This window comes from Excalfactoria chinensis, chromosome 7 (genome assembly GCF_039878825.1).
Source record: "Excalfactoria chinensis isolate bCotChi1 chromosome 7, bCotChi1.hap2, whole genome shotgun sequence".
In the NCBI taxonomy this organism is placed as follows: Eukaryota; Metazoa; Chordata; class Aves; order Galliformes; family Phasianidae; genus Excalfactoria; species Excalfactoria chinensis.
In genome coordinates this window covers 2,722,363-2,794,451 of record NC_092831.1, presented here as the reverse complement: position 1 = coordinate 2,794,451, position 72,089 = coordinate 2,722,363, and the positions used below count along the sequence as shown (strand labels likewise).

Below are 72,089 nucleotides of genomic sequence, written 5' to 3'. Positions count from 1 at the left end.
TTGCTTATCTTTCTAATTTAACATAGTCCCACGTTCTTTTTTGTAGTAATTTTGGACTATCTGATAACATATAATGGAAAACATGTTTATGTCTTCCACTAGTTCTTGTTGCATATTTCAAATGCTTAGGACAACAATTTTCAGAAGCTTTCATTAAGGTTAATTTAAAAACTACATTAAATACAAACAGATTTTCTCACAAACAAAATGCAATGTGTACTTAACAGACTTCTGTATGTTATATTTGATAAAGTACCTCATATAAATGCAAATTCTGACTTTCTGCCAGAACCAGGTGGTATGGAAAATATTTCTATTAAACAAATAATGCTGGGAGAGCAAACTTCATGTTACAGTATGTTACACTGAGAAAGACGATCTTTTCACTGAGGTCAGATGTAGATTTATGTTATTCTATTTTGCTGCTTCTTCACTAAAGAAGATGTAGTACAAGGCAATACAAAAGGCAGGTATATGTGCACATAGGATAACTATCCATTCTTTCCAAACCTGGCTTTTATTTTTTTAATGTTATATATGGTTATTTGGTTATTGCTGACTCCTTTTGCTTTCATGTATGACTGCATAGGAAGATATCATGCTCTGAGCTGAACTCTGAATCTGAGCCATAAGGGTCAAAAGGAAGAGGAGCAACCCTTAAACCCTGTGTCACTTAGTATGTTATGAAAATGGAGCTTCACATGCCTTTTGCTGGGTGCCAACTCCTCTTGCTGCAGTTGGATAATGTTCATTTGGAAAAGGAGTATGAAAATTAAAGCCGCCAGAGGCGACTCTAAAGAGCATATGATGGAAACAAATTGAGTCACCACCAATGTGGCTAACATTGTTGGTGGAAACTGGGACACCCGCATGAGCCATTGTTCGCTGTACCTCATCTGGTTTATGTAGCTCACTGAGTTGAAAGCTGGATCTGCATTAACCTTGTGATTTGAGGAGGATTCATGCAATGTGGTTTCAATTGTCTATGGATGCTTTCCGTTTGTACTGCGCGTTGCCAGTAACACTTGGTCCTACTGGTCTCCCACATTTATGGTGTTGTCTCAGCTCACCCTGATGAAGCTGCGGTGAGGACTGTTTCCTGATGTGGTCACATTTAGCAGGCTGCTGCTCTGCAAGTCTTCTAGGAGAGGCTTTTTTTTCACTCTTCCCTCTGCCCCAATAGCAGTTGCTGCATACAAGTTTTCCCTGAACAATTTTTACTTTGAAGGAGGACTTTTTTGTTGTTGTTTTTCAGACTGGCTTCTGTCCTAACTTGGTCTGAATCTGCCTTTAGTGCTGTTGTGGAAGTAGGAGGCCATGGTTTATCTGCTCTGTTCTTTTGAGGGTTGCTCAGGGTGAGGCTCATTCTGCTTTTACCACCTATTTCAGTCATACATGGGTACACGTCTCCTGCCTGTGAGCATTTTTCTGTGAGGATGATGGGACCTACTAAGATAACGAGTGATCACTTCAGCCGCCACCAAATTACAGCCATGCCCGAGGCAAATTACAACAGCTTTCTGACAGCGTCACCATGCTATCTTTGTGACAGAGATGGAGATAATGAGAATTAATTAATCAGTCTTTGATTAGAAAAAAGAGGAGGGGGAGAATCCTTTTGTGGTGATTCTACTACAAAACACATGACACTGGTGTGCTTTTTATTTGATGTTGCTTTTCAAATGTAGGGTGGGTAGGCATCATCAACGGCAGCATTCAGGATTCCATGTTCTCTTTCTTGGTTACCCTTCCAAGCCCTGTGTTGACTGTTAGAACCATGAAGCCTTTGCAAGTGCTGTTGTTGTTACATCCCAAAAACACCAACTTGTTTGAAGATCTCGAGTAAAGACCCAGGTGTGCTCTCCTTGACTGGAGCCAGCTCTGTCTTTGTTGCAGTATCAGGGTCTAAATGCTGTGTTGCACTCTTTAGACTGATGGCTAAATCTTAGAAATTGGTCCCTTATGATAAAACATGAACTACATGGTGCCAGTGTCTGACTGGAATTACAATTATCTAAGTAGATTCATTTGTATCCCTTTCATAGCAGCTTTTCTCTGGGCTCAAGATTTTTCTGTGGGACATGGGAAGAACAAAATTAATCTTATAAAGAGGAAGGGGTTTACACTGAAATCAATGGTTACAGAATTAACTGGGTAAATGACTTTTTCTTAATTCTTTCTCTTCTCAGAAGATGCAGTTTTGATGGGTACACAAATCCAATGGCTGACAAAAAGCTGATACTGCATGAAATATTTCATCTTAAGTTGTGTGGGCTGGACTACACTTTCATATTACTGAAAACAGGGAGTGTAAAAATGTCAGCTTTGCAGATGAGACAATCTATTCTGATTATTAACTAGGAATAAGTCAAAGAATAATAATGCAATTTTACTTTTTTAAAAGTTATTACTTTTAAAAAGAGTAACGTGGCTCTCTCGGGCAATTTTTAAATGTGAGCCAAATATTTGATTTTATAGCTCGGATTTGGGTTATATACAAAGAAAGGGTGTTTGCATTATAGCAGAGAAACAGAGCGTAGGATTGAACATATACAAAAGGTAAGTCTGAAACACTGCTGAAATGTTTGATGTCAATAGGTGGTTGGATGGGATTGCAAATCCCAGGTCCCTGTTCACAGGACAAATTTGTTTTCCCATTGTGTGCCTTCAGTGCTCAGAGCTCTTCTTCACTTCCTTCTTACCCAACTTTAAGCTTAACTGCAGCTATTCTCCCTTGCATGTAGGCAGTGCAGGCCAAAAGATGCTGTGGCACCAAGGCACGTGTTCCCAGCCCAGTCATAACACTTATCTATAATGGAGTGGTAAAGCTTTCTAATATGCAGTTCACAGAAATGGATTGTACCAAGAGCATCTATAAAAGCCACAGCATCCATCTGAAAAGAGCATAATGTCACCATTTTTCAGTAGGTATCTTCTCTAAAGGAAAATAATCACTTTTCTAATTCATGATCTGTAAGTGATGGGACTGATTTTTCCCCCCCTTCATTTAGCTTGTAGCAAAGTTTAGGACATTTAAAATACGTATATATGGGGATGTTACAGATTGAATTGGGGATGCTACAGCTCAGATCATTTAATGTGTCTTTGCATCGCAGAAGTAAGGGGCACTATAGCATCTGACAAAAATATTTTCTTTACCTTCTGAGAACTGTTGACATTTGTACCTGGACAACTGCTGCCAGATTTACACCATCCCTATGAACAAATGGCTCCAGAAAGCTGGTTGGTCATCTATAGCTGATTGATATTTTGCAGTCTTCTCAGCTGCTTCTTTGGTGGGCACCAAGCTTGGTAGCACCAGCTCCTGATCTGTAGTAGGTCCAGTGAATGATAGACCTGTACCTACATCAGTGTCCCTGATCTAGGTCATACTGACAGTGTTAAGAATTTCATTTCCAAGCCATTCCTTTGTGCTGTTTATTTACAAGGCCCAGGTCAATGCAATTGAAAATTCTTTTTTCCTTTCACATGTTGAAGGAGTAATAAAAATCAGAGTCCTGAAAACCGAAGGTTATTTTATCAGGACTCTGGATTAATTTGTGATTGGCCTCTACCAATTAGCAGCAAACTCTATGTTATACATAGCTTATATCTACCTAATGACTGTGCTGGATGGCATTCAGTATCTTGAAGAGTGAGGACCAAGTTTTGATTGTCTGATTTGCTTTATGTTATTTGATAGCAGTTCTGAAAGCTGGAATATTTGTATGCATTGAATTATTTTAGTTTGGTTCTTTGATCATTAAAAATTGATATTTAACATAGTCTGACCTGTCCTGTAATTATATTTTCATACAAATTCATTAAATAAATTATATATAGACTTTGCTAAAGTCAGATTCTGGTTTTGACCACCTTACTCTATATAAACTAGCTTGTGTGTAGGCCCAAACTCAACTTGTTACAATGTACAATATTTATGAATGGTCCTACTTGAAAGGAATGAAAATAACTAATTATAATAATGCCACTAAATGTCATGGCTGGGTAGAAAATGGAAATCCCTTCCCATTAAATATTTTCTGTTTTTAGGAAAGAAATTAATCCAACTCTTGGATGAAAATTCAAAACCACAGCGTTCTTCATACGAGAGGATTTCCAAAAATACCGTATTTTTAGTAAATCACAATGATTTTTCAAGTTGCTGATAAAAATGAAATCAACTAAAACTTTCTTAGCTAACACTGTATTTTTACAACACAGGGAGAAAACACTTGAAATCAACTATGGCTTTCCCGACAGCCTTTTCCTGGAAAGGATATTTTCTTCTACAAAAGAGATTTCTACAGAAAATTCTGCTATGGTCAACTAACTAGAGCATCTGGTGTATGCAGCTGCTCTAAGGTAAGAAATCTGGCAGCAGATATTTGCTTAAGCTTATCATATTCAGAAGAGCCATCAGAGTCTCCAAGAAACTATTTCAGTGCAGAAGCGTCTTTGCCTTGCGCTCAACCTTGCAAGGTCCGCGTTAGAAAGGTGAACTGTGGTCTCCCTTTTGGCAAACATCTGTGGATGGGAAAACAGAATATTTCCCTGTTAATATCTAGCAAGCAGACAACATACCATATTTCATTAGGATTCAGCAAGAGGTGAGACCAGGAGCTGTTTAATCACCACAGACATGAAGACTAACCCAAGCATGCCCTCTCTTCTCTGGAGGAGGTCAAGCAGCGGCAGTGAGGCATAAATGTTAAGTCCCTTCCAGACGTCCTGCCTGTTTCTGCCTTGAGCCACAAGAAAAACAACGTAAGAGTGAGTTTTGTATAGCAGAAACATTTAATAGTGGTCAATATGTTTTGGGGGAATATTTTGATGGGAATTGTTTAAAGTCGTCGCTTTTGGTAAATCTTCCTATTTTTTTTTTCCTGAGTATTAAACATTTAGAGATGATTTCCTTTCCCATTTCCCATTTCTTGCTTCCCTTTTCCCTTCTCCCATTCCCTTTCTCCTTTGCCCTTTCCCCTTCCCTTTCATTTTTGCGGCACAGAACTAGCAGGGACACTGAGCACTGAATTTCTTGCCCAAATCCCATTTGAGAATTGACCAAGCTCCATATTAACCAGCCTCTGAGATTATTGTTTTCTTACTTCCCCTGTCCCCATGCTCTTTTGAGATGGCTGCTGGAGGGTTCTCATGGTCACATCCCTTTGTCGAGCTTCTCCTGAAGCTCATTAACAACCAGATAATATCTATTCGTATTTCTGTTAATGGCAAATCTTGCAGCTTCTTTTAACCCCCACTGGCTAACTCATAGACAGAAGTTGCTTCATCTTAGTGTACCTCACTACTTTAATCTCCAGCAATACAGGCTCTCCTCTGATCACCTACATGTTCTTTACTGACGTTCTCATCAGAATTAATCTGAACTGATACCAGACAATGAGAGTTTAACCTGACAAATGCTACCTTTCGGATACCCATATCCCTTGCAGTTCTTACTCACAATCTTAAGCACTATTTATCCACCTGATGGATTTGAGCTTGCATGAATCAATCTACCTTAAGTATACATCTGTAAATCCTCACAGGTGGTACCACATGGTGCATTTCAGTGGAATACATTTCCCTTAGCCTAAGTCCACTGCCGTCTGGCACTGATGGATTTCACAGAACCACATCTTGCATTTTTAAGCAGATATACTGATAATTTGAGAATATAATATTCAAAGCTCAATAAACATTGGTAAGTTTAGCATGTTATTTAGTCACATAAATTCTTTTTAACATACTATTTGGATTCAACAGATAAATATAATTCTGAATTAACTTGCTCTACTCAGACCCTATCTGCATGCACAGTTTCCATGGAAGTCAGCATGTTGTAGAGCAGAATTTAGTCTGTGTGTTTAATTCATCTTAATCACTATTATTAATTCATAAGTACTGTTTCCAGAAATGTATTCAGTTAGTTTTACATTAGTCAAAATCAATTGTATGTGATTTATTTTGATCATTCGAGATTACAATTTTGATGTATCTGCTCTCATCCTCTATGTCAAACCAGGCAAAGGGGAAACGCGCTGCTGAGGAAGAGACACCTTATATCCACTTGCTTTATTTTTTACGCCCCTTTATCAGGGATCCCAATGTTCTCTGGGGCTAACTGTGTCATGGTGAGGGCTTTCACAGAGCAGAACAAAGCAATGAGTGATGAGGTGCCATTGAGCTGGCACCCTAATGGTGGGCTGGGTGGACTGTCAACCCCCCAGTTTTGAACATGCAAGGGGAGGGCTCCAGTATAACTAGCCACAAAGCTTTCTTCCTCCTTGCAGAAACACTGATTGTAACCGTGTCTGACTCTTGCAGGTGGTTTTGCTGGGTGGAGATTTATGTCAGAATAACTTCCAGAACCGAGCCCTCAGTTTTCAAACGTAAGTGATGACTTCGGGTCAGCAATGACTGAGGATTTCACCTGGAGGTATGTCTGTATCTTTACACGCAGCCCTGCTCACGCTGTGTCTCCCATATGTACCTGTTTGTGCAGCTTGCCAGTTGAAAACACCACTCACAAATGACACTCAAGGCTGCAGTGCATTCAAATTCATACTGTGATTGCATTTCATCTGAAGACACTCCTTAGCTCCCTGTGTAGCTTTGTCTTCCTCCCAGTCTTTCCAATTAAGCATTACCATGAAATAAATAAATAAATAAACAGATCCCATTTCCATCTCTTTTGTGGCATCTCCAGCCAAAGACGTCTCCAAATGGTGGAGAGAGGAGAAATGAAATCAAATCCTGCTGACAAAAACCCAGACATTAAACCTGTGACCACTTGAGAGGAACCTCCCTCGCTTCTGCGCGGCTCAGGGCTGTTGTACAGGGAGCTCCATTTAAGCCAAATTCACAAAGCTTTTGTGGAATTAAAACAGCATGCTCCATACCAAGATGCCTTCACTTCCTGTGCCTTAATGTTAAATCCTATAGAGCTGTGGATCTTATAAATGATTGAGTTATTTTTAAACCACTGGATCTCTTCCAGTCACTCTATTTCACACTGGATTAATTATGTAAGAATACTGACTTGTTCGTCACTAATGTTACAACTTTTAAAAACAACATGCTGTTTAAATTCAGGCTTGGCAACTCTTGCCTGAATCTCCTGAAATTTATGGCACCACACCCATAGCATAATAAAATCTTTAGTGGTCCTTTGTCTTTTAGCTTGCCTTCTATTTTTTCTCAAGGGTGTTTTATGCTGGAAGATGCATACAAAAGTTGTCCAGATGTTATTTGTATCAGAGCAGGGATTTCAGGCCAGCTATCTGTGGTTGCAAATGTTTATTTTAATGGGTTATTGTGCAATCCTTGCTGTGTGGACCTCAGTGGCCTTATATGTACGTTCTCAGCAATGCCAGCACATTGTTTTGAGATATATTATGCTCATCCAATAGCACTGTTACTGGTCACTGGGGGAGTAAAAAATGTAACACCTGTAGGAGCACAGGCCATGCTTTTGCCAAGGGGTGCATGTGGGAGCAGGACACAAGGCCTGAGCTGAAACAAATTGCCGTGCTCCATCCCCACCATCCATGCTGGGAGTTTATTTTACCATTGAAACAAGCAGAGGAGTGCGTTTATCGTACATAGTTAATAAAGGTAATAAAGTGTCAGCCCAGTGTTTTCTTGATGCTGGAGTAGATTGTGTATCTCGTGACTAAAAACATGTTATGTGTTCACCAATTAGGGCAGCGACCTTCAGTGCACTGAAAGAAATTCCAAAGGTGAGCTTCGTGACACTTTGAAGAATTGCTGGATGGAAATATTGGAACTTTCCACCAAGGCTGTGAGCCAAGCCAGGTTCCATCTGTGGACTCTGCCTCTACTTGGTCACATCCATGTGCCGCTACTAAGGATGCGTGATGGAGTCATGTCAAGGTGAGCTCTCCCACCAGCAGAATGCTCCCACCAGATTATTTTCACACAGAGGGTGGTGACGCACTGGAACAGGTTGCCCAAGGAGGCTGTGGATGCCCCATCCGTACAGGCATCCAAGGCCAGGCTGGATGTGGCTCTGGGCAGCCTGGTCTGGTAGTTGGTGACCCTGCATGTAGCAGGGGGGTTGAAACTAAATGACCAATGCGGTCCTTTTCAGTGCAGGCCATTCTATGCTTCTATGATTTCTGTCTTTCATGGAGTAAGAATCTAAAGGTAAGCTTGAACCCTACAAGTATCCATCCGTTCAATTCCATGAAATGTGGGTGAACGAGATGATGGTGATTAACGCAACACTCATTTGCACATGCAGAGAATTGAGCCCGTTTAACCTTTGAGACAAAAGGTTATATATATTTTTATATCGTATATTTTACATTTTTTAATGTATGAAGTCACATATTTTTATTTCACTTAATTAACATAGATAAGCTTAAACTATTCCAAGGTAGTTTCAACTCACATAATTTTGTAGGAATTTGTATAATTTACCATGCTGCCTCCAGCTCCCAGTGTTCTGAAATGGTGCTTAAAATAATTAGATTTAAAAAATACAATTGGGATTGTTTGCTGTCTTTTCATTTTTCAGCCTTCAACCTCACATTTTGAACTTCTCAATAATAAAGTCAGGGGGATGGTTTTAAAAAGCAAAAGTCCACGTTCTTAAGCATCGTATGGTGTTGTGCTTTAGTTAGATGTTACTGGTGTAATGGGTATTGTCTGCAGCACAGGCCCTGCTTGTAATTCTGCCCAACCCTGCTTGTTTTCACTGTTCAATTACACAAGGCCTTTCCACGAGGAAATTAGTTCAAATAGCCGTCTTATCCTCAAATTGAAGGTATCGTGTCAGCCGTGAGTGGCATCAATCCCACCATGGAGATGGCTTAATTGGGAACCAGTGAAAGCGGTTAACAGATGGCCTTTTATAAATCTGGGGCTGGGATGGACACTAAATATTTGTGTTCATGAGATTATAGAGTTGGAGGAGTGCGTGATGGGGCCTTTCTGATGAGACCCCATGCATCCTGCACGCGTGTGTGGGCCTGGTGCATCTCTTGCCGATCGTTCCCAAAACCAGAGGGTCAGATATTTGATTTTGGAGCCCCTCCATGATGGGGAAATACTGAGCGTAGTAATGGCCAAATCCTTCCTGTAAAGCCCGTGTCCATTCATGCCAAGGAGCTCCAGGCCTTTGTGGGCTGAGAGGATGTCCCATGTCATTCCACCTGCACGTTGTGGGGGCCGCGAACGCTGCAGCAGCACCTGGGAAGAGGCAAATCCCCACCTCGGGGTTCTGGCAGCAAGCTCAGAAATCCATCACTTCTCATTTATGTTCTGCAGAACGTAAACGTATTTGTAAATTTGAAAGCAGCTGCTGAATCTCAGCAGTAAACCGGTTTTGTTTTACAAAACCTTTGCTGTTTGGTTTGAAACTAGCGAAGTTTTGTGTGTATCCAGCACTCCTCTTCACATTTCAGGGAAGATTTTGTCTAGCTGCCTCTGTGACATATGGTAGTGCTTAGTGCGTGCTGTATGGCCTGGAGCCATACCACTGCAGCCTGTATGTGCTTCAGATCTCCCAGGCTCAGGGAATCAGGATGAGGCAGCTTGTGCAAGGGACCTCCTAGAAAACATGGGAGCACACTGTGCGGTGGTGAGGATGAGGTGTTCCTCCTGCTGAGCCCTGCCCATCAGTGCAGATAAGGTGCCTGGGGGCTCACCCAGCTTTGGTCTTCACAGGCTGCAAAATCGACCGCTCAGTGCACCGTGAATGTAGTGCAGATTGTAGCCATGGGAAAGCAGCAAACAATCCCACTTCCTCAGGTAGCCCAGAGGAAGTGCTGGTGTGGAGGAGAGCAGTGACAGACTTACCCTCATCTTGTTTTGGGGGGGAAATGTTCCTGCTACTACCACCCATTATATGGGGTAGCTAACCCTGCCCAGAAACCTGGCTCACTGTCTGGGAAGTGAAAGCAGGGCTCCAAACAGCCTGAATAAGGGATGTGGTCCTCATCACGAGCCTCAGTGTCACACAGACTGCTTCCCAGGAAGATGGGGACCACAGTCCTCAGAAAGCCCCTGTGTTCATATCCATTTGTCAGGGTGGAAGAGGAGGAAAGGAGCTCATGGTGAAGGAGAGGGCTGCGGGTCTGGCTTTGCAGCCTCCTCTTGGCGATGTTATTAATTTGTTCTGGGACCTTGGGAGACTCATTTAACCTCTCTTTGTCTCAGATTCAAACCTCTACAAGCAGTTATTATAACATTTGGCTGCATTATGGCATTGTTGAAAGGCTTAATTAAATTAAGTGTTCTGAGATCTTTGAATGAAAGGTGCTATCCAAGTGAAAGCCCGTTGATGATGATGACTCTAAATTACGAGGCCAAGTCCTTCACAACTTTTACACAGCCCTTGGTCAGACAGTGTTATTTTAAAACATTATTTCTTGAAACATTAAAAGGGTTTGGGGAGTGCCATGTGTTTAGTCATGACATCTGACCCACAGCGGGAATGATTTGTTAATGGAGGATTTAAAGGGAAGAAGCCAGCCACAGGTTGATCACATACAGGCAAACGCACATGAATCGCTTAAAATGTGTATTTATTTTCTTTAAATAGTTAGGAATTTCAGTAATTTCAGAAGAAATATTCTCTTAAGTAGGAAACGAGAATGAATTTTGTGTTTGTAGGTGTCATGGCCAAAGGATGCATGACTTCTCCCATGTCACATTCGTACTCACATTCAGACATGTGAGTAAATCACTAGAAGGGATGCATGCAAAGTCTGCTGAGGCTTTCACTAGTGGATCTCTTACCAGCAACATGGAGGTCAAATTCCTAACTACAGACATGTATTCTTCTGCTATCTGTGCAAATTCCTGTGCTTCGTTACTAAAACTGTCCATTCTTCCGTAAGCTTCTCTTCACCTGTTTCTTGTCCTCGAGTTTCCTTTTCCCAGCATCCAGATGTGCTCATACTCAGCACTCTTTTTCATTTGGCAAGCCATCAGTCCTTCCTAGACTTTCCCATTGACTTCCCTTTTCAGAATTGCTCTCTATTGCACAAAACCCACCTTATCAAAGTCACCAGAACCACAAATGAAATGATATAATCGGTGTATTTTATAAGGGCTTTAGTTTTCCATGTGTATTATGGGCATGGGATCACATCTAGTTTCTGGGTGTGGGCTCGTTAAAGGTCTGCTTTACAGCCCACTATATACTAAGTAGGAGTCTTTCAATAGACAGGAAGGATGGTATTTTGGTTAAAGCCTTCAAGAGATCAGGATTCAGCTTCTAGTTCTTCATGCTTCCTGTGTGGTTTTGGGAAAGATACTTTGTGCCATAATTCCCCATCTGCAAACTAAAGATGATATTACATCCTGTTTCTCACCTTCTCCCTGCAAGCTCTGTAAAGCTGGGAAGGCTGTAAGCACTGGAGAGCAAATACTGTCATTTTATACACAGCACTTTCCACAATAGCTTTTCACTTGCAGCTGAAAACTAATGACTGTTGTAGTGCTAATAATAAATAATAATTGTGAATAATACTTCTGGCCTCACATGCACTTAAGGTTGATTCTTCCAGACTTCCTGTAAGTTTATGCTGGGATGAGACCGAGCAAAGAATAAATCAGAGCAAACTCTTCTAAATAAGGTGGATTTCTTTTCTGTTATACTTTCTTACTATTTACTGAGGGAGAACGAACAGTAGACTTAAGACCATCAGACTCATTTCACCTTTGTTATACTTAAACTAATTAGTCTCAGAGATGAAAAACACATTGCTCAGATTCCAGATAATCTTAAACAAAACACTTCATGCTGATTTTATTCTGCCTCTATCTGTGCAAAGATTAAACAAAACCCACAGTTGGTTTCATCTGCCAGACTTGAAGAAAAAAATCACGCCACAGAAAGAGAAGGGGGGTGGCAAATAAATCCAAGGCAAGGTTTGCAGTGCTATGAGTTTGCTCATCCTTAGTTTATCTTCTGCAAATGAGCCTGTGTAAAACAGTCCACCTACTGTTCTAGTTGCTACGACATAATGCAGTTCCACTGAATGATCCTGTTAACCTAACCTTCAATTTGCTGGGATTTGAACTCTGAATTACAGCTTACTAACATAGTTTAACAGCTGGTACAAGGGCTTCTTTTGAATTTTTAATCACATGAATTAAAGATTGCTGGAGATGCTTTTCAGACCTCCACTAGCACTGATCCAATGTACAGACAGACAAGTATAGGTAGCCCCTGGTGGATTAAGAGCACAAAGGTACAATGGCTGTGAAGCAGCGTCGCACTCTTTACTTGCCAAATTAGGAATACCGAGGCAAATTATTCATCCGAGGATAAATTCACATTATGGCTCCAACTGGACCCTGAGCTTCATTTTAAAATCCTTCTTTTCTTTATTTCTCCTTTCATTTTTTTTTACAAGCTCAGAATGCAGGTTTTGAAGGCTCGGTTTAACAAAATGTTCCTTTGGTTCTGTATATAAGAGAGAACACACACACGCACACATGGGAGGGAAAGAAATATATATATATAGACTGATTGCAACTGATATCTGGAATGCAATGAAAACAAACACGACTGTCTGTGAATGTTTTGGGGTGGATGTAATCGTTTGTTGCTGTCACGCAGCGTGCAGAATGCCTGCGTTTGGGTTCTGCACACTTTGTGTCTCCCATTAGTTATTCCAAGAAGAGTTTTCTTAGCAAGGATTATTTCTCAGGGAAGAGAGAGAGAGAAAAAAAAAGGCAAAAATGTAGCTGAACTGGAAGCATCTCTATTCTAACATGCCAGCTGATGAGTGCTGTGAGAACTCCTGCCTCCTGAGTTCACAGCCCTGCAAGCATGGAGATCAGCATCAAAACATCAGTTGTTTAAACAGAGTAAGTGTATGTGTGTGTGGGGGGGGGGGGGAATAAAATCAGGGCAGCAGGAGCAAGAGAGCATGTTGCTTCTTAATTATGCTGTGTTCTCTCTCCAATGGATTGGCCCTCCCCACTTGCCCTAAGTAAAGCAACTGACATGTGGCATCCTCTGCAGCTTGAGGAGCAGTGGCAAGCGTACAGCTGTTCGTGCTGACACACAGGTGTTGGGCTTTTGGATCTGTTAGCTAGACAGATTTCTAAGGGCGTACAGGGGAATCGTCTGCAGTTGTTGCACAGAAAGTGAATTTTCCAAGGGATAGAGGAGTTAATCATTATGGAAATCCTACTCTGCAGTTTGGGAGCGTGGATCAGAACCACATCTCCATGCTCTCTGCTTGCTCAGGGTCACTGTGATAGCCCTTCTTGCTAAGGGTGAGCTGGTGGCAGGACTAGGCCATGATGATTGAGAGTGGATGAGCCCCATTTCTGCCTTCTGTATTGACACCTGCCCTTGAAGAAGACAAGCCTCCATAGAGCTAGTGCTGAAACTGTGGTGTGTTTTGTGAGATCCTAGGGGGAATCTCTGAGCTTTGGCAGTATTCTGGGTCTGTACGGACAGTATTTGCACTCAGAGCTCCATGTTAAGTGTATGCAACAAAGTGGTGATGACTTGCCTGGTTTGGGATGGGCGTGTTGAAATGAGCACTGGGAATATCACCAGCTTGTATTGAATTCCCACTATTGACAGCCAAGTGATTTGCCCCTTTTCTTTCAGAAGGCTCTTAAAGCAACCCTGCCTCAGTTTCCCCTACTAATAAGTTATTTGGTTTAATCAAAGGATAGAGATAAAAATACAGATCAGAGTGCTGTATCTGTAATTACTAATATCTTATGTGCCTTATAGGTATTACAGGTACAGGCTGCCCTGGGAGGTGGTGGAATTGCTGTCTCTGGAAGTGTTCCAGAACCACGGAGATGTGACACTGAGGGACATGGTGAGTGCACATCATGGGAGTGGATTGCAGTTGGACTTGATCCTTAGGGGTATTTTCCAATCTTAGTTTTTATGTAGTTTTTAATGTTTTATTTAGAGCCCACAACTGAAGGAAAGGTGTCAGGAGAGAAGTGGAACCTCAGCATGGAAGGCTGAAATGAGCTGCAGCAGTCCTGCTAGGTCACCCAGGTCTCCTAGTGTATATCTGAGGGTTACCAATGGGCACATTCTCCTCCCACACCCATTGAACTGAGTTGCTTTGTAGACTCAGAAGGATTTCCTGGAATGTTGTCAAAGAAAAAAAAAAGAAAAGAAAAAAGAGGAAAAAAATAGAAAGGATGAAAAATGCTAAAGGTTCCTATTTGGTCATTTTGGACATAATTTCACCTTGCAAGAAGTGCATTCAGGGATGGAGAGGGTTCCAGTGCTACCTCCACTGTGAGCACCAGCCTTTCCAGGTCATATCCTTTTGGTGTTGGCTGAGCATCATGGGCAGCACCAACAGAGCTGCAGGAGCAGAGTGGCCAGTGCTAATGCTCCCCTGTAACTCAGAGCTGAGTGATGAAACCCAAGAATGTGGAGCAGCTGGGAATGGGCCTTGGAGTGCTGATAGTGGGCAAGCTGGGGAGTATCACATTTCTCCCCTGGGAATAGGCCTTTTTCCCTCCTAGAGTTAAGTCTTTTGTTTTGTGGTTGTTTTTTTTTTCTTCATTCTACTCTTAGTTTCATTCCTTTCCTCGTAGCTGACAATGGGAAATAAATCAAATCCATCACTTTCTGCTCACAGTTTCCCAGGGAGGAGGAGAGGAGGAACACCTCAGTCCCCTGACTCCCAGACTTGCTCACTGATCTCAAAAGTGATGCACTCCCGTGCTTATGGCACACACACAGCCCAGCACTACTACACACTTCCCAGGGTCTGGATATTGCCATCCATCACAGCAGCTCTGGTTCCAGTTCTTGCTAACGTCTGAATTTCCTGCTGGCTCAGTGAACGGCTTTCAGCTTGTGGTACATTATATAGCTACTGGGTGAATGGGACTGAGCATTCCCGTTTGGCTCCGAGCGCTGTGTTCACCTGAGCTTGCTGGCAGGATGAATAGTTCACTGCAGTTCTAGTGCTAACCCCCTTTGTGAACTAGCAGTGAGCCATGTACCTTATTACAAAGGCCGACAGCTCCCTGGAAACTTAAATCCACTCTTTCTCCTCTCCCTACCATAGGGAGCTATAAAATAAAAGGTCTTGGTTGGTAGGCATGTAATATAACAAAAAAACCTCTGTTGTGGCAGGATCCAGACTCCCCGGTAACAATAAGGATTATGCTCTCACATCGAAAATGCAGTTGCTAGTTTTAACTGTGGTACTTTATTATGGATTCCTACAGTGTACATTTATGTCAGAGGCTTGGATGTTTAACTTGTGTCAAGTGTGAGCAGAAAAGAGAGCTCAGCGTCTTATTTTCAATATGGAGGGAAAAGATGCAACTTGTTACGCTGCTTTGATGCAACCTTCCTCCATACCACTTCTCAGAGAGCTTTAAATAGCTCGACACTGGCACTGGGTAGGAGCTGGCAGAAGAATGGGTTTTTTTTCATCTGATGGCTCGCCAAGGTTGTTTTCAAGAAGGAGAAGTAGAAGAAGAAGGGAAAAAAAAGAAAAACTTTTACATGCCAGTCATTCATTGCCTGCCAGTTCCCATGGTTCTCCTATGGATGGTAGCCACGTAACTGTTGAAAGTACAGTAAACACTGAGGAAAGTGAATAGAAACTTGTGAAGGAGAGAACAGCGAAGGGAAAGAAGCTGGATGTGGAATACTGGTAGTAGGAGTCACACGGGGATCCTTTTAGGAAGTACCATGGATGCTGACCTCATTTCCTGCGGCATTTTTTCCTGCAGCAGCTCCTTGGCTCTACTCAATGAGGGACCCAGTGCAGGACGCAGCATCCTGGGAGAAGGTGAGCAGGGGGCCAGAAATGTTTTCCCAGTCTCAAGTATGAAGGGTACTTGCTGCATATGTCATTCGGGTGCACCTATAGTCAGTCCGTGGCTGGGATGAGTGGTCCCATGGGAGTTGTTGACATTGTGCTGCTACCTGCTTTTCTGCTCTTTCAGCCTCTAGAGAGGAATGAGTGGGTTTTGGTTTTGTTGTTTGTTTTTAAATCATTTATCATTTTCTGTTTCGTAACTCAGAGAAGAAAGTGCAAAGAGTTGAGATGCTCTGTTAAGAGTTTTCCTCCCACATACCTGGAGCAGTGGTATGAAATCTGTGTTATTACCCTCTATGTTTCCTGGAGATAGAGTTGTTCCTTCAAGGCCATTAGTTGCAAGGGAGGTGTATTGCCTTTGCTGTGTGTGATGCATTTAGCCTCAGTGGAAAGAGGGAAGTGGTGCTTGCTTGTTTCATTCAAAAAAACCCTTTTTATGGAGAGAAAACTGTTATAACTAGGTATTTCTCTGATATGGTTGAATGCAGGAAAGCTGCTCAGAGGATCAAAAATGTCTGTCCTTTGAGCAGTACAATGTGTTTTCCATATTGGTTCCCATTTAATGCTTCCTTCAACAAAGATCTATTTTCTTTGACAAGCCAAGTGATATCCCACAGACCTATTTGCTGTTTACGTTATGACTTATGCAAATAAAACCATCCCGGATTGGATCTGAATTGCAAAGCAGTGTCATGGAGGACTATAATGTAGGCAGATATAATGTAAGGGACAGCTTGCTTCAGAGAAATGGAGGGAAAATTAAAGTTTATTTTCAGGGTTTATAGGTCTTTTCAGCACACCTTCAAGGAGTGTTGGAGAGGACAGATGTGAGATGGAGCTACTACAGGCTGAACACCTCTCAATTTCCACCTCTGCTGCAGAAAGATAGGGAGCGTTGTATATCAGGGAATATCTGAGGGAAGTCAGCTGAATTCTAAAAGATTCCCTTTGAACCACAGCAATTCCAAAAAGAGAGATTAGCGGCAACACAAGTGTTGTTTGGATGGCTACCAGCACTGCAGATCAAAGCTGGTAAGGGTAGAGTGATGACCAGAAGGAGCCCTACCGACTAAATCCATCCTAAGATCTCTGGGGCTATTTCCCCCATCGCAAGGTTTCCAGTGGTGTAAAAACTCCTGCCTTCTTCCATACCCTTTTCAAGGAACGATGCAGCCTTGTCCCACTAATAATCATACACAAGAGGCAGAAGATTTGAAATAACTCTCTTTTGGGACACTTTTTTGTTGCTTTCTGCTCCGGCAAGTGAGGGAGCAGGAGGAACGTGCTCTATGTGAGCATGTCCCCTGGTGACTCCATGCCTGTGCAATGAGTTGGCCCCGTTGTGTGGAGCTGCCTTCAGTCTCCTGATCTTTCACAGGGGAATTTGCAGCAGGGAATACAGCTGAAGAAAATTTCCTATCCTACAAAAGTAAGCACAGCACATGTCTAAAGGGACAGGCTTGGGCTCTACGATGCACATTCAAAGAAAAAAAAAAAAGCAACACCGCAGAAGCAACAAAATAAAGGTTGTGTATGCTGAGAAAAGAGATGTCATGCGGGACCAAGTTCCGATTTTATTCCTGAGCTGATTCACAGGGCCAAACTGATATCCAAACAGCAGGGCGTGGGTGGAGACCTCTTGCTTTGCAGAGCACCTATTCCGGATAAGTCATTGCACTGAATGACCAGTGCTATTCCAGGGACATGCAGTGCTGGGGAGAGACAGGAAATCTGCTTAAATACAAAAAAAAATGATGAGTTAGAGAATGGTTATTTAAAGCTTAAAAGAATTTGGCAAATTGTCTGATGCTGTCATCCACTTCTCTTTCCTTCCCGTTCCCCGGTCACAGTTCTCTGCCATGTTAGCGTGTGCAGGAGAGGTGGCCCTGTCAGGCTTTCAAAAGGCAGCATACTGAAAAGGTCAGGGTCAGTATAGTATGACAGAGCATGTAAGTCATTATCATTCTAATATTGCTTTTGTAATGAGAACAAGAGCGGAGCAAATTATTGTGAAACACCTCGTAAAACTTGGGGGGGAAAAAAAAAAAGACATAGTTATATCACTGCCAAAGTAAACGATGAGTGGATTCTATGTGTGTCTTCATAAACATGCTCCTCTGTTGGAGGAGTCTGAAATAAAAAGATTTGTGGCAATTTCCATGGTAACTATTGTTTTTTTTCCCCCAACTGCATAAGGAAAACTCACATTACTGCAAGGTTGGGAGGAAGTGGAGCTAACTAAAGAGCTCAGGGATTTTGTTTGATTTTTTGTTTGTTTTGTTTATCTGTTTGTTTGTTTTAAATTAAGATCTGTCAAAACTTTGGCACTTATTCCTGTCATCTGAGTAACATGAGACTGAGAGTAATGTATTAGTGTCATATCTAAATCCATTTACCTCTCACAGGCCCTACACAGTACAATTGCATTGCTAACAGCACAAGGTTGTTTATATGGACCATTTAGTAGAGATTAACCTTTTGCAAAAACTTGGACAACTGAAAAGAACTCACATTCCCCTGTAGGTCCTGAAGCATTAGACCATCACAGATTTGTGACATTCTTCGTTTTGGAGTGAAGTGGTGGAAGAGCATGTGGAAAACACCAACCAGGCACCAGTCTGTTGGAAGGATATCCCAGATGGCTTTGGGTACCTGGTTTGTGAGCAATCTCTGTGCTGATGCAGAATCGCAGTATAGTTGGGTTGGAAGGGACCTCAAGGATCATGAAGGTCTGACCCACCTGCCACAGTCAGGGCTATCAACCTTCACATTTAATACCAGCCCAGGCTGCCCAGGGCCCATCCAACCTGGCCTTGAACACCTCCAGGGATGGATGGGGCATTCACAGCCTCTCTGGGCAGCTGTTCCAGCACAAGCCCTTCAGATCAACCATCACCTCCCTGGTGGGTGGAGCCCAACCAGACCACGAGGATTCACTGCGACTCACGGTAACTAACAGAGCCTTGAGCCTGCTTATGTCCTAGTGCTGTGTACTGTTTAATGTTGCTTCATGTTACTCCTCTATATTCTCATTAATATATGCATTTTATCTTAGTCTGACAAACTGCAGCCTTTTATACACTCGGAGATTTAAATAAAGTAGATTATGGGTTGATTTATGTAAACCATTGAAAACTCCACTTGAATAGGTTTACAAGCTGTCTTTTGTCAGTTTAGCTTTCTTTGATATCTGAGATCGCAAATTAAAATATGAAATGAAACGAAAGTTACACCAAATCTGCAACATGTCATTTATAACAAGGAAGCTGGCATTTCAGAGGAGTGAACTGTACACGCCGTGGGGCTTTGATCTTTAGGTCGAAGAAGCTGCAGGCAGAAAGCACATGGTTTTGCAAAACTAAGTTTTGCTCACAAGAAACCACCTGTTTTGTGTTCTGGCTTAGGTACCTCCGAGAGACAGAGGGCAGGAAATGGGCTCCTTGCCAGTCCACGGCCACGATCCAGGTCAGATAATAACGTTATACGGTAACATCATTATTTGTGGAGCATTATGTCAGTGGGATACGTTTTGGTCATTGTTTGGTGTTTATGCTGTATCGTATGGGTCCTGCACACATTTACTTAAGGACAACACTGACATAAATGCTTGTGGATCCTCTCCTGAATGATGTGCTTTGCCCTTGACATACCTTCTGTTTACACAAAAAGATTGGTGTCCCATAGTGCACAAGAATCCCTTTGCTCTCAAGGTCTATTTGGGTTTAGCAGAGTTGGCAAAGGAACAGAGAACGTGCAAGTGTGGGCTCCTTGGATTTGGGAAGGGAACTGAGGGTCCTAGGAATTCTATGCTCACCCTCCACCTCAAAGCATGGGCAGCTGAATCTCTTTACCGTTTAATTTCTACAAGTGTTCCAAATGGGAGAGCTGTCTAAATGGAACTGAACAATACCTTGCATAGCAAATGTAGATTCAAACGTCCCTTAAAAAAGCTGCTGTAGACCTAACCCATACGTGCGGATCTCCAGTTTGAATCCTGCTCTAAACTCATTTTCGAGTTAAAACCGTTTCACCTGTAGTTGCAGCTCACTATTGAGCTCTTCTTGTCTATTTTTCCTTCGGTCTGGCTTAAAAAAAAAAAACCTGATGGCTTTCCTTCTTTTTTTTCTTAAAGTTGTCTATAAGATCTTCATGTCTTGATGGATCTGTGCTACACGTTCACCTCCCAGAGCTGAGGAAAGGTCACTGGCAGTTCACTCCCTCCTTAAAATTGGAGAGACTGAGTTGCTCTTTCGTACTAAAGTTACATATAGAAGCTGTGAGACATAAAAACAATATTATGCCAGCTTGTCAGAAATGTGCCAAGCAGCTTTCCCTCAGGTTCCCCTCGTATGGGTACCAGCATATATACGTGATGTTTTCAAAACTATAAAAGGTCTGAAACACAAATAAAACAACTAATTGCGATTTACTCACCAAACAGAAGACGTGGCTTGTTTAAAAGAGTGTTTTATTTGCCTTTTTTCTCTCTATTTTTTCTCCCCCCCTTATTGGCAAGAATGTGGACTTTGTTTGTCAGCTTGTAGGCCTACCTATAACAGTCAAAAGGTGAAATGCCTGAATATTAAGCCATAATCCATCATTGTACACACACTAATTACTTTCTGTCCTCCCCTTCTCTTGTCACTGTGGTCCAAAGCAGGTTTTCGGAGACTGAGTACATTCATCTGAGCTGTTAGCTGCTACGCTCCACCGCATCCCTGTATGATCTGCCTAGGCTTGGTCCCCCAGAGGAAATTTCTGCATGCATACTGTATATGAACTTTAGATAAATAAATAAACACGAGAAACAGCTTCCAGATAATTGAAAGCGAGTGAAGGAGGGAGCAAAAAGAAAACAATTTCTCAGGGGAGAAGCAAGCTGAGGTGGCAGGTATGATTAAAATCCATATGATTTATGAGTAGGTGCGTTGCTAACATGACAACCCCTCAGTGTTTGTTTGGTTTGTTGCATATGACAATAAAGTTTCTTTTTTCCACCCACTTCACCTTTTTTTTTCTGCTTTCCCCCCCCCTGCCCCTTCTCCATTCTTCCTCTCCTTTTCCCCCCTCGTCTCCTTGCTGCAGGTTTTGCTCAGGAGTTGGCCACTCAGGAATTCCTAGTGCCTGACTGAGCAGTAATTTAGCAAGCTCTCTTGTGCTCTTTTCCTGTCAGCATTAACATGTCAATTCATTTTAATAGTCTGGGCATGCGCAGAGGGGATGCATTTTCTCAGTAGGTATCCCATGAGCCCACCCCGTGGTGCAGAAATGTGTTATAGCTTGTCTCAGGCCACAGAGACTTGAGCAGGTTTATTTTCATTATGGCCAAGTGTATTTGTAAAGACAAAGCATGAACAAGGAAAAAGAGTACATATAACAAGACTTTAAAATATTAAATGGGAACTACGTGTCTGATTGGTAATTTATGACCTATGCACAGAATAGGTTATAAAGTCCTTCTTCTTTCCTTTTTCTTTTTTGCTTGATATTATTACATGGCAGTGCTGCCACTTCCTCTGTTTCCTTTGGAAATTAAATGATATCATGCCACACTGGGAATTATCTATAATCATGATTTATAGTTGAATTGACTCTTATTTTGAACCAGAATTTCCTTGCCATCCTTTGTATTAAAGAACCTTTAGATAGATTTGTATCCAGTTCTTGGCCTCAAGTATCTAAAAGCAGGGACTGCCCAGTCCATGGGCCAATCCTTTGATTACAATACAACACTTCTACCTAAAAATGCTTGAATCTCTATAGGCTTTAAAAGTTGTGGGTAGAAATTGTAGATTTGTAAGAGGATAAAGTGGAAAAAAAAATGATAATAGAAAGCATGACACCTTATGGCATCTTACATGGCATTATATGACATCCTTGCAGGTGCAGCCTAAATTCAGCCAAGGCATTTTGGTTGTTCAGTACCTTCACGTAATTAATTATTGGAGCACACTGAACTGTGGTATCAACATCCATATGGTACAAACAGTTATTCAGCCGGACTCAGCTGCATTATCTGTGACCTGAAGAGGTAAGATTGCTCTTTGTTTCTAAAAGATCCTCTTTATTTAAGGAAAATGTGCTCTCATGGTAGGTTCTGCTCTCCAGGGGTCCATGAAAGCTGCAGTGTCCTCGAATTGTGTGGGAATGTGCTTGTGCTGGGACACAGTTACAGCTGAGTAGGTGGAAAATTATGTCAGGAATCTGAAGTTTGGCATGGGGATTCCCTCTCCTTTGGCTATAAAAGGAATGGTCTTATTTCCTCCAAAAAAGAAAGCTGTAAAGTACCTTGTCAAGGAACAGCAAAGGCTCCACTCTATGGTGGTCAGTCAGTGCATTTCTCAAAAGTGGCTGGCACAAAATTGTACGTCACAGGGCTGTAGGAAAGCCATGCAGGAAGTAATAGTACAGGATGCTTAAAACTGACCTCCTGTGAGCTGTTTGAATAGCAAAAAATACAGAGTTCAGATAAAGAAAATTTCAAGACTTATGGCAACTACCACAAAGAAAAATTACATCAGTAAGGAAATGTGAAAAACTCTTTGCTTGGTGAAGGCCTATGACCACATCATTGGCATTACAGAAATGCCCCGAGTAGTGATGTAAATGTGTGACCAAACATGCAGCCAAGAAACGTAAGCCCTGTGGCACTGTGAAGGGTCATTCTGTGTTTGTGGCTGTTGGGTCTCCAAAGGGTCCATCTCCAGGTGTATTAAGAAATATGGATAATAATGATACATAGATGGGGGCTGGTTGTTGCTGATGCTTAGGGGTAAAATGATGGAGAGTTTGAAGCTCATCTGTGACACCTGAGTCCCTGTCACTGAGTCCCATAAGCACAAAAAGAAGTGATGTGGTCTTTTACCTTGTTGGTAAAATATAGATAGGTAAAGAGAGAGTCAGCATAAGGTCTCTGCCAGCATATTTTCAATGAAGCATTAAAACTTATCTGAGCACTTTTTCTTGTACGTTTTCTAGGGCATGATGTGTATGAAGTGAGGTTTTCTGTGCATGTGTGCAGTTGTGCCATCCACAAATTGAGCTCTTTGGCCAAATTTTGGTCTGGTTTGACTGATGGTCAGAAGAGATGAGCAGTTTGAGTAAGTAATAAATCAGGTGGAGAAGAGAATTCTGAACTGACCTGCTTATGGAGCAGCACTGTGAGCTCTTCCTTCTCATCAGGTACCTGAGAGCCAACTTCTGGAAGCAGGAGGAAAGAGAGAGAAGGGAGTTGGTTTCTCTTGAGAATTGCCCAACAGAAATTAAATTCAAGTGTCTGTTTGGCATTTCTGAAGTCTAGTAAGTTAAGAAGCCAAACTTTGCTCTGTGTGGGAGTTTCCTACAAATCGGAGTGCAGGGAAGGATTCATAGCCAGCTCTAGATAAGAGTGATAAGCAGAGGATTAGGTTTGAGAGCTAATTCCTGTGTGCTGTCTTTTCCCCAGAGAGACTAAGGGTTCATGCAAGAGGTGCCTCCATCTGTGCCAGACTTTGCAAACACACATTTTCATCCAACAAGTTCGGCTGCCAAGTTGCTCTACCTTAAGTCTCTTGCAAGTAGGTTCTGAACTGGAACTCATGTTGGCTTCTGGCAAAAACAGGAATGAAGATGTAAGGCGTGTAGTGATTTGGCTCCTGAGAGAAAAGGTGTGTGTGTGTGTGAGGAGAACATTTTTCAGCCACACGACAATTTTACCATGTGAGAAAAATGTCTGCTTAACTTTAAAGAGCAACTTGGAAAATCTCAGAGTGTGTGAGGGAGATTGGTCATAGCAAAAAAGCTACATGGGAAGCGAACAGAGAAAGTCTGAGGCTGTAGGAGAAAATGCCTCCCTGTTTAAAGGGAAGGGTGCAGGGACAGATAGGAACCTCTGAACTTTCCCACCTGCAAAAAGAGGCTGAAAGCTGCCCATGCGAGCATCATTTCCCATGCACCGCAGAGCCAGGTGAGGAGAAAAGTAATTGCCTTGGATGGGAGGCACGATATGACATGAAATACAAGCACATCTTTCGTGGAATTTGTAAGCCATAAAAGTATTTTAATAACATCTGGTGCAGGGGCGTGTTGAAGCTTAATTAATTAATCTTTGCAAAGGACTTAGAAATTCTGGGATCAAAGGTGTTGCATTAGTGCAAAATGCCATTATTATACCTATAAACGTGTGCTTGTTAACTTAAATGCTATTTATTTATTGCCGCTATATACTTGCGTGGCAGTATATATCAAGTATATTACAAACATTTCAAAACTACACTTTTTCATTGCATAAAGCTGTCCCCATTCAGGTGCTGGTGCTAATGCCATGCAGAAACCCCTAATTGACTCTGAGAAAGCCTCAGTCTTTGGGGTATGTGTGTGTGGTGTATCCCATTCATTACTATGGGTGCTGCTACAGAAGAGGCAAAAGATGATGCCCATAGCTGTGACTGAAGGCTGAAAAGTACACATCAAGGTTCATAGGGTAGGGTCTGCTCAGTGTGTATTTGGACTGGATGCACGGACTTGAGGTCTGCCATCTGCCTGCAGTCTTATTTTTGGTGCTTGTTTGTGTATTCCTTGCTTCGTAGCCTGTTATAAATAATAGAAATCCGAAGCAGTGCTCTGTTCCCACTAATTCAGAATTTAGCATCGCAGGTTGTTTGCAAATCAAAGGAGCAATGCACATGCATCCTCAGCAGTCAGTTAGAATGCAGCATCTTTTCCTTGTAACATAACATACAGTAAAATTATCCTTGCTCTAAGGCTTATTTTAGCTTTGTTCCGTGCTTGGCATTGTGTCTTTCCATAGTTAACTTGGAATCTTTGCCTGGCTTACAGGGGGGAAAAAAGTTTAGAAAAGCACTCTGCACCATTATTGAGGCTAAATCTGTAAACTCTGTGCTCCTGACAACAGCATCTTTGTAGATCTTTTTAAATATGGATGAAATACGAGTTTTTCTTTCAAGGTACAAAATGTCATTAAGGGCTCAGGTGGTTAAAATCAACATGAAAAATACATGCTGCATTTTCCCTCCTTAAATGCAATAATGTAATCAGATTTCAAGTCATCTTACCTACCTCACTTACAGCTTTATGGAGATTAATTAGTTTTTAGCCCCCAGTCACATGATCTTTTCTGACTGCCATTTAGCTACATTTGCTATCTGACTTGAACCTGTAAGCTGTCTCCTGCCCCAGAGGACAGATTAAATTTTACTATTGGTTGCCTCCTTCCTTTGATTTAAAGGTAGATAGTTAAGAGTCTTAGTTCAATTACTCTTTGTTGTTAATTAGCTGTGCACAGTCATCATTTCTTTGGAAAAAGCAAGAGGAGAAGAAAAATGGCTCAAAAGTAGAAGGCAACTTCTGTCCAGGGGCTGAGCTAAATAAGGTTCTCCTGATCAGGTGGAGAGCCATAACAGAGCTTTTAATTCACATCTCTATCACCTCTGGCTGCTTTGTGTTTGCTGGGCTTTTATGGCCGCCGATCAATACGGGTTACCTTTCAGTTCAGCAAAGCACATGGGCCGGGCAGGAGGGGAGGGGGAATTTCTGCATCTCTAACTCACAGAGGTGTGAGCTGGTGCCTATCCACATCCCTGGCACTCCGCCTTTGTTTTCCTAATTTTCTCTTTAAATTAACTTAAGAGCTTATTCTATAGCATGATTTTCTGTAAAGGAAATGCTTTATTCCTTGTTGAGAATGATTTCTTAGGCCATTTAATATCTAAGTAAATCCCATTCTCTTCTCCTAAATGTATTAGGTGCAATAAACATACAGTGGATAAAGGAACGTGTAGACAAAATCCTGCCCTTAAGTCTGGGTATCCTGTTTCTGTCATTGCAATCCTCCTTTCTCAAGGAAGAAGAGCACATTTTGGCCCATACTGTAAAAGACAAGAAGTAGATAAGCTCCAGGGCAAAAAAAAAAGGGAGAGGTGATTTTTTTCCCCCCTTTTCTGCTTGCGATTAAAAACAAAGTAAATTATAAAGGGATTTGACTAGTATTGTTGCTCAGGATGGTGCACTACTGGGCTCCTCAGGAGCATATAACAAAAGATCAAAGGGTTCCTGGCTCCACACAACTGAATCAGCTCTAGGACTAGGAGCACTGGTGGCCCAATTTTTCCTTAGGTGAGAGCTGGGAGTGAGCTAAGCTAATGAAATTGTTATCTATTACACATTAGAAATGCATCGGAGCCAAAGCCACTGAGGCATTTATATGGACGTTACATGGGGCTGCCTGTTTGCCATTTGTTTCCTAAATTTCCTACAATTTGCTCTGCAGCACACGCTCACCTTGGTTAAATGGGGCTCGACTCAGCAATATTCAGCAGAGCTGCGGCGGCTCCTGGCTCTGGCCACCAAGGCTCCACAGGATTTTCACTGCTCAGGTGTTGCAAAGCCTAATCCTTATTCAGGAACCAAAACGCTCCCCTCTCCTTGCCTGCGGTGCTTGGATGCCTGCCTTTGGCAGTAGCCCCAGACTCCTGCAGAAGATGAAGACATCCCTCCATGCCTATAGATGGAAGAGCGCCAACATGGATGCCATCAGAAGGACGCAGCTGAGCATATGCTGAGAAAATTGTGGCATCCATACTGTACATGGGGAAGGGCTGACTGAACACACCAGTTTGTTGAAGCTTATGGCCCTGAAAAGGAAACATAGGTTTCCTGTAAATGTCATTCAGGGATATGCTAACTGTTATTTCCTGGCACTGGATCATGATGCTTTCAACACATTCTGTTCCTCTACCTCTGCTGCTACCTCTGCTGCCTGCCTGCCTGGCTGTGCGCAGTGATAGCTCTCCTGTCTTCTCACCTTTCCTCCTCCCTGTGCCAGGCAAAGGTAAGAGAGACTAAGGCAAAGTGAAAAGCTGACTTTGGGATGGAACATCGAGGAGGAAAAAAGAAATAGGAAGGGATGACTGGGTGTTGCATGCCTTCCCAGAGTTGCCACCATCTCGGGGTGTGTTTGGGCTCCATTACTTTGACTCCATTATGAGTGAACCGGTCCCCTGGTGCCATTCTGCCATAGCATTTCATTTGTACAGATTGCTTTCAGCCTTAGTGCCTACGCCGTGTCTCCTTCACTATATAGTCTTAAGAGGCTTCCCTAAGTACCTTTTGCAACATGAGTTGTCTCTTTGGTTTTCTGCACTCCTCATCTCCCTCCCTTCCTCCATCCTTCAGGTATTGTGGTTGGGAGGGCCAATGTCAGCGAGCGAGATGACAGTCGGAGAGATGAAATCTCAACCCTATGCTCAGCCTGGCTGCTGCCTGTACCTGGGCCTTGCTGCACCATCCCTCGAATGCAAAGCAATTCAAGGAAAAAAGGTAAGTTCTCAAAAACGCACTAGTTTGGGCTGCTGAGGGCATTATTCCAAACCAGGAGCAAAGACCCTCAATCTTTTGTTCCAGTGATAAAGGGGATACGTTATCTCTATTCCAGCTCCGAGCTGTATAATACGTCAATGAAAAGCAAGTTTCTCTGTGTAGTGAATAAGGATCATTGTTTCGGGGATAATGAGGCTCCACTCCCTTTTGGCTCCCTCTGAAAGCTCACAGCCCTGGCGAAGGAGCGGTGCTGCGGGTCCGCCAAGCCTCCCCTGAATGCAGCGGTGACAGGCGTGATTTTCACAGTTATCATTAAGTGGCATGTGAGTGGCTTTGTGTGCCACGTTATACTGTATCAAGGCACCATAAACAAGCAATTGGTACGGGACCGTCACCTCCTACCATCCGCCCTTTGCCGTAATGGTATTGTGTTTGATTGATTGGATTTCTTCCCCCTCTCCACAAGTGAAGGCAAGAAAGAAAATAATAAAACTGGCATATTACTTTACCCATACAAATAAAAACAGAGCGAAAAAGAAAGGTAGATTACAGTTGGGTACCAGTAGGACAATTTATATTGCACAATTGGGATGAATAGGGCTTTTATTGATGTGATAGGAAACTCAAGATGGCACAGAACTAAGCAGGATCACATCAGGGCAGTCTGGAGAACTCTGGTGGAAGCTCCAAGTGAAAGCCAGGGAAGAAGCATATTGAAAATTTGCCATCTCTCTCTTCTTTGTCTGCCTAAGGATGAATCTGAGTCCTTTCATTCAGGGCTACCTGTGTTTGAGAAGCTCAGGCCTAATAGCTGACATGTGACAGATGGTAATAAGGAGCAACCAGTTAGTGTTGGGATGTTGTGGTTACTTTCAGTTGGTATTTTCATGCACAAAATAATCCTGTTTTCCAAGAGCAAACCATTCATACTGGAAATAGAGAGCCCTGAGAGGCTGCAGCAGCAGGGACAAGCGCAATGCCTCTCATGGAGTAGTTGTATTCTAGAGCAGCCAAACAAAGAAAATGTTGAACATGCATGAAAAGGAGACAGCCTCCAAGAAAGCAGTAGTGGTATTGGTCTCTGTGCACCATGCTTATTCCCTGACCTACTGTGGAGTTTATGAGTGATCAGTTTGGGGTTACATTATCTGTTCTCCTACGTCTTCTTTAATGCTGAATGCTCAGCACTGGTTTTGCAGTTAGGTCCCTTGGAAAGTGCCCTTTCTTTCATCATCATGAATAAGAATAAATAGGAACAAACAGGCAAAAAAACAAAGAAAGCAAGATTTAAACCGAATGGGTCTACTTTACAACTGGCTCAGAGTGTGACCAGGTTTGCCTGGAGTGGAAACATCTCGAGGCAAATGGTGATGCTTAATGCAAGGAGATTCTTTACTGTACAGATGCTTATTCCATCCATTTCTGGATGCAGAAAAGAGCACAACATACTCAGTGCCACATGTGAGGAATGGTTGCTCATGTAGAATGTATTATTATTTGATACCTGTTATTTACTAACGCAGTGGAACTAAAGACCTAGGCACTACTGGACCCAGTTCACGAATATTTATTGCACCAAATCCAATCTATAATATAGTGTCAGCCTTGTACCAAAGCAGGAGACAGTAGTATTTATGATTATTAGTACAATATTGAATCATCCTGAACCAATTACTGGTCCAATTACTGTGTCATTATTATCTTCTGAATAGGGCTTGATTTGTCTGTGATAAATATGATGCAATTAAACTACCTTTTTACATAATAAAACACTGCAGGTGTTTATTCTTAAGGGTTTACGGATACCAACAACCAATAGATTTAATTAAAAAAATCCTTGAAATAAATGTGAATTTCATTAAATTGTTCTAGCACTGGTGAATATTTTAAGACTTATCAAAAGGTTCTCCCTCTATAATCTCTCTTAAAAGGCATGCTAAGTAGAGAAAAACAATGACTTCAGCTTTTAATATTTCAATAATTAATAACATTTCTTTAAAGAACGTATAATTGGTCTGTAACAGTGGAACTTAAGGAACAAAAGAAGTTATGTGGGTCAAATTGCTGTTACTGTTGTGTCAGTGTGTGGGATTCTGGTTTAACAGGGAATCTTTCTAAATTCTGGTTTCTGCTCAGTAATTTTAAGTTGAATCTCACATTTTTAGCACTACTGTCATAAATATTACGTTGACATAGCTCTGGTGTGGTAGTAGCAGTGGGTACAGAACTGCAGTGAGCTGGTTTTGTAGTATGTGAAGACAAGGTCATTAACATGAAACCCTACCTGGAATTATTTTGTTTGGAGATAAATAGTTGGTGCTTTAGCTATAAAGTAGCTCAGGTCAATACAATGTAGATGTGTATTAAACACATTGCTAGGCCAATTTATGCTGCCTTTTAGAAAGAGAAGTTCCCCTCCCAGCTTGGCAGCTGGACTGCTCTACTGCACAGGATTCAGACATGCAATACCAGCACTGCCATTCCCCATGCTCTCTCCCAGCCGTGGCTGTAATCAGTGCTGGCTCTTGGGTTGGGTTGGGTTTGTCTTTTCTTTTTTCCTGTTTGAGCTGCAGCATCTTCCAGTGCAGAAGATCTGTAAGGGGGTGCTTGGCACTGGCAGGTCTTTCTTCAAGGTTTCTTTAGCAGCAAACCCAGCTAGGTCAGGGCAGGTGGGATCTCATAACCCAACTTCGCACATATAGCTGGAGAGGAACATAGCAGAGCTGAGCATGATGGCCAGCTGTGAGCCCCCAAATCAGACTCATGGTGGTGAAGCCCCTCGAGCACACCCGCAGGCAAAGGATGTGTTGGCCAGGAGGTGCCATGGCTCTAACTCCAGTCAATGGTTGGGCTGCAGCACAGGGCAGGATGAGTGCCCACGGGATGTGTTACTGCACTGCAGCCCCACTGATCCCACCCATCCATCTTCCCCTTGGCGTGGAACAGGCTATATGACAAAATAAAGTTTCTGCACGAGGTTTATTAAGCAAGACAAGGTCAGGCTTTTAGTTGCAGGGCTGGAAACGAAAGGTTACAAGCAAAACAAATATAAACACAGTCCTAGCCGAAGCTTAAACAACTGGATTCTTTTTCAGTTGTCTTGTCCAGTTTCTCAGATCCTGAAGACAGAGTGCAGCTGTTGGGATGTGAAGCATCCTAACTCCTGCCCTGAATCCCAATCCAACAGTCAGATGCAGGGCTGACGGCTTGGCTTCTCTCCTCATTTCCTTCTCACTTCTTGGGGCACGTTTGCACTCTTTGGGTCTGCAACCAGAACAACAATCCAGTGGTGACCCCACTGCATGCAGTGTGCCTCTTCTCTGGGATATTGGTGTAATCCCACTTTTATTCTTAAATCCCAGCTCAGAGATTGCCTTTCTCACCCATCCTTGCTCCCTAATTTCCAGGTCAGGAGTAGATACCTCCTATTGCATCAGTGTTGCTGTATATGTAGGACAGCCAGAGTTACTAGCACTGTGCACTGCCATCCCTCATAGGGGTTTTGATACCAAAATTAGAAGAAGGGATGACATAAAACAACACTTCTGACTTGTTTGCAAGCTAAAATCAAGACTGATTAGGCCAGAAACTTCTGCTGCTGATTTGTTCCCTGGGATTCACGGTGTGCCATGCAGCACATGGTAGCATAGCAGGTCTAAAAGAAGGAGTATTAATGGATGGATAATTGCCCACCTTGTAAAAATTTACTGGGAAGCTGATGCTTTTATCATTTGTCACAAACAACGCCGCGGTGCAATAAAGAAGGAAGCATCACTGGTGCTATAAAGAAGTGATGGTGCAAATTACACTTCACTTTTGAGGAGCGATGTTAAGTAGCAGGGAGTTCCCATTTCCTTTAATTGCCAAAATATCACTAACTGTCGATGTGCATTTGCAGGGGATCAACTGATAGTTCGGAACGTGTGCTGTCAATGCTTCTATTTTCTCTATATTTTTAAATGGAAGAAACAAGTCCAATTTCACAGCGCTGAGATTAAAAGAAAAGAAAAATCTCATTTTGTTTTCCCGTCTGTAGCGTTAAGAAAGGAAGTTCATTTCTTGCAGCATAAAAGGGATATTAATGAATGCAAAGAGCGTTTTCCATATTGCAGGATAAAATTTACTGTTCCGACCAAAGATATTTCATATAAATTAAGAGTTTGTTTAAAAAAATCGAAAATGGGAACTCAGCTCCAGACAACGCTTAATTTAAACTAAGTGTTAAAATAAAAGCAATAACACTGTGAATAAATTAATGAACTACAATTAAATATATTTACAATAAGTGGTTTGGTTGGAAACACCTATTCCCCGCACTGATAAAATAAAACCTGCATTCTGCAAAAGCTGAAATAAGTTAAATGAAGATGCTTTTAACAAGGTTATTACTTAAGCAGTGACAGGTTTACAGATTTTAGCACCATTGGGTTTTCACAGGAGCTGCAGCAAGTGCTAAAATAACACACACCTTCAGGTTCATTAAATTCACCAGTGTGATGAAATAACTGATATTTTTCTATATTACTACAGTGCTGCAAAGAACCAACTATAAATAAGATACACTAATAACAACTGTTTGCAGTGCTAAAACAATAAAATAATTCTTCCAGGCTTATCTGCTAAGGAAGAAATAGGCGCAAGGCAGACCGTGAGCGTGGTTATATCCATATGGTGGCTTTTGCTCCATCGGTGCTGTGCCTTCAGTCATTTATTTATCACTGAAATGCCCTAGAAAATGTTTTATCCTGTGCTGTGGCAGGAGGAGACTTGTTAAAAGGGTACGTGAGGAGAGGGCTCCCATCCCAAAATATTTACCTTTTCATCTGGTGAAGCATTTCCAAAGTGAAGAACTAATTTTTGAGAAAGAGCATTTCAGATGATACTAAATCCCACGTTATACCCTGTTTTGGAAAGAAAAAATAAAGCAGATTTCTAATAAATCAATGGAGTATGGCCTTTGGAGACCTGGGAGACATATGGACGGTAATAGAGTATCTCAGGTTATTTGGTGAACGGTTCCATCTGGATGAGGGCTCGGTGCTGTTCACAGCCCCCTTCTCTCTCAAACACCTTCCACTCTCCCTGCAGCCCTATCTCAAATGTCAGACCACCTGGGATCTGCAGCTGTCGGCTGAAAGCGGAGCTGCTGGGTGAAAACCCACCGAGCTCGTGCTGCAGGGCTTGTGCTGGGCACAGTATTCAGTGCCTCCTTCCATTTTGTGTGCATATATTTTAATCGCATACGCGTGCAAATGCAAACCTGATAATTGGGATACCTGTTTGCAATGCCAGGTTTGGTCCATGCAGGGAACCCGTGTGCAGAGATGTGCAGAATCCATGTGAATGGGGAGAATCAATACCGGGATGTTGCCCAAATTTTGCTGTATCTTGTGTGCAGCTTTGCTGTCTGGGAACAGGAAACTGTTTGAGGAATACAGGCCATATCTAAATGGTTACACAGATCACAGGGTTTCTTTTCCCCACATGCTGTGAGGGACTGATGGTGTTGCAATGTGGGAAATCCGCAGGGGTTGAATGCATCTCACTGCAAAGCTGATACCTTGTGCATGGAGTTGGGAGCATGGGGCAGGAGACCACCGAGGTTTGCAAACGCATTACACCTTTCAAGCAATGGGGATTTGAGTGCATAGGGTCCAGCAGTGCATGCATAGAAAGTTACACCTCTCCCAGATGCTGCCTGAGCTCCCCACAGCTCCCAGTATCTAAAATTACAGATGAAAAAATCATGTAACTCCAGCTAGAGTATTTTCTGACAGCAGCTCCAGACTTCTATGCCTGCCCAAGCTGATCCTACCTTCATTTTATATCTCTATCAATGTTTTTTTTTGGGGGGGGGGAGAGAAAGCTTGAAGGTATTTATTAATTTGTGAGGAATTTTTTTGCAAAACGGGGGGAAAATTTGGTGAGGAAGCTTTTTGGGGACTGAACTGGTTCAGTGTGCCTGGCAGCTGTTAATAATTTATACTTCACGTGAGAAGAAAATTGATCAGGAGCATCCTGGAGAGACCAATCCATGCTGCCTCTGCCATCAGCTGAGACAGAAACAAAACACGAGGCATGAACTGAAAGATAATGCAGGGGGAAAAAAAAGGGGGAAGCTCCCCCTCCCAATCCAAGCAGAATGGCTGGTGAGGATGTTAAAAGGAAGAGCAGCGCAGCGTCCTTTGAAGCCCAGTCATGGAGACGAGGTTGTGGGAAATGGTCCTGCAGCGAAAAGTGGTCAAAAGTTCTTACAGTGAGGACGAGGGCGGCTCCGTTTCCTGAAGGCAGCACTCCACATCAAACAGCCCTTTGTGGAAAGGTTCAAAACACGCTCATCCTGGGATGACGATGAGCTCCAGCACCTGGGGCTGGGTGGGAGGTCAAAGAAAGAGCGCTGGTGGACCTGTTCTGTGAAACGTGTTTACATTTCTTACCAAAGAAACGGTCAGAAATGATTCCCAAGTGGAATCTGGGGAGCATTTGTTGAGCTTTCATTTCATCCCGTGTCCACTGATTCAACCCTTGTTTTCTCTTTGCCATTCTTTCACTTAGGAGTAACTTCTGTTCCATTAGAAATCACACATTTCTGACCCAGAAAGAGAGGAATTTCACGGTCTCTCAGGACGTTTGCTGAAGGGAGCATTTCTGGAGCCTGAACCAGAGGAGCCCAGGAGATGCTGTTGTGAAGGCTCACTGCAAGCACCTGCTGCTTCTGGAGGAGTTCCTGTGGCAATGCACATGCTCAGGATGAATAGGTAAAGCTGTCCAGTTCTAGTAGGTTTTTTTCCCTCTGGTTTCTACATATTTGAAAAGCTACACATGAATAAACACATAAATTAATGCTGGATGTACTTCTTATCCATGCAAGTGTGAGCTGTATGTGCATAGATCCACATACAAATATGGGCATAGTTATCAGCCTTGGTATCCTACTTGTTAAGGTAATTGTGTCATTTAAATTCTGTCATACTTGGTTCAAGACAGATTCATTAACTGGTCCTATTTATTACTCTGGCATCTGAGCACCTGTTTCTGAGAGGTAAAACCAGAATAAATCCCCTAATTTTCTGTGTTCTTTTGCTATTTTTGCTTGGAAATAAGAAGATGCTTATATTCAAAGAAAAAAATGAGGTATCTGATGCTGAAAAATACAATCAAGTTAATTATTTAGGTGTACAGAGGTGAAATTATTGAATTTGTTTGGCTGTGTAGATTGTTTTCCTTGTGCTGGCATAAGAACTGATGCTGGCCATATTGTGTGACCACAGTTACGATCACATTTAGTATCTTAAACATGTACATACATGATTGCTTTATATGTGTTTGTGCTTCCAACATATCAGACTGTCTAAGAGGGAGCATCTCTAGCAGCAGTATCAGATTGCTCATTGCTCTCTCCAGTCAGCTAGAGCACAAGGAAGAGAGGAAGGAAATACAGAAGCTCTGACTAACAATTTCTTTCTCTCACTATTTATTTAGGAATCCAAGTTAACAGAAGGAAGAAGCAACTCTTTTGTTGTAATGCTCTGTAGGTGTTATCAGAGCTAATCTTATGGTGGCATGTTTTAGTCCAAAAACGTTACTGCTCAGGTCCATGCTACACCATTTGTCAGTTGTTTACACCCTACATATGGATTAGCACTGTATGCTAGCCATGAAAACCTGTTCTGCTCTTAGCCCACCTGCATGAAGCACTGATGCAGCTCACTGCATCTGATATTTATCTTTACTTCCCTAAGATGTAGGACCACAAGAAGCAGGCACAGGTACGTGTGACTCGGTAGTGTAATGAACTCTCCCCATGGCTTATCCACCATTGGCTGAAACCATCAGACAGGCTGTCAAGTTTAGAGATGTTTGTAATGATTTGCCACTGGTGAAATCCAACGTAAGACTAGGAATGTGTCTGTTCGGGCCAACTAGTAATCAGTGCTGGAATGACACTGAAACAAAGTACTCTGGGACCACGGCTGGTTCATTGTCTACTGGGAATGTGTCTTGGCCAACTAGTAATGACTGCTTGAATGATACTGCACCAGAGTACTTTTGGATCACCGTTGGTTCACTGCCTGAAAAGAAATCTTTTTTATTTATTCTGTTTCCTACACCCACCATTCAGGTTTCCTTCAGGAAATGTACCTTGGCCCCTGTTCACTATCAGATAGCTGAGAGTGAGGTGGTGCTTGCAGTGGTTAAGCACAAATCTTGCAGGGTAGGGACAAAGTGTTGTGGGCAGGGACCCGTGGGCTGAAAGTCAGAGTAAGTGTGATGCAGTGCCATCACCCCACCTCACAGCTCGGAGCCTCTGCACATCTCATGGGCTGCCTGGAGCCTACACTGTTCACAGAGCGGAAAAAGGAACTGAAGATGCAAAAATAAATATTAAAGCACGTAAGAATTAAATATCACCTATTTAAATAGCAATTACGCCGCTAAAAACAAGATCACCACACCTGTACAAGAAAAGACAAGCGAGCCCAAAACATCTGTTTGCATCCACCTGCCAAGCACCTGTTCCGCTGTTTCAATGCTATTTGATTGCTGGAGATGTAGAGGCTCTTGTGAGGTAATGAGTGATTTTACATTATGCATGATTGAAAACAGGTGTTCTAATGCTGTACAATTCTGTGCATGAATAATTCAGTTTGTTTAGAGCAAGATCTTTAAAAGAAGTATGGTCTTTATTTTTTTATAAATATTAAAGTTATTCCCTGCAATGTGGCTGGTCTTCTCGGCAGGAGCACTGATGACCATTTTTTGTGTAATTCTGTGGGTAGGAAATAACCCTGTGAAAAAAAAGAAATTATACCTAAAGCACACAAGCAATGAAATTGAAAGGTTTCTTTAGCAAGGAGAGGAAAAAAAAAACCTGTCACTGTTTTAAGCGAGAAAGCCAGATGACTTTTGGCAAAGCCTGCTTCTCAACACTAACAAAACAGCCCAAGAGCTTAATTATATGGAGGGGTGAATGTGCCTCAGGGATAAGTAAGAGCTAGTCCATCTCTTGGTCTGAATTCCAGCTGAGTCTGAATATGTTTTAAGAATTTGGGCTGTTTTTTTTTTACTATTTTTTTCCTCTCTCTCTCTCTTTTTCCTCCTGATTATGAAAAGGATTTTTTTGTGCAGTTGTATGTTTAGTGCTGGTAGAAGAAGCTGCAGACTCAGGTCTTTATTTGAAGGCTGGTCGTCACACAGGGAACTGTATGCAGAATCCATCAGCTCCTTGCCATGTTGCTCTTTGAGATCACTTCCCAGAGATGATGAAGATGTGTTAATCCAAATGAAGAGACGCAGCCAAGCTTGGAGCATCCTCTCTGCTCCTTCCCAAGGTAAGCCTGCAGCTGGAGTGGCCTCGTGCCTTCAGCCAGAGCCATTTTGAGGTGGGAACAGAAGAGAGCAGCCAAGGGTTCTCCTGCCCCAGCATGTGCCTGCTCCCCCCTTGCTTCCTCAGTAATTAGTGTCAGTGATGGTGTCTGATGCTATTACGGGAAGATTCTGCTGAGAACAGAGCTGAGCTCTCCATATGCACTTCCCAGGGGAGCTTTGGCACTTTGTCCTCTTCTCCCACTCCCACTGCGGCCACTACAGCAGCTTCCGGGACTCACAGCTGATGTGATGCTGTGCTTGAAACAAAGCTGCTGGAGGGTGTTTTGTACCTCAGGGGCCACATCCTGCACCTGGTACAGGCAAGGACCAAAGCAGTGGCAGAGACTGGCAGCCATGCCGAGATAATATGGTGAACAGCCTAAAGCGTTGGTGAAAGTGAGCAGTGCAGAAAGTAGAAGGGGACGAAAACTTTCAGATCTTCTTAACAGTCATGTCCTGCCCATTGTCCTTGATGGGACAGTAAAGTGAGGAAAGGGTAAAAGGGGAGATGAAGAATGAGATGAGTAATGTGAAAGTAGGAATGGATGAAGACAAGAGGCCGAAAGAAATTCATAGAGTGTGTTGCAGTAAGCAGTTCTTAACACAGACTGCAATGCCCTGTGCTAAAGCAAGGCTGTACAGTGATACAAGGAAACTGATATTTAGTACTGCAGGTATAGAACCTTCATATTTTGGATCTTGTGGTCATCGGGGTTGGTGAAGCGGGCTTGAGTGTGCAGTGTGGGGTAGAACAGGAGAAGGTGAAAAACCCAAGAGTCCAAAACAGCACAGTGTGGCTCAGGTCCTCAGTGGGTGGATAGGGATAGCTTAAGCTCTGTGCCCTGCACTGCTCAGGAGATGTCAGCCCAGGGTCCCTGCAGGACTAAAAGCCTTCAAGGCCACGCTTGGCTAAGCAAGCAGACATTTAAGGGTTTAACTGAAGTGGATCTGTAATCTTTCAGTATTTTATAATACAGTATGTTACAGGAGACCATAAATTAGAGCTTATAATACCCGATCCGCTCAGCTACTGACAGAATATCTAAGGTAATCTGACCTGCTTCACAGACCGTGAGAAAAATCCTCATGGAAAGTGAAAGAGATGAATTACAGAATTTTACAGAGAAGTGGGAGAATTTCTCTCGGCTCAGATCTTGGGTTAATTCCCATGTAAGGTGAAAGAATGTTTCACCACGTTTTGCTCAACTGAAGTTGGCAAGCTTTAATAGATGCAGCCCTGCAGGCTGAGGGATAAACTCTGCTCCCTTTCACTCACTTGAGCCATTTGCCCATGTGATCAACAATGTGGGTAATAATAAAGTGAAGGAAATAAGGGAAGAGATCTCCAAGAGAAAGCAAACGATGGGGCGAAATGCTGCAAAATGTCTGAAGAGGTGTTTTTTTCTCATTAGGAGGAAGGACACATCCCGGTGCTCTACCTCCACAACAAGGAAAGCATTTAAGCATTTCCTTTCTGCTCGGAGCTGTAGTTCTTCCCTATCTAGCTGATCTATAGAACGTACCTGTGATCGTTTCAAATGGAAGCGAGCTTTCTGTTTTCTGCTTTAAGTCTTTATGTTCGGGAAGCGTGTCTCCAGAGATGCTTCCTTCTCTCACCTCTTCCCATAAGAGTGAGAGGTGCCAGCAGCTCCTCTGCCACTTTCCTGACTATTTCCATTCCCCTCTAGGTACTTATGTTTCAGACTTGCTCTCTCAGTCAATTCCTGCAGGAACTAAAACGTGGGTCTTGGTCATGTTACGTTGGATACTGATCTCTGAGCCAGGTCAGATGCCTGCAGGCAGGAAAACATTTGGTTTTCTGCCATCATTTCTTTGTGTCACACCTTTACTGCAAGGTGTCCAAAGGAAATGAACTTTTCCAGAAAACCAGCCTGAAGAAAACCATTGGAGTTTCTCATTTGTAAGTAATGTCTGTGTGATCCAGGCCTTCTGTGAGGTTTCTAGACGAGGCGCTGGTAAGATGAATGGGGACCTTTGTGTTATCTGCGATAGGGCAGAAAGCAGACAGCTTCTGAAGTCTTCTGAGGAACTCAGATAGAAGACATTACACGAATCCAAAGCGTGCATTTTTTTAATGCCTCTTGTGATTTATTAGATAAATGTGTCATCTTTACCTCCTAACTTCTTTATCCTTGGTTTCTTTTCAAGAATTAACCAGGAGCTGATGAATTTATGGGAAATTTTCCAGTGCTGACCAGATCTGAGATCTTGATATCTCCGTGTACTTTCTCAAGGTACCAGTAGTCCCATTTCCTCAACCAGTAGTACACTCCTTCTTATTCTCAGTCATAATTGTGTTGAAACTGCCAAGTGTTCTTTCCACCTCTTTAATTTTGTTCTCAGAAGAAATCCTTCACTTCTTTGTATGCGCAGGCTGCCGTGGTCTGGATCTCATCTCGTCTTCTAGTAACATCTTCCAGATTTGTTTTAAACTGATTAGACGCTGCTGAAGAATCAGCTCTCTCCCCCGGACAGTACAAAGCGGAGTGCTGGCAGAGCTGGCTCTTGGCCATCAGCAACGCGGTGACGCAGCATCACATCACTTGACAGCCCCAATTTCATTTGGGGAGCTCTGAAACCTTCACATGGGCCGGAAAAATTAAAATGATACACAAGGTGACAGGAGGGTGCAATTAAAACAGAAGCGCCAGCTTGAGCAGAGAGAGACTTTAATTGGAGGTCTTCTATACGCTGGAACACGGACTCTAAAAGGTATTTCTGCCCTTCTAATGTGGCTGCATTTCTGCCTCTGAATTCTGATTCTGAAAAACAGAAAATGATGCTTTTTATTGGGCCAGTGAGAGAAATTACAGGGAATGAGCCGAGTGAATTTAAAATTCTCTCAGTAGGGTATGAAGGCAGGGAAATACTCGTCTCTCTGTAGCCCTGTAACTTCCAGTGCAGGTTAGACATAGGGACACTCATTCCCAGTACCCAAGCGTGGGGTTTCATGTAAGTGAGGATTGTGTGTGTTGTCACCACCTCGTTTCGCTGCTGGATGGATATCAGCCTCACTTTAAACATAAGGAGGAAATTCAGAACAAGGTCACCACATCAAATACTAATTCTGAAATTCATTTCTCCCTAAAGATTAATATAAAGCCCAAAATGTAATACACTGAAAATAAGCAAAGTTAGCTACAGCATTTGGGTCTTCCCATCGCAGTGTCCTAAGAGGTATCCTGTGGTTTGACACATAATTAATATGTTTATCTATCTTTGCTTTCTTTCATTCTTTGTTTTCAATAACAGCCATCACCATGATAGTCAAATATAAACATCCCATCCTGTTTCATAAAGAGCCTACAGTCCGTTTTATTGCAACACAGTTACTTTCCCAGATCCCGCAAGCGACAAGGCGTGATGCTTGAAAAAATCCTCTGAAATTTTCTCACCGTTTTTGCTTGAAGGAAGCTGCATTCTGTTTACAAACTTGGGAAAAGGGGCCTCTTTTGCCTACTTTGAGTGTCATGGGAACACACACTGAGCTCTGATCCAGAAGCGTTGCGTGGTGCTGCTGGGAGCTTCTCAGGGTCCTACAGTTTGCTCCCGAGGGTGTTTCAGGATGCGGTGTAAAGTTGCATGCCGCTTGCCATGTTCAAGGTCCCAGACATGTGGGGAATCAGGCTGGCTCCAGGATCAAAAGCTGATCATTTTTTGGATAAACATAGCTATGATTTTTGTTATTGACCCACATTAATATGTCCTCATTACTCTAAGTTATTCCATTTTCAACTTACAGTATGTTCATGGATTATCTGAAGTAATTATTGGCTTTAGCTTATGTTATCTGTGACTCACTTTTTATAGACTTGACTGGACAGGTAATTTCCACAGTGCTGTTTTTGGCTCCTTAACTGGATCCCGTCCAAGTTTACAAAGTGCTTCCACAGAGATAATGGAGAACATTCCAGCCTCCTGTGAAATGTCAGCTCTGCCCAGTGCGAGATGTGCAGCGCTAACCTGGTTAAAGCTGCTGGGCTCTGTAATTTCTTTCTTGGAAGTACCAAACACCCTAAAGACACCAAGTCAAATCTGCCAAAAGCAGGAGGGAAAAAGCAAATGGGAGACTCGGAGCAAGAGAGAAAAGCAAATGTAATGCTATTACTTTACACCAAAGAACTGCAAGTTCATTGATGTCCATAATAAACTTTCAGTAGAAAAGTATTACATATTTTTGAAGGCGTGTGTAAATCCAGCATTGAAAAAAAAAAAAAAAAAGAAGTTACTGTTATCTGGGTTTAATCAGCTGAGAAAAGCATGATGATAAATAAGATTTAGTGGAAGCATAAATTGAAAATGGTGAATAATACCTTTAGAAAGGGAGCCTACTGGAATACGTATGTCTCTATGTCTCTGAGGTATTTGATTTGGAATATATAATCATCTCCTTTGAGGATATTTATGAAAGTTATTTCTGAATCTTCAGAGGTTTCTCTGCTTTTCATTATCTATTTTTCTTAACAAGGGCCAGAACTGTATGCCTGATTTTCTGTGATATATTCACTTGGGAGGTTTTCTTGTACTGGCCAAGGACACATCATTTACAAGAAGGTCCTGTCAAGCATCCAAATGTCTCTGCTGAAGCTTCCATCCTAGATGACCCCACAGAATGTGAGAAAACCTTCTTTTAGGGGAATGGCATCTTCTGGCCAAAGCTGTGTCCAGAAAGTCTGCTGTACTTAACTCACAGTTGAAATGCCCAATGCAAATGAATGGTAGAGGTAGGGATGGTTTATGTGTGCTTTCTCAAGAAAGAAAACTCCAACCCTTGGGATGATACTTTCCTCGTGCATGAATACCTTCATTGCAATTTGGATTTCTGAGAAGGTCATTTGGACTTTTGGGCCCTGTGTTGTGGAGAAATCTGAAGAATTCGGGTCATCTTCCTCTCTCTCGACTTAAAAATAACTTCTGTTAATGCAATTTGGAAAGCATATTTCTTTGAATATGATCTTCCATTTGCAGAGGGGGCAAAGTTGACAGTTTTGGGTGGATACCATGTGAAAGCTAGCGGTTCCATCAGAGTTTTGTTTTGAAATTGTTGGATTTGCTCAAGCTCCAAAAGTCAAAGTGAAACTCGGGGGATGTGAACCCGCTTGAATCAAAACCAGAAAAGCGATGCGCCAGATCTCCCATGAACCAAAACCACCGGGTTCTCACAGTTCTCATCCAAACAAAAATGCACTAACATAAATCAAATACCGAACCAAATATCCTCTTCTGCTCTGTCTGGCTTTCATGGAAATGGCACGGAATATTAAAAAGGTCCGCTTGGTTTTGCAGCAGCAACTACCAAAATATCGTGAGATCATTTGATAACTGGCAGTTCATATCCTGATCTATTCTCTTTAGTCAGCAATCCAATCGTTTTTGACCAACACTGCCTTGGCGTGCACAGCACAACTATCCCATAACATCTTCCTCGACTGTACAGTTTCACTGGGCAGACTCTGCACAATTCACAGTCCTTCTCTTTCTCATTCTTGCTCAGAGAGCCAAGAAAGGAGCTGGAGCTGCAAGCAGATGAAAAATCCAAGCAGTACGATCAGTAAGGAAGCAGAACACTTAGCTGCTATAGGACAAGCTGGAGTACTGAGAAAATATTTAATGCTCATTTTCCCCATGATTTTCCTTGTTTGAGACCACACTATGACTCTGAAATGAGAGAATTAATTAAAAAAAAAAAAAGATGTTCTGCAGTATGTGATATAGCAGAGAGTTTCTAGAGCCATTTTAAAAAGTGCTGGGCATGGAAGAACAGAAAAGGTTTCCTCTGTGACTAAGACACGCTTGTTCATAATAACACGTGCTTTCAAACACTGCCAAGTTGCTGAGGATATCTGTGTTATATAGTCCTGAAAAATGCGAGTCCTAAAAAACAAGGTAATGTAAAAAGAGAAAAAAACGCTTAAGAACAAAAAGTTTGATCAGATGGTTAAAATCCAGTCAAACCCAAGACAACCTGTTTATGACCTTTCCATGCTAAAAGCTAGGAATGTCATTTACTTATTTATTTTATTTTATTTTTTTCCACAAGATTAATTGCCGTCACTTTGGGAGTAGCGAGCTGGACATTATTATATGATGTCAATTAATGATTAAAAAAAAAAAAGAAGGTGGTTTGCAAATGTAGCACCACAGTCCCTGGTGCATTACATCATTTCTGAAAGATCTTAACACGTGATAAGCAGAGAACATTTTAACCTAAAAGTCTGAGTGTTACAACCTCCTTTTTCTGTTGTAACACCCTACTCCACAACCTTTTGGCCTCGAAGTCACTCGCAATAAAATTAAGAAGTCAAAAAGAAAAGGGGGAAAAAAAGAAGAAACCTCTGGGAAAGACAAGACACGCTCCTGTTTTGCTGTCAGTAACGCAGCAAAATGAGTGGCTGTACAGACTGGGTAACACAGTGTGCACTGTTCTCAGCAAGATTCGTCATCAGAGCCTCATGCTCGGAGTCGTAAGGTTGCTGTGATTCAGGTATTATAAACTACATAATGCAGTTATCTCTGTGAGAGTGCCTCGAAAATTTCATGTGCTGAGTGAAATGACTCCTGCACTTGCCTAGGCGCTGCTTCCCCAGATGGGCTGACAGTGATCATTTTATGTGCCTTACTGAATTCCCTGAAATATTTAGAAGGGTTTCTACCTATATTTTACATCTCCTTCTGTTATTACCTTTTTTTGCGGCGACAGTTTGACTTCCTCATCAATAATACTTATAACCTGATTCGTTCTTCTCTGAACTCTTCTCTTTTAGCATCACAACGCTGTAGATGTTCCTTTGTCAATGAACGATATGCATTTAAAATACCTTTGTAATAATAAATACCACACGAACATATGCATCAAGGAAAGGATTTCAATTTTGATGACACTTGCTTCTCAAGAACAGACATTCTGGAAGGAAAAAGCATTGCCAGCCCCAAATTGATTGACATTTGTTTACTTAACTCTCTCTTCTTGAAAGTCTGCACACCTATTTCAACCTTGAACAGTTTCCAACTGTGGTATACTGGAACATTTTTTCATTTATTAAGTTCAGTGTTGCCAACCCAAACAAAGAGTAATCAGTGATGATCCAAGCAGACCAAGCTGTCTAGCACCATACAATGTATCTGCATGCTAATTTTCAAATTCCCTCACATTTCCAGAGAACTAATGGGATCATTTTCATTCTGTTACAGCAACTCAACAGTTACTGAATCACCATCTGTGTTTTCGTTAACCTGAATCAGATATGAATTCTGTTATTGCAAGGTAGAGCAGCTTGTTTAATGATTCTTAATCTTTTCTTTAATTAAATCATGCAGCCAACCTGAAAAATCTATCTTAATGCAAATTAGGAGCTTTTTTGGCATTCACTTACAGTAATGCACTAATAAGGTTAATTTATGAAGGTTCTCTTCCAGTCTGTACAGATGATATTTGTTCGCTGCATATTTTTAGCATATTGTCCCTTTTTCTAATATTTAAAAAAATATCGCTAATAAAAAAGGGGCTGTTTTCACTCACACAATAGAGGAAGGCTGCGAGCTGCTTTTTTTGGTTGTTAGGAAGAACACGGAAAAGGAAATGCAGTTTCTCCCCTCCGTGAGCATCTCTCCACGCAGGTACAGAGGCACAAATCGAGGACTGCTGGGTTAAATGGATTTGGATGAGCACTCTTCACTTCTCGCTAGAGAAATTCAGGCCCTGGTTCAGACGAGCATCTTGAAGTTATCATGGGAGACAGAGAGTTTCTCTGAACCCTTCGTAGGTTTGTTATTTTTTTCCTTATAGGTGTGAATGAATAGTATAAAGAGTAAATAACTCTTGTGAAATAGGGCCGAATACTTTTCTTAGTTGCACAATTGTTTCAGCTCGGGACTCTGATGATCTCAGGCAAGAAAATTTCTGTCTTTGCGAGCATTCCTCCCAACTACAGAATTAGTTGAAAGCTGTTCAAGTTGCTGAGTAAAGAGTAAACTTTTTTTCTTTTAAGGTTATTTTTCAACACCCACAAGCAAACGGGGACGGCGACTGCGAATTTCAACACACGGCCGTTGCTATTTAATTAAAATCACTGAGGCTGGCTGAAAACTTTTTCAGCAGAGTGATTTCACATCACAGAACGCCGGTTCTCGAAATCAGAACGTTCTTTTCATAGAAATCCATCCCTCCGTTTCCACCAGGAATGAGATTTCAGTTCTAAGAAAGGACTTCTCATCCCAGCTAGGAACAGCAAACCATCACTCCCCTTTTGCAGTGAGGCTGCCCAACCGTGGCTGCCAGAGCATCTCTTTCCACCCTTCTCTGTATTTCCAGCTGTAATTGCTCCATGTGTGTCTGCATTAACTATTTGCACAGCCCAGGACAGGAGCTCTTGCGCGAGGACTGAGGAATCTCCATGGCTGTGACTCTCTGTGTTTCATTAGAGGTAACGGCAGGACAGAGTGGCTGCAGGATGGTTGAACCTTCCTCTGGTTCCTTGCGACCAGGGAATGGAAACAATATCTCACACTATTTGTGCAGTGATTCCTGGCTTGTTAATACTCTGGCGTGGCTGTTTTTCTCTGCCGTGAGGAACTCTGCCCACTTAGCATGGGGTTTTGCCTCTGTGTAAGTGGGAATGCTGCTCTTCCTTTTCCCCTCTTCAGTTTGGAAAGCTGTTTTCCTGCCATTGCCAGTCCTTTCTCTGTAAAATCAGCACAGGGAGAATAATAAGTAACTGCTTTCCTTCCTATTCGATTATACCTATGCATATTATATGTATATTATGTGCTTCTCTTCCTGCTTCACCCACTAGTAAAATATGTTGATACATGAATACTAGGATAAGACTGCTTTAATAAGAATCTATTGCCCTGCACACTATCTTCTCTAAAAGCTACCTGTATTAAGATCTGGGGAAAATCAGTCTTAAAGAAAATTTCCTGTAACAAATTCTGCTTCCCAACCCTTTCAACTTCTTAAGTATATTTAAAAATGCATGACCTACCCTGTTGCTTCCTTATATTTTATGGTGATTTTTAATTTCTTTTATTTTTGGGAGATGGAGGGGTTTCTCTCAATTTTCATTCCTTGACTTACCTTTAATGGAGTGGAAAACATCTAATGGACGGGATAATACCTGATGCTTACAGTTCTCCTTACATCACACTGCAGTCTTTTCTCAGGTATTAAAGTAGCACTGGACTCAACTAAGAGGAGTGACAGAACTATCTACTAATGAAGTTACTCTGACAGGAACTCCAGGAACTGTAAACTGAACTTTGGAATCATGAAGAGCACTGAGACGGCATGAGAAAAAGTCTGGATGAAGACATGGACTGGAGACACGTCGACCACGCTAGAAGAAACTGAAAGAATATGATCCCGTTTGACTCTAAAAATCTTTCTAGGCTAATTACCAGCTCACAAAGCAGAGAAATTAAGGCAGAGAGGGCACGTTCACGATGACAACCTTTACCCATTAGCAAGCTTTGCATTTTCCCAAGGCTGAAGACAGTTTAGCCCTGACAAATCCAATCAGTGATATGCAGGCGTAACCTCCAGAAATAAGCTCACATCTTTAGGATCCGTGGGGCAAAAGATGGACTGCAGTAGGTCACTATTAAAATACTTAAAATACAACTTGGCCAGTGCTGAAATGCCACAGTTGGCCTGAAGTCGCTTCAAAGTCTCCTGGCATCTGTGTGTTTCCCCGGTGGCTTTGTGCAGTAAAGTGTTAACTTCTCCTGAGTGATTATGTACTTAAGGCAGTAACTTTAAAATAAGGAATTGCAACCTCCCAGCAAAGCTGCTATTTTGAGAATTTTAAACCATTATTGACTCCTGTCAGATCAGTTTCTAGACTTATTGACTCAAGAAGTAAATATAGACTGAGAGAAAGCGAGGTCAAGTCAATATTTATCTTGCAGATCAATACATTTTGATACTAACCAAAAATTAAGCTCAATAAATGCATATATTATATACAGCAAGGTTAGGAGAGATCCATTCAGAAAATTTGTCAATTTGAGATTTCCCAACGGAATCCAACCTTTTGGATTCCATTTCCATTAGAAATTCTCTCCTTTTAAGGTTGCTTAAGTGACTGATCACGAGCCCCCACCACCCAATCAGGTTTCCAGATGATAGTTGACTAGCAGCGAAAGGAAGAGGGAAGAAAGATGAAGTGAGAAGAAAGTTGGTCACAGGAGCTCAATTATGGTATTGGGAGGAGGCAGGTGAGTAATGGCAGCATGCAGAAGTGGCAAAAGCAGCAGGATGGGGACTGAAGCAAATGTGTAATGTGATACAAGTAATGCAATACTGCAATGCAAACATGGAGAAAGGGTGGAAGAATGTGGAGGTGGGAAGATTGGGTACTAGCTAGTAAAAAGAGGGGTCTGTAATTTTAACATTGCAACAAATGGGATGCAGCGGGGAAGATTATATTGGTTTGCAGCTGTTCCCAATACATCCTGGCAGCCTATAATACCAGCATTCTTGTAGCTGGAAGTTAGTGTGGTGTTTTCATGTGTCACCATACTGCTTGTTTTGATGGGTGCTTATCATGTCTAAAATCTGCCCCAAGCATGGCTTAGCCACCAAGTGCTAGCTGCTCTTCTGGAGCTTGATAGCAGCATGGATGGACTCAGGCCACTGCTGAGGGCATCAGCTGGCACCCTTGGGATGTTGCAGCTCAGCTGCAAGGGATTAGGCCAGTTTTGAATGTGCAATAGTAAGACAGAGCATAAGTGAGGACAGAGAAAGGGGTGTTCTCTATAGGAATCCTGGGAAGCTGGGAACATCCATCACTGCATGATGAGGGCTGCTGGTGGTGCACGCCTATCTTCCATTTGTCCCCTTGTCTCCGTACATCTGCTCTGTGCTGCAGGACCCCAAGGACAGATTAGTGTGGCAGAGGAGCAGGCTCTGCAGCACCCAACCTCCTGCCTTGGGTCAACTGCGGCCTGTCCAAGCTCCAGCCTCTGATGCCATCCCTCTTCTGAGAACATTTTCCTGAACACCTTTTAAGCTACGAATCTACCCTTTGGGGAAGACACATGCTGTAGCAAAATGAATTTCAAACGCTTCTCAGGATACGTGTGAAACATTTTCAAGAGACCTTGTCCTGTTTGGTTTTGTTGCTGTTGTTGTTTTTTCCCCATACAGCTTCTGAGCAGGGATGCATTTGCACCCCAGATAGCACCGGTGACCTCCCATTTACACAGCACCTCTCACTCCAAAGATCTCCTGACGCTGTACAAATTTAGCACAAGCTGCTCTCTGCTTTTGCATCTCGCTTCATCCAGGACTGGAGCCCAGCCAGCCCCCGCAGAGATGAGCCCAGCACCTGATCCGTGTGCCCACAACAATGGGCAGGGAGCAAACAATGCTTCCTCCAAATGAAACTCCAGGCAAGAGTTTAGACAGGCAGAACGTAATTACCCAAACTGGAATTTGGCCAGAGCACTGCAGGTATGGTGGATACTTTCCCTGGGAGCACATTATTGGAAGGAAAGGGCATATAAATGATTGAATTGCTTGGTCAGAAAACACTGTTCTTGTCTTGCTGCTCATCTAGAGAAAAAAAACCCCACAGATTGCCAAAAAAAAAAGCAAACATCCTATACTGCTACAAGTCTTCCTTGTAGATAAAGTGAACAGAGATGATAAAATGATATTCTAATAGGTAAAATATGATTCCATTTGAAATAAAGTGGAGAATCTCACCGAATTTTAGCTCTGCAAAACACAGCAAAGTATGTTTCTCATCCAGCATAAAAAGGTGCCATTTGTTTGATATCAGTTTGATGAATTATTAATTTTATCACAGCGAAGATGACAGCTAATATTAGAACATTGAATTATTAATTTTCAAATGTGGCAATAAAAAAGCAGAACAAACACAAACTGAGACACATTTTAGGTATGAGTTGACTTGCTTACATAATCCGTTTGAGAGAACAAAAACAGCAGAGAGAAATATTTACGTCTTGCCAAGCAAGTGCTTCTACCTTCAAGATTCAGGTATGATTTTTAGCCTTACTTTGGAAACAGTATTCTCTGATGAGCAAACTTAGCTGACTGGATGCTATACGCCCTCCATGTCTGTTGGCCAAAATATCATTTGCTTGGATGAAGATACGGTTTGGGGGGTATTCAGGCTGAGGAGTAATATGGAAGCATGCATAACTCTGGTAGAGCAGTCACTCAATTTGTAGTACTAGCAAGTTGGAAAGTGAGTTACTTGTTGGGAATAGCATTGAGTTTAGTCTTTTGCCCCTCTTCTTTCCTGTTGTTATTTTCACCAATGCTTGTTGCTTGCTGCAGGGTAAATGAGCACTTTAAGGCTTGTTTCTTTAAAAATGTTACTGTTAGATTTCAGTCTTAAGAGTCAGCGCAGGATTTATCTGGCTCTGCTGCTGCCCTACAGACTAATACTGATTTTCCTGTCCAGTGTCTCCTTTGCAAATATTCCTCCTTTCCAACCCTCCAGATGAGATGGGAGCTTTGCAGCCTTTCTTATGCCGTGGCTAAATGTCATAACTATTTTTTCCTATTATTTGTTTTGTTTGTTTTTTTTTTTTTGGAGAAGTGGAGATTATTGCAGTGCTGTCCCTGAATGTGAACAGGAGTTCAAAAATAGGCACAACTTGTGCGCATCAGGGAAGCTGATCAGTATAGGTGGATTTTTGAGGGCAATACTCCCATGCGAAAGAAGGGAAACAGCTGTCTGTCCCCAAGCCTCATTGGGAATTAATCCAGCTCAAAGCTGGATTAACTTCTATTTAAAAAAAAAAAAGCCCACAAACTTGTATTCCACTGCCACATATGGCGATTATTTAGACTGCAAATATTAGGCAGGGCTAGCTGGTTGGGTACTAGAGAAAGACTCCTTTAAATCACTTATTTTTATCCTGTTGGAAAAAACGGGGTGGAGGGGAGAAAGCATCTGTCACCCATCTGAGTTTGGAGAGAGCTGAGCAGTGCAGGAGGGTGATGGAACATCTCTAACATGATGCGAGGTTGTGTGGAGCCATTGAGGGAGGGCAGTGCAATGCTGCAAGGCAGCACAGTCCGTGCCCAAGGCCCTACCCTTCTCCTTTGCTCTAAATGGACTCATGTCAAAAGAGAAGGAAGGCTTTCAGTACTTACAGGGGGCTTATAATAAATGTGGAAACATTCTATAAGGGGTAATGGTTTTAAACTTGAAAGAAGGTAATTTTAGATCAGGTGTAAGGAGGAAATTCTATACTTGGAGGATAGCAAGGCCTTGGCATAGGCAGCCCAGAGAAGCTTATGGTCCCCTATACCTGGAGGTGATCGAGGCCAGGTTGGATGGGACCCTGAGCAGTCTGGTCTGCTGGGAGGTGTCCATCCCAAGGCAGAGGCTGGAAATGGATGATCTTGAAGGTTTTCTCAACCCAAGCCATTCTATGACTTTATATGTCGCTAGGACTTTTCCATTTCAGAGTGACATATGATGGTCATTTATCCGCCTTGGGAAGAGCAGTGAGACGTGCTTGTGTTTCATTCATTTACTTGTTCATACACAGGAAAACAAAAAAGAGAGTAACCCTTTTTGCCTTTTTTTGCCATGCAGACTCGGCAGGGATTGAAATAACTAAAAGGAGAAAAAGAAAATTGTTGGTTTTATTAGAGCAAGTTTCAAGGTCTGTCTGTTTGTTGCACAGTCCAAGTCTCAGACAGCTCAGCTCAGGGTCCGTACCATCAGATGGGCATTTCATTATCAAAAATACCAATAACTGCCATGGAAGAACTGTTCCCATAGAGGACCCCAAAATCTTTGTGAGCGTTCTCCTCTCTGGTCTATCCCCCCCAAAAAAGAGAAGAGCTGGAAAGCATTAAAAGATTCTTGCCACCTTTTAAAGGTGATTCTTAGTATGCGGTTTTGAATTTCTCTGGTTTCACACATTGCTGGTTATGTTGCCTATTATAAAGGATTCAGTAAGACACACTTTCTCCCAGTGGTATTTTATTTTGACACATCTCAAATGAAAATACAGCTCATTATCTTATACAGAATTCAAATATGTTGTCACCTGGTTTTCCTGCATTAAAATATGATTCATTTTCACTGTAGGTATATGAAAAAGCAGAATGACTCTGTAATAAGCCTATTTAGTAATTTATTTATGTATTTTTGTTCACCTAAAATGGGGCAAATGTCAGGCTTTGTCTTCTTTTCAGATGTCTTTGTGCTCAGAATACAAGCACTCTCGTATCTTGTCCTGCTGTTTTCTTTGCTGTGATGGTTTTGGTTCTCGAGAGGCATATTTAAATTTTCATAAGTAGAGTAAAACTTTTCAGGAAAAAAAAAAAAAACACGAAACAAAATGCTCAGAGACCTCATTTCTTTGAGTTTTTTAAAGTATTATTTATCATACACCGTGAAATATCTCAGCCCTGTTGGGGCAGGGCTTTGTGATGGGCCAAAATGCAAAACCCTTTACAGGACACAAATCAAGGGCTTGATTAAAAGAGATCTACCCTTCCACTGTGTTTGGTGGAGTTTCTACAGCAGTGAATGTGGGTTTTTTGAACATTTTTGGTTTTTTTTTCCTCTTTATTCAGTTTATAAGATATAAAGCATGAAAACTTGGCTCAACTGGGTGTGCCAGTCTGTTGAGTTTACCTGATCCAGAAGGTGTTTTAAATTATAGAACCCACAAGAGATCAATACTTCTCAAAACATCACCGGCACATCGGAACGTGTTCAAAACAGTATGATTTTGTCAGGTTCCCACAATACCAACCCACAGCTGAAGAAGCACGTCCATCTGAGCTCTCGATTAACCAAAACTAGCGTTAAAGAGGCAACCTCTGATCCGCGCGTTTGAATTTCAATCTTGGAACAGGCTGCAGAGGCTGCATTTAAAGTTGGAATTTTGTTTCATTTTCAGGAGAACGGAAGAGCTGGCAAGCTGAGACACTACCAGTACTTTGTGGAAACCGACATATGAATTTGTTCTACAAATGTGCCAGGGACACACTGATCCAACAGTTAGATCACTTCCAGAAGACGCGGAGTTAGATCTCTTGAGTTCACTTCCAATTGCTGACTACTACTATCCAATAGAAGAAAAATTCTGCGTAAAGTAAACAAGGTAATTAATTATAGTGCCGAGCGATATCCCAACAAGAGCTCCCAACTTCAAGCATTGAAAAAAATAGATTAAAAAACAAACGGTAAACTACTTTAATCCTTAGAACAAAGAATGTTCTTGTTGGTTTTGGGGACTCGAGGTTGCAGATGGGCTTTGGATTTGTGTGCATGATGGAGGTGAAGCAGAAATAACAAACTGAGATTAGATTTGGTGATAAGAAAGTGGAGGAGGGGACTCTGCTGTAAGGACAGACGGGACAGCAAGCATGTAAGTGAACACATTAACTTCATTTGGGAATGTGTAAGACAGAAAACCTCTTGAACACCGTGGTTGATGACCTGTGCAGAATTATTGCACAGAAAGACCTTTTTACCTTTTTCACATGTTTTTAAATTGGCGTAAGACTCACATATAATGAAATATCATTTCTTTTTGGCAGTACTATGAAAGACCGGTAACTTTAAGGTCTGATGTCTTCACTGTGTTTTTGTTCTTGAATGTAACTTGCTGATAGCAGGCCACTTTATTTGAAAAAGAGGTCCAAAGGTAAAACACCTCTATGAAGGAAATAAATATATCAGTGACGAGGAAATATAGCGGCAACAGCAGTGTGTTATCATTTATTCTTTGTTTTTGAGTAGATCAGAGGAAGACTGACTGTCACTGCGGAGGGAAAAGGGCATGAGAATGAGCACTGCAAGAAAATAGTCTCATTAAAACATTCCTCCTTCTCTGGGATGAATACAGGGGAGTAAAAGTGTTCCTACAAGAACTGTATTATGCAGTGATTTTAAATATGGTGTGAGAATGAAGGACATATGAGCTGCAACGAGAGAACCAAAGAGGAATTATGTGATGTGTTCAGGCTGGGAGCGTGCTTCACATGACAGCAGGAAGAGAGGAAAGGTGCAGGGAAAAAAAAATCAGGATCTGCTCTATTTTGAGCCATTAATGTCAGCCATGTTGGTGTTTTGTAGCTAGTTACATTTGCCTATGGTTCCCAGGTGCTCCTAACATTCAACTTTGCATCGTCCCCTAAACATTGGAAAGATGTCTCTTTGTGAATGACCTGTAGCTTTGACATCACCATAACTAAAGAGTTTCCTTTTCCTTAAGTAATGGTGCCGACTCTAGAGGAGCAGAATGCTGTGAGCTTCTATTTCCAGTCTGAGGACAGTTCTGTGATAGGTGGAATAATGCCAGAACCTACTTTTCATTAGACTGTGTGATTTGACTTTATCTTGCATGTTCTGAGTGGTTTGAGCGAATAAGTCACGCCAGAATTTATGGGGTTTTCATCACTACAAATGAATCTTCATCATTACTATGTGGATGTAAGTATTCTTGGGCTGCAGAAGACAGCGAGACTCACCATGCCAGCACAAAGTGATGCCAACTTGTTGCCTATTACTCCCTTAACAATGACTCTGGGCCACTAAACACCAGGATCCCATCGGGACCTTCCTGGCCATCCCATTTTGGGTTTGCAGGACAGGATCTTGGTCTTGTGTGAAAACCACTGACTAAAAATTCTTCCTCTTTTTTTCTTTTACCTTAAGAAGAGGAATGGCCAGAGCCCACCTCCTTCTTTTTGGACCAGGCTGCCTTTCTAAGCGCAACAAAAAGCAACAGAAGTGGCAGGGAGAATGAATACATTTTCCTTCACTTAAATCTGTCTTTTTGGGGGGGGTTTTCCTCCCCACCCCCTCCCCATTTATTTTGCCATTGGAAAAGTTCTGGGATTTTATGCACAACTTCCCAGGATGACAGCGAGACCCTCATGACCCAGCAGAGAGTCCCACTTCCCACCTGGGTACCTCTGGAGAGTGACAAATCTCTTGGATGTGCTCTCACATCCCGGAATCACAGGCCAGGAACATCTGTCTGTTCCTTCCCTTCCTTCAGACTGCCCTGAGGAGGGAGGGAGGCAGGCAAGTAAGGATATGAAAGGCAAAGGCTCAACCGGTCGTGTTACATTAGCCAACTCAAATAATTCCTCTTGGCTGTGGAAACAGCCTTCCCATCCAAAGCTGTCTTTTTTTTTCTTCCCTTTTTCCTCTCCCCCCCCCCCCCCCAAAAAAAAAAAAACAAAACACCAAAACACCCAAGAACAGCTTATTTCCAATTTGGGGCAGGTTCCTTGGCTGTGGGCCATCTCTCCCCATTGCCTCTCTGTGCTACTTCCCAATGCCCCTCAAGTGACCTTACTGAGAGCCTCAGGGACCAAACTTTACTGAACAGCAAAATCAAAGTATGCAAATGAAGCTCAGATTATTATATATATAATGATGATAATGTTTTTCCTATGCTATTGCCTGTGCCCAGCTTCCTTCCCTATGACTCTGAGTGCTTCAGAGCTGTATATAGCTGTTGAGCTGAAGCACCCAAGGATGGCTCTGAAGCAGGAAGAGAGTTCAATCTGCAGGCTGGTTTTCCAGGCACTTTCTTTTCTCATTCTCCACAAGATAAGATGATATTCCTCCGGATCTTGCTGTTATTATTTGGGTGTCTCTACTTCATAGCCAAGGGCAAATGAATGCCTTGCGCAGCCTCTTCAGTCCACTCTAGTTCTATTTTAGGCTGAGAAGACTGTGCTGCTTGGATAGATGGGTGCATTTCATGCCAAAAGCTCAGTTTTTCTGCAAAGTTAGGCATCTCAGTTTGAAGACATAAGTACAAGGTAAAGCTGTTTGAAGGAGTGCATGAGTTGCTGTCAGATGTATATGGCATTAAGTACGCATCCTGACTAGGCACTCTCCTGCAAAGGAGAAGAGATGATGTTGGGCATTTTAATGAATGAGAAGATGCATATTATGACACTAACTCCTATCCACAGTACCAGTTCAACAGGCATTTAAACACTGAAGTCTGAACTCTGCATAACCAATGGGATCTCAGTGAAGGATGTGCAAGAACACTTGTCTGAAGACACCTACTCTTTATTTTTACTACAAAGTCAATTAGCATTTCAAAGCAGCCATCTGACATGTACAACGTCAGGAGCCAGATGTTGGCATTGTGATATTGTGATATTAATTTAAAAGGAGAATTTTTTATTTTTTTATTTTTTTATTTTTTTATTTTTTTAAATGTTGACTTCCCAAGGATTAAGTTGGATATTCTCAATGTAGTTGAAAAAACAATTTACATTCCCCAAAGACAAACATTCTTGTTTTCTGTTTGGTTCTATAGCTCAGTGATTTCTCTCTGGAGGAAGCACAAAACGGAAAGAACTTCTGGTCTCAGGTAAAGTTTCGCTTCATCTTATCTTTCTAAAAACATGCAACTTTTCGGCTGTTTCCATTTTGAATCATAGAATGGCCTGGGTTGAAAAGACCCACAGTGCTCATCCAGTTCCAACACACTGCTATGTGCAGGGTCACCAACCAGCAGCCCAGGCTGCCCAGAGCCACATCCAGCCTGGCCTTGAATGCCTGCAGGGATGGGGCATCCACAGCCTCCTTGGGCAACCTGTTCCAGTGCGTCACCACCCTCTGTGTGAAAAACTTCCTCCCCAGATCCAACCTAAACCTCCTACAATGAAGCTTATACATAATTTATCTTTATAAAAGGAAGTTTAATAAGTAAAATTTGGGTTACTGAGGTTTTATCATGTCGCACTGAATCCTTTTTCATCCCCTCATCACGTGTTTAAACTTAGTTTGGGACTCTTAGGACCAAAATCCCTGCTGCCTCCTCTCTGGTCCAGGCAGACTGAACATAGTCGCAACACTGCTCTTTGCTGGTACGCATCCTTATCCCCAATGCCAAGAAAAACCCTTCCCCTCTGTGTTTTCCTGTTAGCAATACTGGTATGGAGGCCAAGGACTGACAATCTTCCTCTTAATTCTAAAATCTTCTCCTCCAACAGGGAAAAAGGAAAATGATTGAGAAACCTCTTGCTATTGTTTGGTTGTTTGGTTATAAAGGGGAACTGAACTGCCAAGCCACCATCCCAACAGCCCTGAATCTCTGTTTAAAAATATGGGCGAAAGGAGAGAAAAAGAAAGATCTATTGTTGTTATTATCATTACAGACTACCTTTATAATATATACCTTTATAATATTCCACTTAATATTTTATAACTCTGTATCAGCCACTGCAGTCACCGAACAGCATTTCTTATTTATCCAGTCGGACTAATTTGCTTTTATCAAAATACTTGAAAAATAATTGTCTTACCTCTCCTAGGACATGCTACAGGGTTTATGCTCTCCTTGCTATCTGCATAGTTCTAAATCCTCATGCATTGAGAGCAGAATAGGCTTTCTGTGTGTAGCAATTTCTTATGATTTCTAGGCTATTATCCCCAAATCCTAATTAACCATTATTAAAAATAATGTGGCCTTTTATACCACGTGAGATATACCAACGTGATAAGATACGGTGTTAAAGTCCCAAGTATAATGTCATTTCGCTGCTTTACTTTTCCTCTTTTATTAGAGATTTCTAACATAATAATACTGCGTTTTCATCCAAAGTGACAGGATTCAGTACGTACTTTGTAGTCTGTGCTCTGCAAACTGCCAAAACAGAGTCGTTGGATTTAGTTTTCTAATAATCATACAGCCATACAACACGCCCGTACATGTCAGGAACTGAAGGAAGCAAATTTATACACAACAACGTGTGTTTTGTGGATAGCGATAACCCACCCAAATCTAATTTAATCAAATATTTAAAGAGGTAATAATTAATTTTTTAAAGGATTGAAGTGAACCGTAACTAGGAAGAAATGTTATTGTTTATTTTTAATGCCAGAACTGTATTCCTGATGCGTTTTTAATATTTCATTAAGGTGCTAACTTTCTTAGTCTATTTTTTTCAAGTTTCATATCTCACTGATTTATTTTTTTCTTCTGAAGAAAGGTAGAATGCTGTAGGGAAACACAAAGCTCAGAATGATGCATCCTTTGAGGAGCTCTTCTTAAAACTAACGTAAGTCGTTTTATGCAGAAGTCTTCTTTAAGCCTTTCTGGACAGGCAATCTAAAACCAGAAGTCTTTTAAACAAGCACAGGTACAGCACCTGGTTGTGAGCTGGGCAAAGGGTTCTTCTTTCAGCCAGTGGATGTGTTCTGTCTCCAAGCTATTTGTCATCATTCTTACTTTCCGAAATAGATATCTGCAAGAAAGGTTTTAAAGCCCATTGCCTTTCAAACCCGTGTTCTGCCCTTCTTCAGTCCTTTGCTTTTTGTTTTATTCCTTCTTTTTGATTAAGCGTCTCTCACGTTTTTGAGCCTTTCATACTCAAACTGTGGAAGCCTGTTTATTTCACTCCGGCTCCAGCCCTAGTTAAAGGTGTGAACGACCAAAGTGGAAGGGGGCACACGCACATTAACACTGCCGTGGAAAACATCGCCTGACAGATGGATGCATGTTAAATGGGTGTTTGAAGAAAGGTGTTTGCAATAAAAATCCTGACTATGGCATCAGAGGAAGACCACACACAATTTTCTACTTTTATTTCTGTATTATAAAGGGGTCAGGCTGGTTCTAGTTCCTATGCTTTATACTGTCACTTACTCCTATTTGCTATTTTGTGTATGCTCGTATTTGATACGTAATACTAATAATTTATATATTACTATCTGCATGTTCATTTCAAAGTCTGGCTGTTTTCAAGGGTCCAATCTGCAGCACGAGGGTCTGAGTCAACGTATTATTAATCACTGTTTTATTCAATAAACAAAATGGTGAAAGGATAAATTTCTCCAGTTTCAATCACCAGTTCTTGATCTCTGGGGGATGCTCACCTAATATGTAACAGTTATGGGGCTGTATCTATGAATATGATGTGCAGATACATCCTTGCTTGGGTTTATCCACCTCTGACCAGCCCTAAGAACTGAAGCATTCTGGTCGAGAATTGAGGCAGGTGATTGGAACTAGATGATCTTTGAAGGCCTTTCCAACCCAAGCCATTCTATGATTCTTTGAAAGAGGAACTGTAGACAAGACATTGTTCTCTCAATTTCTGTTCCTAAGTCCTTAGCTGTTTCCTGGATGGCTAACAGGACTCTTTAGGCACTGCATTTTCTACCATCTTTTCCTAAAATATTTCTGACTCATTTATCTCCTGCCTACACAGCGAACTTTTGTGCCCCCTGACTTAGGCTGAATTGGTTTCCCTGTATGTACAAACAGAATGTCTATTTTTTTTTGTCCTAATTTCATAATTGCTATTTCTATTGGTTTGCTTCTTTTAGTTTTCTTCCACTTGACTATCAAGATTATCAAGAAATAAAGCATGATTCACATCTGCATATAGTTGACGACCTTTAGATTCAAGTCCATTTATATAAACCAGCAAATACGAAGGGATACGTCATAAGACCTTGTAGGCACCCAAACTGTCAGTGAATTCAGCCTGAAACTGGTTTGTTCAGCTTTTATTGAGACCTCTTTGCAAGCCGTGCTTGTGTTATGACAATGGATTGTTTGCAGATTCTTAAAATGTCCTGAGTTGGTGGAAAAAAGGGCAATTTTTTCTCCTTACAAATACCACTTGACTTTGAGAGGAGTGTTTGAAGCTACACAACCAGAAGAGGAGCATTCACACCCGCTGCATGAGTGGCTCAAAAACCCTGTCATTTCTCTCAGGCCCAGCTCCAGCAAGCACTTACACACATGCTTAACTTTATGCACACGAGTAATCCCATTGATTTAATGGGATTATTCCCCTATGCACAGTTACGCAAACATAAGTGTTTGCAGGACTGGGGTCTATTTCTCTTGCGATGATTTGAAACCTGTAGAAGAAAACGCTGTATGCAAGTTAGATATTATTTAATGGCTACATATTAAGCTAGAATATTTCTGCTGAAATTGGTGAGGCTGTGCCAGTTTCTTTCTGGCTGAGAAACTGTCCTCTTCTGCGTGCAGTGTACACACTTAGCTTGCTAAAAATCGTGGCTATCACAGCATAGAAAGGTGTATGGGAACTGTTGAGTCACAGCCTGAACCACTGATTAAGCACCTGGGGAAAGGACCTGGTCAGCCCTGACAGCACAGCTGAAGGCAATTCAGCTGCTTGATTGGATGGGCTGCAGCCTGGCTGCACCTCTTTCAGACCCCTTTTAAGGGCTGACTGCCCCTGGGGAAGGCTGTCTTTCTGGAGATCCCTCCTTGGTGGAGTTTTCCTCTGTGAACCTGGAATCTTCTGATACAGGTAAGCAATCTTCTTCCTTCCATAGTACCTTCCTATCATGCTAATCCTTTGTCATTACACCTCTGGTGAAACACCTTTCCCTATCATACCGATCTGTCTAATTGCCTTAAGAGAAATGGAGAGGTAATCAATAGTAAAAGTACTGAGAGAGAAAATGCTCCTTATCCAGAGGTTGCTGTATTTTGAAACTTGATTTATAACTTAATGATGACTTCTAGAAAACATTCTGCTATGTGCAGGATATCCTTCCCATTAATGAAATAACGCTATAACTCGTCACTATTTCACATATGTGGAAAAGGCTTACTTTATACATACATATATACAAATGAAGATATCTATACGTGTAGAGATGCGTAGTGGGAAAGTACTTCCAAGTATCAAAAGATGATGTGTAAAAATGGGTGTCTGCATGCACAGGTTGAGCACTGTCATGAAAATAACTCTGGTATTGAACTTAAAGTTGCCTCTGACTTGGATACTTGTATAGTCTTACTCCACTGGCACATTCAAACACCTAGTGGGATATGCTGGGCATCAGCGTTCAAGGTTTTATGTAAGGTAACATCTGCTTTGGTCAGGCAGTTAATTAAATGTGTTAATTTTCCATACAACCAACAGTAGTGACAACAAAGTGGAATTTTATGACATTTCAAGGTTCCCTTATGTGATCACAATGGTGGATGGCACCCACACCATCTTTCACAGCCCTTCACTGTATGATGCTTCCTTTCCCCTCTGGAAAACTTCAGTCTTTGACTCTGCAAACAGTGCAATGTTAATACATTGGTACTACTTGCTGGGTATTGCCAGTTGTCCCAACTCCAATCCTGAAAAGCTGTTTGGGCTTATTCCCATACTGATGTTGTTTTAGTCTGAAGATGAAGCAATTTATTTGCAAAGCTACTTTTAATTTTCTCCCTCCTGTCTCACATTTCTTATGAGAAATATTCAAAGAGCAGATCTGTAGGATGGAAATAAACTAGTATAGTATTTTTAATAGATATTGTATTCGTCAGATGTAGAGTTACAGAAAATTATTTCCTTTTCCTTGATAGTTCAGTTTGCTGCGTTGCAAGATGACAAATTCAACCTTTTCCATAACATTGCTACTTCCATAACACAGTAATAACTCAAAGGCCTCGGGAAAGATAAGGTAAATGGAGATGATTCATGGAAACGGCTACAAAACCTTTTTAGAAATAATGGACTGACAAATATGAACAATATTTGAATAATATAAATGGACTAGACAAGCTTCCTCTCCACCGAATGGATAAAACACTGTGAAGAAACGTGGAAGAAATGTAAAACAACAAGTTAAGTGTATAAGGACTGACCGAAAATGAGTCACACTCCCACGCTTTTGGCTCACAATTTGAAATACTTGTTTTTTACTTGATTGGGTAGCCACTAAAAGTATATAGAAAGCTTTGTTTGAATTTGATCTGTCACTTTTTTTTTTGATGGGTGACAATGATTTTATGACATGTGTCACATAGTGTCACATCATTCAAAACGCATTAAGTCACGCTCTATCCCGTCACTTCTGAAGGCAGTAATGCTATTCAACATGACGTGACATGAGGAGATGTAACACAACTCAACAGCTGAAAACATAAAGGGAAAGTTTGGTAGGTAGGTGTGACATGGGTTCCTGAAACTACATTGTAGTGAATCTTAGGAGGGAGATCCCAGGAGCTAAGTTTGTAAAACATATCTGTTTCTTGGCTTGTGTCTTTAGGATGATGAGCTCTGGGTTCATGTGCACAGAGGAGCAGTGGGTGGATACTACAGTCATGACAGCAGTCTCAGTGGGCTTGGTGGAACAAACCGGCTCTTCAGGAACTACTTGTTGGAGAGTCTTATGCCTGAGAAGAGACAAGACTGGAACTCTTTATGGCTTGAAACATCAACACAGTCTAGTTTCACATTGTTTTTCCTCTCACCATTTTGTTCATGGAGCCTAGAAATATGGATTCTATAAAATCTTTGGGTACTGTCAGAATTGGAAGCTGAAGATAAGCCAAGCTTAAATTCTTCCTAAACTCCCCACCTGGAAACTCCCTTTAACTCTTAGATGTACTGCTAACCACTGAACATTGCAAACAGGACACACAAGTGCCTGTGAGACCTGATGTGATGCCCAAAAAGCTGCTCACAGCACTGAATACAAACAGAAGTGCAGGCCCAGCTTTCTGAAATTATTCAGCATCCTATTTTCACAATTTCCTATTAACTTCCTTCATTTCAGAGATGCTGCTATTCTTAAGGCCTGATTTTTCCCTGTTGGTTGCATTGGAAGACATCCTTGATGCCTGGAGTTTCCACCATGTTATAGGGCAGCTGAGAACTCATCTGAGTAACGTCCATTCACCTCTTTCTTTTGTTCTCTGTCTTTTAAATATTCAGCCTGCAAATAATTAACAATATCTTGAAATTCTTCCACCTTTGCAAGCAAAGAGAAACTTGTGTAAATTCTCACTTTGTTGTCACACCTGTTGGAAATCACTGTTATAACTTAGGTGTGAAGGAACGTGAGTGAACTATACGTAGTAAGAAAAGTACACACACCAATCTCAACTTAAGTGCATCACCGCTGCTATAAAACAGACAAAACTACTTTGGTGACATTCGCCGTTACTGTACGTTGACAAGTTCCCATTTAATTTACTACATATGGTTCTACGTCTCCATAGCTACTCTCGTGAATTCATTATTCATTAAATAAGTGATGAATTTACTCAAATATTGCAGCCACATGGCCGACACAAATGCATTCTAATATTATTAACACGTTGCCAACTTGCAACTCTTCGAAGTCTGAGTAAATGTTTTGACAAGAAGAGGCAGCAAGAACAAATAAGTAGTAGCAGTCTAGATGAAGTTCAGCCATAGTTCTAACAGCTTTAAAGTCTTAACAGTGTTTTCACTGGGGCAGTACCAGATAAATTGCTCTTATGTGTGCATACAAGAGACTAAAATTCCTTTGAAAGTTTATAATTTCTCATGGGAAAACACAACATAAAAGTTACTTTTACTCATAGAAAAACAACACCATATTTTCCTGTCAACCTTTGCTGTTGGGAATTTCAAACTTTTTGCATTTTTTCCCTGTGATTCTTTGTCGACCCGGGGGACAGGCGTTTACAACATAATTTACTTTCAGCGTGTCTCTGTAAATCATTGTAATACTTTCTATGGCGAGGAAGAAAGAAAACGCTCTCAAGTTGGGCGGACAAAGTACTTTTCTGAGCCTCCAACAGCAAACTAAAAACACCTCGGCTTCAGAAACATGGAGAGATACAGGAAAGTTTTACGAGGGTTTTGCATGAATGTTTGTGTTTAGAGGTTGTAGCATTTATTAGGAAATATTTATTGAACTGTATTTACTTGCAGTAAAATATATGGAATGCCTGGAAAGTAAAAAAGTGTGTTGGTGGTACAAATTAAAATCACCAGCATCTCGTGTTTGGGGAAGGCTGTTATTTTTTCCTTGCTGTTATTGAGGTCTGTTGTTGTCCCTGTTGTTGTATGGGCTTAGCAGAGCTGTCTCGGATTAGGTGATTTAAGCATGGCCTCCCATAAAAAAAAGCTGGAAACCTGTAGAGCCTTTCAGCCTCACTTTTTGAGGCTGCTGCTAATATCAAGGCTCATTCAGTTTTACATTAGAACTTGATGACTTGCACATTGGTTGAACCTTCACCTTTTACAACCTTAATGGGGATTTATTAGCTATTTCACAGTGTGTAAATTTGAATCTAGGTCAGATGAGGAAGAAAAATAGGGCAAATCTGGGCCTTAAGTATAACCTGCATATAATATATCAGGATAAAAAAAAAGGTGCAAAATTAAACAGATGATTAAAAGTGTCTAGAGCAGTCAGAGTTTGAAAAAAGAGCTTGATAAATTAGGGGTGTTAGCGGGCTGCTTTTTTTTTCCTCCCTGAGTTCAAACTCAGGTGACTGGTGAAAGTCTGGTTTCCACACAAATTCAGCAGATTAAGGAGTTAAAATAGCTTGTTAACCTGTTTCTGCTAACTGCTCGCAAGAGGAAATGTAACACAGGTGTGTTTGATATTCGCAAGATTAAAGCTTTTGTCTACCATCAAATGTTCGCCACATTAAAGCTGTTTTAATGAGGTATTGGAAGATAATGAATGTAAGCCTCTAATTCACTGCAGAAGAGACAGCTTGCCCCTGCTCTGACCTCACTGCAGCCAGGTATCTACAACAACATATTAGTCACATGCAGACCCAAAGCCAAAATAGCCACTGCCTTTTGCAGCACTTATCTGCTAAAAGCAGAAGTGCTTCAGGTGCTCAGGGAACTTTTCTGCTCAGCATCCTGGTAATTTAAAGTCAGATATTCCTAGAGTGATGGTTCCCATCCCTTACTATGTGAGGGCTGCCTGGAGGAGGTAAAAATGCAAGAGGCACAAAGGAGGGGTTTTTACAGTGCCTGTGGATGGGGGAGTGAGTAAGGGGGGAAAAAATAAGGGCGCAAATTAATGCTATTGCTCAATTATCATTCATCTCAACACTTAGAGATGCTTCGATAGACAATAGCAGGAGTGAAGATATGCTTTGGAGGGCTTTCTGGTTAGTCTGGTTCTGTATCTAATATCTGATGGAGTCACCCTCCCGCAAGGCGAAGGTATGCTGCTGCGTCGTTGTTCTTAATAGAATAAGCTCCAAATAAAAATAAAATAAAGATCCCGAAAGGTTCTCCAAACCAGATTTATTTTGGCATGCGTACGCAGGAAACTATGTACTGTAGCAAGTTTTAAATACTGTATTTGGACACTAATTCTCAACTGCCGTCATCAGTTTGCTGACAGCCATCTGCTTGGACCCTGCTCCTTCCTCCCATTCAGCACAGCTAAAGTAAAATATTGACAGAAACAACTTCTGCAGCAAAAGTGGAAAAGTTAATAACATAACTGAAGTCGCATAGGATTTTTTTCTCTCTCTAATGTTCTGGAGCCCTCCTCCAATTTTGTTTTGCTCGTGCCTTTATTTAGAAGAGTCCCACCCATCCTAAAAATAGGAGGCTGTATAGCCGGATATCTTTAGATGAACAGGTTACCAAGGAGAAATCTATAGTCTTAAGTGCCTACCAGATAGTTTGTGCGACTTAATCCTAACGAGCAGTGCACGTGCTCTTGGGGAGCTGGCACACTGTGCGGTACATTGTCAATCAGAGCAGCAAAAATGTTGTCATGGTGCGGCTGCTGCAGAAAGATGCAGAGGAACATGCAGCAGATTGCTAAAATAGTGATGCAAGGAGCCCATGCAACACCCTGTGTCATGCCTGGGGCTCAGGGCTGCCTCGGTGCTGCTGATAGCTTTGTTCTGCTCATGGCTTGTGCTATTCCCCACCTGAATGAGTTGGAGCTGCCGTAGCTCAGCACAAAGCAGGCTCTACCTTCAGCTCTTTGCAGGAAATGCCATTAAAGCTCTTGCACAGGTCACAGGGCAATGCACGATAGATGACTTCACCACTAATTAGTTCAAAAAGAAAAGTGAATGTGTGCCTACATACACACAATCACACGCACATATACGTTCACATAAATAATTTATTTATCGTATCTATTTATAATACATGAATCTTTTATATTTTATGGCAATACCATCATGGTTTTTAGATTTACATCTCTTATTAAATTCCCCACACAACAAAACACAACGCTATAGAAATATATAGCCCTGCAAACTGATTCAAGACTTCTAATCCAAGTGGTCTTACTGTCTGCAATATTCCTTTCTAAATTGTGCCATTACGTCCCACAAATTGACTTGCAGTGAAAGATAATTTCTTTTTATTCTCTTGCAGTGTTGCAGCAGAAAGAATCTTTCCCATAAAGAACAACGTGACAGTTTTCGCATTGAACCTTCTGCCATGTATGTCTGTGACTGCAGATACACGCACACCCAACCTGGAATCAGCCCTGAGAGTAGATGGGTATGTTTGATGAAGGGGTCAATTAAAACCTTTCAGCACACTGTGTCCCAGATGCTGGACTACGCAGCTATGAAATATGGTGAGGATGGCCCACCAGCCATATCGCTTTAACTCGTAGGTTCTCGTTCTCAAACGACACAGGCATAAAACACATCATGAAACCAAAGATCTGACTGGGGACCACCACTGGGTCAGTGGGGCTGGTTCGGCTTGGGATCTTAGAAATCTTCCTTTTCCAGCCTTAATGATTCTGTGAGTCTATGACTGTAATGTCAGAACTGGTGTGAACTAAATACTGTATTTTAACTTGCAAAGAACTACATAAACAAGGCGCTATTGACCAAGAATCCATAGGGTTGGTGAAGCTATAGGAGTAATGAAATCCATATTGCAAATTATTTTGCTCCTACATCTCCAATGGAATTAATGATGTTCACAAAGATATTAATCCCTGACATAGATGAATATTAGGAACAATAACTGTGTAATATTTTAAAGAACTGTTTATAGCACTTAAGAAACTTTCAGACTGTGGTTATAAACTTAAGTCCTACAGGTAAATAATATAAGAAAGTAATAAGTTATCATACGTTCTGGATACTAAAAGAAGCAAAACACTCAACCAAGTCCAACTAGGGAATGTTCTGTTGCCTGATGTGACATAGTGGCATCTCAAAGATCGGGGTGTTTCTCAGCCATTAAGAGCACAGAGCTCAGCACACCTGGCAAGGGAACACCTGGCCATAAAACCATGGCCATGACTCCAACCAAAAAACTGCATTAGAAGAGGAAAATTGACATAGGTCTCTTCTGTATATCTTTCCCTCTGAAGTGTAATATCTATCTTCAAACTGTTTCTTGGTATAGCATCTTTAATGCCAGCGCTTATGTCAGATGAGTCTACAGAGATGTCGATTGACGTCACTGGAGAATCTACAAGTTTTCTATGAGCAAAGTGTCATAAAACAGACGAATAAACCAAATTCTTCTCTCTGACTAACATAGGACATAAAACATGCACGCAGCTCTGCACAGCCATATCTAATTGTAAGGTCATGCCTTTCTTTAACGAGCTCTCTAAAAGTTTACACCAAGTTTCCTCAGTGAAACAGGTAGGGTCTCATTGATCTCCAGCCAGGGCTGTCATTAATAAGAGGATGGGGTTCCAATTTCTGATTAATGAAAACTATAATTACGTACAGATAATGAAGAGAGAGACACGTTTCCGTGTTACTTTAAACAAAGAAGAGTTAAGGCCTTATCTTAACTATGCATTGGCACCGCAATGCGAAATGGTCATGCAAAATTAATTTTTAATGTGTTCAATTTATATTAAAAATTTCTGCAAGTGTGTGATTTTTTTTTTTTCCTTCTAAGGCTGGAGTGCTACTTCATTTACAATATTCCCTGAAGGTGTTTTTTTTTTAAAGAGACTCTTAAACTGAAGCCATTTTAAGGGTTTTATGAGACATTATGTGAGCTTTCATATGCAAGTTAGTCGTTAAGTACCAGATATTATATTCTGTAATATGCTTAAGTGATATTAGAGGCTGTATATAGCCTGCAGTAATGGCTATTGCTGCTTTTTTAATTTATCAAGAAAATGCTGCTTAAATAAGGAGCAAATCAGTGCTTGGGTGTAGAAAATACAAATGTACAGGAAGTAATAGTATCACTGCAACACACTTGGCATGTCCAGCTCCCCAGCAGAGCAAACACCAAGTCTGCTTTCCCCTACTCCTGTTGACACACGTGGAAGACCCACACACGCGGTGATGGAAATACGCAACAAGAGAGATGTCACTGAGTCTCACTGAGCAGTATGTGAGTGCTGCTCCTCAAGACTTCACTAGATTTAATATTATGCCCTCCGTTAACTGGGCGGGTATTTTTTTTTTTGGTACAATCCTTGGCATTCAAACAAAGTAGCGTCTCACATTTGGACACGGACCAGTGAAGTCTTTGAATGTTCATCCTACAAAGGGAAATATTTTTGTTAAGCTGGATTCATTGGTCAAGCTATAACAGCCAGGATAAAAAAAAAAACCTCACATGGTGAACAAACTTGCTGTTTTTCCTTTGGCCCCTCTTGCTGAGAAATAAGGAGGAGGAAAAAAAAAGAAAGAAGAAACCTTTAAGCTGACAAGCCTGATAGAAATAGAAAAGTCACTTCACTTTACTTACAGATGTGCTTCCTGCTCCCTGCTCTGACACAGAAATAAACCCTTTTGCAGTTGTACTGCATGGAAGTGGGACACAGGCGCGTTTTGCCCTGCCCACCCCATGCAGTTCTCCCTGCTCTGAGCACGTAGTGCTGCCTGGAGCCCAGGGCTCATTCTCTTCCCTCCGACCAGGGACCGCAATTCCTTGCCCAGCTGCAAATTCCCACTTTCCTGCCGTGTTATGATTGAAGAAATGTATTTTAAATGAGAAATCATCTTCTCCATTTTCTTTCTCGCACCCAGCTGCTGTTTCCCACTCTGATTCCTGTTTTGGAGCCATAATTAATGTGGTTTTTTTCTTCTTTTTTTTTTTTCCAAATCACACCGTCCTTCTCTTTTGCTCCTCCTGGTTCTCCTCACAGCTGCAGCTCCTCACTCCTCCTTCCATCACCGTCTCTATCATCCTCGCTCTCCTCCCTCCCCTGGCTCACTTAAATATTTCAGAGAAAAGCAATCCAGCTCCATCCAGGCTTCATGGCACTCCTCTCTTCTCATCTGCACTCATTCTCACTTGTTGTCCCTGAGAGGAGCAAGGTTCTTGGCACGCTACAAGCTGCCTCTCTAACAAACCTGGCCTCAAATGAGCTTAAAGCTGGGCACCAAATAGGGAACTGCCTTGAAGAACGGTTTTGTAGGCATTGCATGAGCCCAGGCTCTCCAATGTGATGCAGCAAAAGCCCAGGACAAACATCTCCCCAAACCCACCAGCTCTCTCCATCCTGATGACCTGACTTTAGGCTCTTCCTTTTATCACGAAACCTTCATTGATGGCTCCTTGTCTGTCTAAGATCACAGAATGCTAGTATGGCTTCCATAGGAAGGGACCACAAATATCATCTAGTCCCAACATTCAGATGAGGAAAATATAGGATTTTCCAAGGGAAACGTGGTAGCATTTGCCGTCTACACCCATGCATGGGGATTTACTACGGTTGTAGGACAAGTCTGCCATGTGGGCTGCCCATCATTACAACTTTAAGGTGGCTTTTGGTTTTTGCTGGGGAGTTTGCTGCAATTCCTTCCCACCTTGTTTGGATGAGGATGTCACAGTGCTGCCAAATGCGTTTCAGTTCAGCTCTTTCCGTGGCAAATTTGCAGAGAGCTGGACTGAAGGCCAGTAAGAAATAACAGCATCAACGAAAACACACAAAAAAGAACCAAAAAACAAACAGAAAAGAACAACTGAAAAATAACCAAGCAATCAGTATATTTAAACAGCAATATATTTAACAAGTCTATGAACAACTGAGTCACCTCCTCTCTCTGTTGAGCCCAAGCCTGAGCCCCAGCAGTCTGCCTGCAGACCCTCTTCCCCAGCCACTCCTGGGCTCTGATATCAGGAGCCAACTTTTATCCAGTTTCAAGCTCTTTCACATGCTCTAAACCATTTCACACATTTCCCATGGGTTAAGTGAGGAAGACTCTGCACAGAGTAGTGTCCATTTGGTCAAAGGCCAATGAGGCTCTTCGACATTTACCATCTTCAGTCCTGCAATCCAGAGCTTGAACTGGCTTAATCCACAGGAGATGACACCAGCATCTGCTTCTCTTCTCTTTCCCAGCCCTTTGCACGCGTGCACAAAGCATCATTAAATTAATGAAGATATTTTCCCACCCTTCACCTTGGTGCATGCAGCTCTGTGTCCATCTTCTACTCACCAGCTATGTGCATGCATGTGCATATATGCACTTCATGTGTGCCAAGGTACCTTCCCTCTGTTACGTACAAACAGATGTTCCTATATAGAACGCATATTATAAATCTAAATCAATGCAAGAACAGAGATCTGAATAAATCACAGCCAAGTTGCAGCTTAAAATAAACATTCTGGGAAAAAATAAATAAATAAGCAAATAAACTTTCTTTTAAAGAAAAAAAAAATAATTGGCAGAATGTTTATTTATTTAACAACAGCCATGCAGTTGCTTACACTTACTACAAATGTTTTATCTCTTCTTCCTCCGCACCTGTCCCTGAGTGAATAGAGCCACATCTGTCTCATCTTGGCATAACAAGCACACATCTACATCTGCGAAAGATGATTCCATCTTTTTTTTGTTGTTGTTGAAGGAAACACTGTCTACTTTTACACTCCTGCAGCCTGCTAGGAATTCTTGCACAATGGATTTTGTGTCTTGCAGGAAGGCTGCTAAATAGTGAATGGTGAGTTTGGAAATGATGCAACAAAAGTAATGCCCGATTTGAAGAACAAATAGTGAGACATGGATGTAAATATGTGTTTATTCTAAACTTTAGGGAGACGACAGATGCATTGTGATGCTACCTTCATGTTACTGTCTCTAGCACAGCAGATTCTCACTTAAAAGCACTCAGGAAATGAGAGCTGTAAAGTACAGGGATAGAAACTGGATATAGACACTTACACCCATCAGCTGCTGAGTCAAAGCCTGGGTGAATTTGGTAATAAGTAAAAAACTTATATTTGTTTAGTAGCAAATATAACATGAGATAACGGGCTCTATGGTGGGTTTGGATCTTTGGCCAGTATTCTCAATATCTTTTGTTTGTCCCTTCCCAACAAGATGTTCGTGTGTGGGAAAGGGAAATGCTACTCACAGGGGATGTGCAGGGGGACGTGTGGTCAAACCAGGCAGCCTGCAGTGGTGGAATGAAGCATCAGAAGGGTCTCAGTCCTCTGGGAAAGCCACAGGGTCAGCACGGCCAACATGCTCCTGGCTGAGAGCTGCCTCTTGCTGTCCAGGGTTATGTTATTAATAACACTCAGTAGCTCATTAAATAAATGAAGAGGTGAGCTTTGGCTGATGTAGTTAAGGGTTTAATGAGGTAAAATAGCGAAATAGCCAAAAACCTCTTGCTGACTGCACCGCCAGTGATACTGAACTGATGAGTGGCGGTGGTGTTATGAACTTCTTTTATGGGCCTGGCTATCAAAGCTGAAGCAGAAATAAAGGTAAAGTGCCCCAGAGCTCCTCATTCACTGATGGGTTTTCTGTACCATCGCCTGGAACCAGGGAGAGCATCAATCCAGCAGCACTGTGGGACCTCAGGTACCCAACCCAGACTATGTCATGTGCAGTGCCAACAAATCTGTGTCTGCTGACCAACCAGGGAACATGATATTTTCAATGTGCATGGATGGCAGAGAGATTTCAGTGAGAAACGAGGCCTGGCCAGGAAGTAGAATCTTTGTGCATGGAAAAAATATGCCTGTAATAAAAGTTGGCTTCACTGCTTTCCACCACTTCCTGGCCATTTTTCATCCTTTGCCAACCTGGAGATCTGTGCAAAGTATAGGAAGCCTTCCTTACTGTCTTATTCACTCACAACTTTTGAACTTGAAAAAGAAACGGAGAGAAAAATTAAATACAGGAGTGAGTGTGTTTCTTCAGTGCAGAAAGAGTGTGTTGCTTTCAAATGATGTTATTCCTCTCTGAAACTTGCTGCTGCTTTTCCCTCTCTGTGCTGGGGGGGGACAGAGTGGGAGCAAGACAGATCTATTCCTCTGTGATATCAAAGCTGTTCCAACTGTGGCCAGACTCAAAAGAAATCACTAATATTATATTCAGAAGTAAATTATTTTGCTGGGGAAAACAAACAAACAAACAAACACAAACAATCACTATAATAGATTACGGTGTCCATTGCAATTATTTTAATGTTCTCAGAAATGTATGGAGAGTGAATGAAAAGTCATCCTGTCAGACCCTTTAAAGGGTCAACAAACTGAACGGATGATTTTCTTTTAAGGCAGTTATGAAGTAGAGGGGACCATTTGTACTCCGTGACACAGTCCTTCTGCACACTGGACTGGGGTACACGGGTCTCCTGTGCTGTGATGTTGGGCTTATTTTCCTCCTCGCGCTTTGTTTTTAATATATATTTTCAGTGTTTCGTGTCCTATCTTTAGGCTTTCTCAAAATTAACTGCTTGATTTACCCGTCTTTCCTCGGAATTTATGATTCATATCTTCCCTTTTTTTTTCCTCTCCCTCTCTCCTGCCAGACCTTTCCAACTCCCAACTGCTCCTCTATCTTCTATATTAAGCACCTCAGGCTCTGATGTACTTGACAATGCCTTGTACTTTAAAAACACACACAATAGCACGCTGGCAACCAGAGATATTTGCTGTCGTGTGACACACATATGCTAACTTCACATTCATGGCCTTTTACCATCTTAGTAAATACCCTACATTTACCTCTTTATCTTCTTTGCATTCGCTTAAAAATTTCATTGCTAAGAAGCCACAAAACAATAAATAAATAAACTCAGTGACATAGTTATATAATGTGTATTATTTACTTAATAGCTGTTCTGGTCTATTGGGTAAATATATAGTCAGGCAGTTTTTAAAAACATGTATTACGTACCCAAGAGACCAGAGAGAGACTCTGAAGGAGCTGTTCCAGTCTATTGGGTAAATATGTATTTAGGCAATTCTTCAAAATATGTTAAAATTCCTTCAGTGCCATTCTGGTCAATTGGTTAAATATGCATTTAGGCTTCTTTTTCCTTTTTCAAAATGCCTTTTATGTAGCTGATGACTAAAGAAACTGTAAATGCTAAATGTGTTTTCCTTATTTTACCGATGAGCACGGCTTGTTATTTGCTCCCAGATCTCGGCTCTGTTCCCTGCTGCTGCATTACTTTGAGGCCAAGGAAGAACCACACACGGCATCATCACAGAGAGAGGTGGCACAAGCAAAGGCTAAAATGGACATGGGTGTATGTGAGCAATGTTATGAATGGCATTAACCCTTCTAATGGCTGTCATGCTCACCGAAAGCAATGCTCTGCACACATTCTCCCTGCATCACACTCTATCAGTGGACTGCCATACTTTGCATTGCGCCATGCTGGTTCAGCTGATGGATATTTTTAAGCCAGATGTATTTTCCATATTCAGAGGTACAAAACAGAATTCAGAAGCCCTGCTCTCAATGCTGGGTATGCTCATATGGGTGAAGTTAGCCCACGCTTAAGTACGAGTTAGATCAGGGCTCAACCAGCAGCACTCACATCGCTCTAAATACATGAATTTATGTATCTGTAAGATGATAGATACATTCCTCCAAAATCTTTTGAGGTGTTCAAGGCGATAGGATAATCAAATGTGATGGCTG

The 72,089-nt window shown here is 41.8% G+C and overlaps 4 long non-coding RNA genes across 4 annotated transcripts; all 4 read left to right on the top strand.

The window, feature by feature from the left end:
• The first annotated feature begins 15,684 nt into the window (after nucleotides 1–15,684).
• Nucleotides 15,685–34,505, top strand: LOC140255183 (uncharacterized). The gene is made up of 6 exons (XR_011904423.1): nucleotides 15,685–15,782; nucleotides 19,217–19,277; nucleotides 20,473–20,703; nucleotides 21,696–21,843; nucleotides 26,985–27,128; nucleotides 33,705–34,505. It is a non-coding gene; the product is annotated as an uncharacterized lncRNA (long non-coding RNA).
• A 3,895-nt stretch (nucleotides 34,506–38,400) lies between these two features.
• On the top strand, nucleotides 38,401–40,195 carry LOC140255184 (uncharacterized). The gene is made up of 3 exons (XR_011904424.1): nucleotides 38,401–38,752; nucleotides 38,892–39,230; nucleotides 39,771–40,195. It is a non-coding gene; the product is annotated as an uncharacterized lncRNA (long non-coding RNA).
• An 11,230-nt stretch (nucleotides 40,196–51,425) lies between these two features.
• LOC140255185 (uncharacterized) lies at nucleotides 51,426–65,204 on the top strand. The gene is made up of 3 exons (XR_011904425.1): nucleotides 51,426–51,623; nucleotides 54,816–54,869; nucleotides 64,633–65,204. It is a non-coding gene; the product is annotated as an uncharacterized lncRNA (long non-coding RNA).
• Nucleotides 58,747–63,421, top strand: LOC140254955 (uncharacterized). The gene is made up of 3 exons (XR_011904343.1): nucleotides 58,747–58,794; nucleotides 59,853–60,432; nucleotides 60,539–63,421. It is a non-coding gene; the product is annotated as an uncharacterized lncRNA (long non-coding RNA).
• Nucleotides 65,205–72,089: the final 6,885 nt, after the last annotated feature.